This window comes from Equus asinus, chromosome 11 (genome assembly GCF_041296235.1).
Source record: "Equus asinus isolate D_3611 breed Donkey chromosome 11, EquAss-T2T_v2, whole genome shotgun sequence".
Taxonomy (NCBI): domain Eukaryota; kingdom Metazoa; phylum Chordata; class Mammalia; order Perissodactyla; family Equidae; genus Equus; species Equus asinus.
The window spans coordinates 59206631-59278719 of record NC_091800.1 but is presented as its reverse complement, the minus strand read 5'-3'; positions in this window follow the sequence as shown (position 1 = coordinate 59278719).

Here is a 72089-nt window from a genome sequence, read left to right as displayed (position 1 = left end):
GAAAATATTTTTCAGATGTAGTCATGTCATCAGACTAGAGTTATTAGTTCAATTTTTCAAGATATTACTCTATCATAAAAAGTACCTAAATTCATGTTCACATTACATTGTTGGCTCATAATTGAAATGAATGTCAATCATTCTCCATTGAGTTTCTGAATCAAACTCCTTCAAAAATCACTATCAATTTTTCATCTGTTATTCCTTCTCTCCAACATGTCCTCCACTATGTACTTAAGGAAATGAAATTTTTCTCTTCTATGCTCCTAAATAAATTTGAATACACCTGTTTTTAGACCACTTCACAATTTATCATGGTTTGTTAGCACACACACTTAGCTAAATTGTGATCATTTTGGGTCAATTCCATGTACCCAACTCCAGTTTATATTTTCTGAACAACTGAATGTATATTTAAGTACTGGCTTCAAGTATCTAATTATGTGGCCAAGTACAAATGCTTGGAGTAAAATATATTCAAATTTTGAGAAAAACATTTAAATTAAGGTATGAGAAACTTCAGTTATATGAAACAATATTAAGGTGTCATATAAAGAAATATTTTTTACTTATATTTTACAGGAACACTAAGACATAAATATTATTATGTCTTATATGGACATCCGTGTGTGATAATTTTAACAAAACTGGATAGCTATCTTATTTAATATGAATTTCATTAAGGAGCTGTGATTTTTTAAATTGTACTTATTCAAACTTAAACGTAACTTTAGTCATGAAAAAATTGGACTTTGAGGTACCCTATATTAAACTTTTGCCAAAAATTAATACTGCCACTTACAACAAGATAGTTCATTATTTACTGCTAAACATTGTATAAAATGTAGCCTATTATACAGAAGGTAATGTTTGCCTTTTTCGAAGTCAGTTTCAGCAGGACTTGTTTGCATGTACCTTTAATATATTAAGTTGATTTTTATTATTTAAACTAAGACCTCTAAATTTTATTCCATTTAAGCTGCTTTTGTTCATAAATTTTTATTACACATAATTACCTCTAGTTTAAGTTTCCTTGAGCTTAACATGCTTTTGAAAAATTTTGTAGTAGCAATGTATATTAAATTCAAATAATTTGTCAAATTTTTTAGAATGCTCGTTTTTTGATAAATTTATTGTGTAATAAGAATTTGTTTTATCTTTTAAAAATGAAACTAATGACTCTGGAATTACTATTTCCAAGACTATTCAAAATAAAATATATCATTTTTCATCCCAAATTGATCAAATTCTTCATCTTTTCCCAGGAAGGCATTCAAAAAAAAGTGTCAGAATCTCATGATTGATTACAAGTCTTAATTACAAGATCTGGGTTTTCACACTATTGGCTGGTGGCATGAACTGACTGACAGATGTGGTAATGCCATGTAAGTCTCCTTGTAGCAGCCATCCCAACAGAAATAATTGATTGCATAAGTAAAACACCTGCCCTGACTGTTCAGTGTTCACAACTTCCAGACTGTTCTCCCAAGACACTATAATGACTAGGAGCATAGAGAGATAGGATCTGTAGACAGTACTTTTGAAAAAGTTTCCAAATTTCAAAAGGTTGAGTTTTGTCTCGGTGGAAGTGTCTTCTCTGTTGATCAATACTTACTCAACAAGCAAAGAATTGTAGCCAAAAAGGAAGAAACCTGGCCAAATCAGCTACTTTTTCTTAAGATTCATAAAATGCAATCTTATCATTGGGTTTGGCAGAACATGTGTGTCTTACATGTTTGAATAGGTATAACATCACTGAAAGCAACTGCTTAAAAATAGCAATAAATACGGACTGCCTAATATTTCATACAATCCTCTATGCTTCATATACATTTTCCCCCTTGAGTTATAAAGTGGTAATTATAGCTGCTAATGTGACTGAATTCCCTGGGTGATACATTACCTACATGGAAGGCAAGTCATAATTATGAAAGACTGTTTTATCATCATAAAATAGGAGCATGAAATACTTAAACAACAAAAATGTTCTGTCTGTTTCCCTCTGTCTTCATCTCTTTCTGTCTCTTGTTCAGCAAGTCAGAGAATCTTAGTGTATGTTAGTAGTCATTTTCTCTAACCACTGACTCATGGCAATACTGATTGATTGAATTTTCACATAGAATTTTGATATTCAATACAGAATTTCCGTATTTAAATTGGAGACCTACGTATCCTTGTCAGAGTTGTAAAAAAAATAGATGATAAAGTATACAGTACAAAGCCTGTAAACACCCACAAGCATAACTGAGATTTTACTAAAACCTACTGTATCCACGTGAAATAAAGTTCAAAAATATAGATATGTAATCTTCTATTATCATGCTCTCTTAAAAGTTCCTAGGAGAATTCACTAGCACTATTGAAAAAGCCTACCATCCTCTATGGAATGCAACAGGTCATATTTATCATCATCAAGCGTGTCTTTTGAATTCACTACTAACGATACAGAGTTGGTATTTGAGGATAAATTCACTTATTAAGAATAGTTGGAAGGTTGCATTACCATGGGTACAGCTATGTTGGGTTATCCGTACTAAGTCCAGAGATTATCTGAGGAATATGTGCTGGTACCACAGGATATCACATCTCTTTTGATCCAAAATGTTGATTTTCATTTTTGTGGAAAAATCTTCAAAGACAATTGAAAATTTTCCCATCACGATCGACAAATTCTTTTTAAAGTCCCCTAGTAATGATAGTAGTTACAAATATTTACTTGGCATGTGTCACAGACTGATTAAAACTACTTATCCACATAAAGAATATCCTCTTGTGCAGTGAAGTGCTAAGTTAGGACATCAGATGATTACAAATAATTAATAATTGTCTTTGTCTATGTCTTAGGAATATGCTGTATTGGAGACCAAAATATCAACAAAGTCTAGTTGAGTCACTGCCTGATTACAACTGTGTGAAAGATCCTGAGCCAAAACCATCTAGGCAAGTTCTTCCCACATTCCTGACCCATAAACCATAATAGGAAATAAAATCATCTTGGTTGTTTTAAGCCACTAAGATTTGGAATGATTTTTTATGCAGCTGTAGAAAATTGGAATGAATTAGATCCAAACCCAGTGTGGTAAATGCTCACTTCCGCATTGTATGAATCACTCCATCCTCTGGTTGGTACTATGCTTTTTGAATAAAATATCTGTGGGAATCCAAAATTATTTGAGTTCTCTCTCTCTCCTTCTCTCTTTCTTTCCCTCTCAGCCCAGAATGGATAATTGAATGTAGGTTAAGACCTAGGGGCATATAATGTTTCTCCACTGTATCTCTTTTAGTCCTAAGTACAACCTGAGTTAGGTATTAGAGATTTGTCATATTAGTCATATGTATGCATTGGTAACTAAGGTTTGGAGATGTTGAGTCATTTAGAAAAGAAAAACACCACACCTCGTGCTGTGGAGAGGGAATCAAATTCATAGATCTCTGACTCAAAATATTATGCCAGTGTTCTTAATCAAGTTATTAGGATTTATCAAACATTAGTCATTCACATATCTTATTCATATATCTTTGCCATGTCCACATACTACCAGTGCTCCCATTAAATTAGTAATTTTCTTAATTGAATCACCTTAAAAAATTTAGTCTATTCTAGGGGCTGGAATGGTGGCGCAGAGGTTAAGAGCACACATTCAGCTTCTCAGTGGCCTGGAGTTTGCTGGTTCGGATCCCGGGTGCAGACATGGCACTGCTTGGCACGCCATGCTGTGGTAGGCGTCCCACATAGAAAGTAGAGGAAGATGGTCTCGGACGTTAGCTCAGGGCCAGGCTTCCTCAGCAAAATAGAGGAGGACTGGAAGTAGTTAGCTCAGGGCTAATCTTCCAAAAAAAAAAAATTTACTCAATTCTAAAGCACATCTATGATATTACAAATTTGGTATATTTGTAATAAACGTTATTGGAAAGTAATTACTAACTTACACTTAATGTGATTGTGTAACTAGTACCAGAATGGCACTCCTGCTATAAACAACTGTAAAATTTGAGAAATATATGAAGCAACTATTTTTATGCACTACATGGCAAACATTGCAAGAATGTAATCCTTGAAAAAGGGAAATAGGTGAGGGAGCCCCACGTCTTCCCTGGATCTGTCTGAGGGGAGCCTCCTTTCCATGGCACCAGGAGGTAGAGTTAAGGCAGAATATGCAGCTCTCAGTGGCCTGAGGAAGCAGGTCTCAAATCTCGTTGCTATTCCATAGCTGGTTATGTGAGCTAGGGTCCTGAAGAACAGAGGGCTGAGCAGAGCAGATGACTGACAGTTCTTGTGGAGGTTCCTGCAGTTCCTTAGGTAAAGGCTCAGCTGCTCATGTACAAGGCAGACTCCAAGCTCCAGCAGATTCTAATTGCCATTTGGCTGAGACCTGAAAGGAGATGGTTATTCAGGGCTAGGGAAGCAGGGTGTTGGAATTCCAGCCAAGCCAGAGAGACACACCTCACTGAGCTCTTTAGCCATCGTTTGAGAACCCAAATAAGCCAAAACAGGAGTCAGTAACGCAACACAGATTAAGAAACGTGCCCGAGAACCAAGGGCAAAAAACGAAATTTATCATTCCTTTAAAAGTCTTCGTATAAATAAATGAACCAAGTATGAAAACCCGAGAATATCTGCCAGTTATTTATTTGACTATTAGAACAAAATTCACGACCCTTTAAATGAAGACAACATAGTTCAGATTCCCTGCAACATATCGTCTCTCATGTCCACTATGTAACTAAAAATTGTCAGACATGAAATTTGTGAACTATTAAAAAAATTACAACACAATCAAAGATTACCCAAATTTTGGAATTTGCACGAAAGGACGAAACTAAAAATAAATTAGCAATCAGTAACATCAGTAAATCTAGAAAATCATCAAATATATATATACTAAAGAAGCAATAGATCATAGTGGAAATCACAAAAGAAATTGAAATATGTTTTGGGGTTTTTTTTGGTGAGGTATATTGGCCCTGAGCTAATGTCTGTTGCCAATCTTCCTTTTTTTGCTTGAGGAAGATTGTCCTTGGGCTAATATCTGTGCCAATCTTCCTCTATTTTGTATGTGGGATGCCACCACAGCATGGCTTGATGAGCAGTGTGTAGGTCCGTGCTCAAGACCTAAACATGCAAACCCCAGGCTGCCAAAACAGAGTGTGCAAATTTAACCACTACACCACCAGGCCAGCCCCTCAAATATGTTTTGATTATAATTATAACAAGAACGAAACACATCAAAATTCGAGAGTTGCAGCTAAATAGTTCTTAGATGAAATTATAGGGTGGTCAATGATAGTTAAAAATAGAGAAGAAGAGAAAGAAGTGAAAAATGGAGAGGGAGGAGGAAGAGGAGGGAGATGAAGAATGAGAAGGAGAGAGAGGAGGAGGAGAGAGTAAAAATTTATGACTTTATTTCACCTAAAGAAGCTAGAAAGAAGGGAGAAAATTGTACCCATAGCAGGCAGAATGAAAGAAATTATAAAAGAGCTGGAAAAAAACCCAGAAAACCTATATATAATAGGGAAAATTGACAAAGCATGAAACAGGTTTGTAAAGTTTGATAAGTTGTTAAATTTATTTTAAGATAATTAAGAAAAAATATAGAAAATATAATTTACCAATATCAGGAATGAAGGAGGAGACAATCCTTAAGATTTTATAGACACTGAAGATATAAGGTACTGTCATAAGCAACTTATGCCAATATATTAGATAAATTAAATGAAATACAAAGTTTTTTGAAAAAATAACCTAACTATACTAATACAAGAAGAAATTGAAAATAAAGTATGCATCATATATATTACATACATCAAATTTTAAATGACACAAAGCCAGATCCGCAAAGTACAACTTCAAGTCCATATGGTTTCACTGATGAATAATATGACAAATTTAAGAAAGCGATACCATAAACCTTATAATAAGATTATGTGACTGCTTTTTTTCCCTCTTAATGTGGTGAATTATATTGTTGTTGACGTTATTGTTTTTGTTTTAAACAACATTGCATTTCTAGGGTTAACCCCATTTGGTTATGAAGTATTATCCTTTCTTTATTAACTACTGGATCCAATTTTTTAATATTCTGTTCGAGATTTTTGAATATGTGTTTTTCAGGTATACTAGTCTGTCATTTCTTTCTTATAAATTCTTTATCATCTTAGTAGTAGAGTTGATGCTGGCCTGATATGAGTCTCCAAAGGCCAGTTATAAAGTACCTGCTTCCGTTATGAACGAGTAGCTTGGGTGATGGAGAGGTTCAATAGGTTGACGTAAAATATGTCTTAAATGAAGTACATAGTATTTGGATTCCTGGTTTTGCTAAAAACATGGTATCTCTTTTCAATACAATTTTAACGCAATATGTGCCTATATGTTTCTGAGTGTGTGTGTGTGTTTGTGTCTATGTGTTAAGTTTGCAAAAGAACACTGGTGTCATGATTGAATTGCAATGTGATAATATTGTGAAGTTTAACTGAACTGCACATTTGTGTGTTTGTCTAGTTCTCATCCTGGTTGTGTAAGTGACATTAGTGATAATTATAAAATATAGGCGGGAAATAGCTAGTTTTTCTAAACAAAGACAGACTGGAGTCTCAGATACATTTACATTTGCTTATTTGATATCCATATCAAGCTTATTTAAAGCAAAATTTTAAATTCAAATAACATTTGACATTGAAGAAATACAGAGAAAGTCATTCCTGTATACCATAGCTAGCAATGGCTATCATGTTTTCCATGCTGGGGGCATTTTATCAACTTAATTCTGAAAATGTCCACTATATAAAAGCATACAACTATTTACCAGATTTAATTGATGGAGACTATTTTCCAGTTCCCATTTTCATCCTCTTTGTGTGGTAGCAAATATTTTTCAAAATCTTCAAATGAGGTATTATATGAATGTAGCCTTTACAGTTTAAAATATACAATTACAATTCCATTCTTCACAGCTGATACTAGTCATTGCAGCAAAATCACCACAATCTGTAGCAATTGCTAAAATCAAAGGTAAGGATAGATATATATCATTTTGCATATTCCAAATACACATTTTATTATGTATAGACCCCAAATGAGCAGGTATTGATTGAAAATTTAATTTGCTGCATGAGTAAGAAGAATTTTAAATAAGCTTTTATGACTTTCTTATAGTTTATATTAAATTAACATAAAACCTCAGCAACTCTTGGTATGTGATGGAAACGAAGTGGCTGAAAGTTCTTTAGCTATCAGGACTTAATTTTATTCTAATAATTGATTAGCTGTTAGATTTTATTTTTGTGTGGAAGTCAGAGTTGTAGGGTGGCATATGAGTGAACAACATATAAATATAAATGCAGATACACTCATCTCCTATTTATCTATATGGATAGACATACAAATTATATATACACACATATATATATATGCACAGATATATATGTATACATATAATTATAGTGTGCATATATAATATAGAAATATATATCTTGGTATACATATATACAAATATATATATGCAGATAAATATATATAAACATATATATGTATGCTACTACATTTCCATCACATCCCAAGATTTGCTGTTTTATGCTTTACACTCACACACAGATTGGTAGATACAAAAATATAAATGTGTGGGTTTGCATGGGTTTATGTATACATATATATTTCCCAGCTCTATCCATTAACATATACGAGAAGCAGTGAAACTGCAGTAGCAATGATAACAGCAAACACCCATATCTTGGTTTGTAAATATTATTTTCCAATGAAAAGAACTAGAGCTCTTTGGATAGCTGGTTGATTCCATTCTGGGGGAAGCAAAGAAGGAGCAATTTGAACAACAAAATAAATAGGATAGCCTGAGGTTATAACCAAATGAAACAAATAAATATTCATCAATCTATGCTAATATAAATAACAGAATGAATAAGTAAATAAGGACAATAGACAACTCTTTCTTACAGACAACTTCCAATTACTAAATGTAGAATGAATGAGGGAAATAGAAAGCTAACATTTGAAATGTCACATCAGAAATAATTGCTTTTGGCAAGATCTACCTTCTACAAAATAACTGACTGATACTTTCCAAATATGGCAATGCAATGAAAAATAAACAAGCAAATAAAAGACTGAGGAATTGTCACACATTGGAGGAGACTAAGGAGACATCGCAACTCAATGGGTATCTGGGTGAAGTGTTTTTGGAACTCTAAGTATTTTTTCAATCTGCTTCTATATTAAATTGTCTCAAAATAAAAAGTGAAAAGAGTAGAATAAATATAAGAATTGCATGCAAATAGAATTTAAACAATTTAAATGTTTTATTGTTTAAACAAATATTTTAAAAGTCATATTTTGAGTAACAAGCGATAAAGATTATAATAGTTAATTTACTTATTTATTATTTATTTTTTTTGCAGAGGAAGATTTGCCCTGAGCTAATATCTATTGTTAATCTTCCCCTTTTTTTTGTATGTGAGCTGCTGCCACAGCATGGCCATAGCATAGCAACTACAGAGGTGTAGTTCCGCACCCAGGAACCAAATCCGGGCCACTGAAGCAGAACACACCAAACTTAACCACTAGGCCACCAGGGCTGGCCTGTTAATTTTTATTTTTGATAATTAAAACAACTATTTCTTAATATTGTATTAGGAAGAGAAGAATGACACACTATTCTTGAATCAGAAGAAATTGTTTACCTAAACCATGTCATACTATTTTTAAAGAAATAAATATCTTTAGTAGCTGTTTTCTTTGTATCCTTCTATAATATACTTTGCACACTTAATACAGAAAGGGGCATGTGGCCAAGAGAGGGTCAAAATACCACATCTTCCCAGCCAAAATGAGACCAAAAAGAATCTTTCACTGAAATCACTGGATGTGTTTCTTCCTGTTTTCCTTCAACCTTGTGGGCTCTAAGGACGTGAATCCAAATGACATTCCCGGCATGAGTGTGTGTATTGTCAGGCAAATAGAAGCAGAGTCTGCAGCCCAGGATGCAAATTAACACTACACACCAGCACTACCTCCACCCCTATTCTTTGTGGTTAGGAGAGTGAGGTGAAGGGAGTGTCTGGTATTGTAAGCCAAGAAATTCTTCCTTTTTCCTTCTTTCTGTTTAAGCTAGTTGCTCTGCTATTGAATTGGATTCCTGTCCTTTGCTACTTTGTCATAATATCATGCCCATATATTAGCTCAGTTTAGAATGCAAAAAGCTTGCTCATAACAGTCCTGATTTTTGCCTCCTTTCCCAGGATAATAGTATCCTTTTCACTCTCACAAGTATCCTAGTTGGATGGATAACTTAAACAATCATGGGATTTTCATAGATTATATAAAATATGAAATTATCTAGAATTTTAGAATCTTAAAATGGCAGGGGCATTTATAAAAGTTATCCCAGAACATATTCTGAAATTTGTGATTTTGGTGCAGTATCAAGCTTTGGACAGTGTTGGCATTCCAGATACTTAAAGTGGTTCCAAATCACTACACTATGTTAACTTTCCCAGATCATTTTGGATATGCCAAGCTGTTGTGCTCTGATTTAATTTCTCAATTTACAGGAGGAGGCCATATTTTCTGGCTATGAGATGGTTTCCAATAACCTATGACTAGCCAGATTTTCAGGCTGTGATGCCATTTCCAAATACCTTTGGGCATGCCAAAATTTTATACTTTGATTTAATTCCAAAATAGTTAAGAATAAACCAGATTGTTGGACTAGGTAGTCATTGTCAGAACAGTTCATCTCTTGGGAGAGAAAAATCTCGTATGAACACATTACTTTAAACTTTGTATCCTTGTATAATTTATACACTTGTCTTTTTTTCCCCAAGAAACTCTTCATTACATCTTTGGGTTTGTAATCATACTGACAACCTTTTTTAGCAATTCCAAAGCTAACAGTTTCAATGATATGAGGGGATATTTACCTATGTCAATTTTTAAGAAAAATTTAAATTCCAAAATTCCAAAATTAATCTGTCACTTTCCTACCTTCTACCAAATTGGCTCTACCTTGTGACTTTTTAAATAGCGATAGAATGTTATCAAATCTGCAGTTCAAAATATTGCCTACTACGCCTCCCTCAACTTGTTCCACAGCCAATAATTTGGGAAACTTCTTAGATTACGCTGTCACATTAAACATGGAATCAATCCTGGATTTATCTTCCCACTATGATCTTTATAGAAGAGGGTTTCATCAGTTCTATAGGCTTTCACAGTAGATTCTCAAAAGGCATATGAATATGGGTTGGTTATCTAGAAAATCTACAATTACAACCAGTATGACAGACAGCTTCTCCCTTCATATGGAATTTTTTGGGACCAAATTGCATCACTCATTGATAAAGGATAATGAGATGGTGATTAGTTAACAGTGAGGGCCTACTTCTTGCTTTACTTACAGTAGTATATTCCCGTGTATAAGTCAGAAATATAAGAGCTATCTGAAAACTGAAAACCTATTAAAAACTTTAAAAAATCCATTAAGATTATTGACACAAATATAAATTATATAGTTATTGTAACTGTTATCTCTTTTTTTTTTATCAAATAGACTTGAAATTTTAGAGACATTTTAGGTTCACAGGCAAATTGAGCAGAAGTTACAGAGGTTTCCTATATACTCCATGTGTAGCCTCCCCCATTGTCAACATTTCCCACCAGAGTGGTACATTTGATATAGTTGATAAACCTACATTGACACATTATTATCACTCAAAGTACATATTTTACATTAGGATTCATTCTTGGTGTTGTACATTGCATGGTTTTGGACAAATATATAATGACAGACATCCACCATTATGGTATCGTACAGAGCACTTTCACCGACCTAAAAATCCTCAGTGCTTAGCCTGTTCATCCCTCCCTCTCCTCTCACCTCTGGCAACCACTGATCTTTTTAGTCTACATAGTTGCTGTTTTTTTTTTAAGGTATACTTTTTGGTGAGGAAGATTGGCCCTGAGCTAACATCTGTTGCCAGTTTTCCTGTTTTGTTTTTTTCTCCCCAAAGCCCCAGCACATAGTTGTATACCCTAGTTGTAAGTCTTTCAGTTCTTCTATGAGGGATGCCACCACAGCATGACTTGATGAGCAGTGTGTACATCCATGCCCGGGATCTGAAATGGTGAACCCTGGGCTGCCAAAGCAGGGTGTGTGAGCCCAACCACTCAGCCATGGAGCCTGCCCCTAGTCTCCACAGTTTTGCCTCTTTCAAAATGTCACACAGTGGGACTCATATAGTATGCAGCCTTTTCAGATTGGCTTCTTCCACTTAGTAATATGCGTCTAAGTTTCCGCCATGTCTTTTCATGGCTTGATAGCTCATCTCCATATGATACAAAACTCCTTAATCATAACAATTAAGGGCAAACAAGAAAAAAATATCAATTGAAAAACACTCTGAAAAATGAAAAAACAAATATTTAGGGACCTGCCTGCTGGCGCATCAGTTAGGTTTGCACGTTCCGCTTTGGCGGCCTGGGGTTAGCCGGTTCAGATCCCGGGTATGAAACTACACACTGCTTGTCAAGCCATGCTGTGGCAGGCATCCCACATATAAAGTAGAGGAAGATGGGCACAGATGTTAGCTCAGGGCCAGTTTTCCTCAGCAAAAAGAGGAGGACTGGCGGCAGATGTTAGCTCAGGGCTAATCTTCCTGAAAAAAAGAGAAAGAAACATTTAGACTATCATAAAAAGTCACCGTTTGGTCTGTTTCTTTAAGAATAAATCCATTTTCATTAACGTACTTAGATTTTCTCTTTTAGTGTATCCATTCCTGTTTGACCACTCTTAATACTTCCTTCTGATGTCCTTTGATTTGTTTTGTGTACTATTTGTTACTTCTTCGGCAGAATTTTTAGTCCATTAATATTATTATATTTTTGAAATAGATGTTAAAGCATTTGTTACTACAAATTAGTTTTTCTTATCAATTTAGCCAAAATTTTTTAAGTGTGAAAATTATTTTTTATTGTTTTCTTTCTCTAAATAAGATATAATTGCAACTTGGAGTTCCAATTTAATGTAACAATTATAACAGAGATTATATTAAACTAATTATATTAGACTAATTATCTTAAAATTAAATTTCAATTGATTGGGCTTCTGTGTTGATTAATTATATTTTGTTTACATTGTTTGTCTTTTCTTTAAATACATCAAAATAAACAGATTGGTCAATATTTCTTAAACTGTTTCAACAAATCTCTGTTCATGTTGCTATATTTTTAATGAGCATTTAATTGTGAGACAGTAATCTAAGACCAGTCTGATTTTTGTACTGTTGTAGTAAACTTTCTTCTTTCCTTGTATGATATTTTTTTACTTTTAAAATTAAATATTTCACCAAAAATATTCCCTTTCTTTAATCTTTTGTTCTGACTCGAATCAGAGATACAGGATTTTGTTTGGCTTACACTTTTTCCTTCTAGTATATCCTGGTTATTACATTTATAATATATTTTTGGCTCCCCCATAAGAAAAAGTAGTTGTCCTTAAGCAAAGTTTGTTTTTTTGTCCTCTAATATCTTTAAATTATTTCTAACATCAATCCCTTTGCTCTTTTCTTGTACACCTTGGGGGAATTTCTTGACACTCCTCCACAAAATACTGTTTTGATCGTTTTTATTTTTTAGTGATTCTCTTTTTAATTTGATTATATTAAACTTCCACTAGTGAACTGCTAGCATCTTTGCCATCTTTCCTTGTCTTACTCACTTTACCTAAGCTTGCTTTAGACTACTCCCTTATCCACTGGATCTGCTATTTGATTACCTGATATTTGGTTTTTAAGTTTTTTTGTTTTTTTTTTCAATTGTAATAACTCCACAACAGATTCTAATTTAAAAATCCTTTTAGGTATTTGCTTCTACCTGTGATAATTGATATTTTCAATTAAAAGCCCCAATTTCACCACAAGGTTAATGTTTTTTCTCACATTGGAGAATGTTTTCAAAGTTTCTTTTTTTAAAAAAAAATTATTCTAGCCATTTAAAAAAAAGAAATCTATTTGGGCCTTGGTGGCCCTCACTATCCATAGATCCTTTATCAAACTTTAAAGGTGAATGGCTAGTAAGGATAAATGCATTACAGTTTTTATCATCCATCAATTAGAGAACAATTATGGACGAAGTATGTAATATTGAACATAAAATGACTGTTTAATATGTTTTCTTTATGGCGTTTTTAGGGTGCCTGGCTCTCTCAGGAAGAATTGTGCTCCTCAATTTCTTTTTCTTTTGGCTATAGCTCCTAAATGAACAAGGTACATCACTGTCTCTGTTTTTAATACCACTAAACTGTGGCAAGTAACTAGTATATAATTGGGAGGCCCCACGTAAGCCTCATCAGTGGATATTGACTCCATTACTTGTCCTTCCCAATAGTTTCGATTATTAGATTTTTTCACATTCAAAAGTGGTATCCTCTTAATCTTCAGTAAGACTTCTTTTTCATAGAAGAGAGAAGCTTAAGTCCGTCTTTTAAGCTTATCTTCAATCTAGTTTAATCCAGACTATATCTTTAAGATTTTCCTCGAAGCTTCTGGCCTCTGGATGATTCTCTTTAGTTTACAATTTTGTCATTTACCCTCCTTATATTATATCAGGTGTCTCAGTGTTGAAGATACCCAATGGTTTTTTAATTTCTTTATTTCCATGCATTTTGAGAGACTGTCCTCATTTCATTTTCAGAGAGTATACTCCCTTACTTCCTACTAAAAGTTAAAATCATTCCATCCCTTGCTTGTAGCCTAAAGGTGGACGTTTGACTTAAAGAGGAGTCAGATTATTTTTTCCTGAAATTTGAAAAATTAATTTTACATACTTCAAATAGCTTGTTGAGGGCAATAAATTTTTAAAGTGATAAAAACTTGGGGTTTGAGGGCTGTGTTTGAATAAATCAAGCTTGGCCTAGGAGCCCAGAGAATCAATGCACTTGGGTTACCATCGGGATAGAAGAAGGAAACTGACATCTAGAAAGGAACAGCAATGAGGGGCCTTGACTTTGAACTTTCTGTTTCCTGGCTGCCATCCTAGTGGGGTCTGAAATTTGTTCCTGTCATTGAGACCTAGGAGATATTCGTTATTTGTAGAACATGCAGATGCTCTAGATAAAATTAACTAATTCTTGTTAAAAACAAACTGGAACTGAAATAACAAGGTGAAGTAAATATATCATGGAGTATCTAATTTGCACTAGAAGTAGAATCAATAGAAAGAGAAAGAATGGGAAGATTTCAGAGTATGTTTTGGAAGAAAGCTCAGGGATTTCTGACTAATTAATTTTGGGGGTTGAGCACAGAAAAGGAATTAAGAAGAATTACTAGTTTTTAGCTTGAGAAACTGAGTGGCTGATGGTGCCATTTACTGAGATATATTAGGTAGGGAAAACCAGATTGTGGTGATGATTGAGAATTCTTTTTAAATGTGTTTAGTTTTACGTGCTTGTTAGATCTCCAATATCTCAGGCAGGCAAGCAAATGCAAGAGTCCAGAAAGGTTAATGCCAGAAATATTAATGTGGAAGAAATCAACATATGGACAGAATGTAGAGCTTTAGGAACAGAAGAGCTGTTTTAGAGAGAAAGCACACGTGGAACAGAGAAGCAGAAGCTCATAACTCAGCCATGCAGTAGGGCAAATATGAATACTGACATAGTGTGGTCACTTAGATAAGAGAAAAAGAATTTCGAAAAGTACATCGTCATAGTAGCCAAAATGCTAAGGCGTTTTAAGAAAGAAATCATGGTTACTTGTGACAAACACCTGATGATACAAGGCCTAAAAGATGAGGAGAGAGAAGTGATTTACTTGGCAACAGGAAGATTGTTACTGACCTCTACCTAAGTGGAATTAATAGGATTCCCTTCCAGATTTAGGTGAGTTATGAAGGAAAGTTTTGCTTTGAAGGAAATTAGACAAATGGCTAGGTAACTGGAATAAGATGAACCACTGAAGGCTTTTTAACTTTAGATGCTAGATCATGTTTGCATGCTGATGATAGTGACCAATAGAGAGGAAACTTCTATTTGATAATGCCAGAGATAATGGATAACTAGATAAGTAAAGTCCATGAGAATGAGAAGGATCTGATATTCAGAGCATAATTATTGGTGGTGGGAACACCAAATTCATTGTAATAGAGAAATGTAGAGAATACATGTGCAGACATACGTAGGTTGATAGACAACTGATTGAAGGTGAGTGACTAAATTATAAGTAGTTAAGAGAAAGCATCAGAAACTAATCTTTCTCAGTTCATATTCCACCTGTTTTACTAAAATCGCATTCAATCATTCAAGCATTTATTGAGCATCTATTATTTGGTGATTCTTGATCTAGCTGATGAGTAAACAGAGTTGAAGGGGACCGAGAAGCTTCAGCTTTCATGTATTTTATATTATATTATCATGCAGTGATGATTTATGACAAGAAATAGCACTGGACATGTTGTCATGGATGGAGTAGTCAGATAATCTCTTTAAGGAAGTCATATCTGAGCCAAGACTTGAACAAAGTAAGGGAGCCAACAGTAAGAATATGTGGAAGAGAAGCACTCTTGGCAGAGGAAACAATAAATAAAATGACCCTGATTTGACCAAACACCATGCTTGAGAAAGAGCAACCAAACGTTTAATAATAATAATAATAGATTGTTGTTATAAAATTGATGGCTGCTGTAAAGATTAAATTCCATAACATATGCAAAGCATTTAGCAAATATCTGAGATGTATAAACATTCAGCAAATAAGTATTACATTATTATTATATCAACTCAGATGTTGTACTATGACTAGAAAACTATAGCATATACAGTAGAATGTGGGTTTTCTTAAAATTGTGAATATTGAACCTTTACATTTGTTATAAGAATGCTGTTATTGTTCAAAATACTCTTAGAAATCTGCTTTTGGAATGTTACCCAAAGTCAGTTTATGAATTACAAATATGTATATGTTATACAAACTTTTTCTCTTTGTTCAAGATTGAACTCAGAAGTCAACTCCTGGAAAATATTCCATTTTAGAATTTACTACATTTCTATATTTATTTATTTTTTCATAAGCCCGTGAGGACTTCTGTGGAATTTATTCCTTCATAAACAGCTACTGAGCATCTAATATATGCTAGGCATTGTTTTAGGTGTAGGGACAGTAATGAATAAGACAGAGAAGGTCCCTGATCATATCAGGCTTTTATTCCAATTTGCAAGGTGATTAATAAATACCAAAGCTGCTAAAAAATTAACATCAGGTAGTGATATGTGCTACTACTACTAAGAGCAAACTCATATAATGTTTATACTGTACAAATGCTGTCCTATTGACAAAAATAAGAACTAAGTGAATTTTTGTGAAGGAATTAAAGCAGAACAATGTGATAAAGAATAACCGAGATGGACTTAAGATATGGGAACAGCATTGCGTAATCACACTTGAACTGCTGGCAAAAGATCACTTGTTGTCACACGGAAGAATTAAATAAAATTTTGAGAAGGAAGGAAGGAAAGGAGGAAGGGAAGGCAGAAGAAAGGAAGAGAAGGAAGAAGAGAGAGTGGGGAGGAAGGAAATAGATGATGAGCTATAGTGTTAAAGAAATTTACATATCCTGCATTGTAATTAAAGGGAGGTTTTTAGAGGAGGTCTAAAAACCTAAGAAACATTTTGATCATGTGTTGTCGGAGAAGAGTGGTTAGCTGATCCTTAAGGCAGAGTAGCCAGAGATTTATAAAATTCTTTTCCTTTTATTCCCAGGAAGTTGAGATATAATATTCATATTAAGGATAGGGAAGTCTTATTATTGTAGAATCACGTAAGTATGTTTGAAAGTCAATAATGCTTGTTTAAAATGTCTGTTAGATAATTATATGGGAATGACTGTGTTTGGCTATGAGTATCCAGTTCCGCTCTATTTGGAATATTATAGATTAAAGCTCTTGGGCCATAAGAATTCAGAAACATTTCAAGGAGAGTCTCAACTAATACTATGCTTTCAAAATTTCCCCCCATTTGTCTGTGGGTGATTTGATAGCTATTCTCAGGGAGGAATTCACAGGAGCTTAGCTTTTGGTTTATGAAATTGTTATAAAAGTTTTTTTCTCTGAGCCAAATTTGGACTCAGTGTTTGATTGAATTCAATTGCTTGAAGGTATAATATTTGCTGAAATAAAATCTCTAGATTGTGGTAGCTATACAACATGTGTCATCCTTTAAATTTCTCCGGGACTTCAAAAGTCCAATAACTCCTAGGGAATGGCTCATGTTAATCTACAACAAATCCCCCAACAGTTTCAGATTCTCCCAATTCAGTAGGACATTAAGCATTTTCAAGAGTCTCTTGTCATTGCTCCCTTTTCTACAAAGTATATTTCAAACTTTTATCATTCTCATCTAGCTCACTATCTCTCCATCTGATTCTCAGAAGACCCAATCTTCCATTTCATGAGGATAATAGAATTTATCAGGCAGGATCTATATGAACTTCCTGCCTCCTTCCACTGTCAATCACGACATGTAAAAATCATGCTGGACTTTTTCCCTCTCGAGGCTGTTTCTCCTTCTCTGTCATGGGTTAATACCTCTGTGCTGAGGGGGCTGAATATCTATTTTTCACCTGTATGAGTTATCTATTCCTGTGTAAGCAACTACCCCAAAATTCAAGATTGAAAAAAACAACCATTTGTTTCACTCATGATTTTGCAGGTCAGCAATTTGGGCTGGTCTCAGGTGGGCAGTTGTTCCTACCCAGGCCCCATCACTCATGTATCTGCTGTCAGCTAGAAGGTAATAGCTGGGGCTGGCTGGTTTATGATGTCGTGTCTGGGAAGGCTGGGATAGAGGAGGTCTCTCTTCTGTGTTACTCTCCAGCTGGCTTATCTGGGCTTGTTCACATGGCATCAGAGTTCCACAAGCAGCCAGATAGCAAGCTTAATGCACAAGCAATTTTCGAATTGGTTCTTGCCTCACATTTGCTGCTGTCATTTTGGCCAAAGCAAGTTTTAAACCCACCTATAATCAAAGGGTAAGAAAGATTCCATCTTTTAATAGGAGGAGTTACAAAGTCACATTTCATTTCAAGATTCTAGATATAGGGAAAGGAAAAATGTCTTAATAATTCATTACAATAGGTCACAACTTTTGGGGAGCAATTTAAAACATAGCCAGATAACCAGACAAACCCAGTACAGTAAAGATGGGCTTTGACTATAACTTTAATTTATTTAGTTTCAAAACATGGTATAGATTCTTTACCCTATACTGGACAATTATCATAAAATTTATCATTGGATTACAGTCATGCATCGCTTAATGACAAGGATATGTTCTGAGAAATAAATTGTTGGATGATTTTGTTGTTGTGTGGACATCATAGAGTGTACTTACACAAACCTAGATGCTATAGCTTACTACACACCTAGATTACATGGTACTAATCTTATGGGACCACCATTTTATAAGCAGTCCATCGGTGACAGAAGTGTAATTACTCAGTGCATGACTCTACTTATTTACTCCTTGGGAATTAAAAATTGTGTCTTACTCTCCCTGGCTCCTAGTGGAGTGTTGAGCACAATGCAGTTACTAAAGGTTTAATAGTTACTTTGAATATTTATTGTTAATTAAGTAGTAAATGCGATCTTGCTCATTTATAGTTTTATTTGTATTTAAACAGTATTTTCAGCTTGATCTTCCACCCTATTTACATATTTCTCTCTGTGCGATCCTTTATTATTTCTAAAATCAAGCCTCCTTCTCACAGGCCAAGAAATGTATTGGGAAGACTATGGGTTTAAGGGTACATAGACCTCAGTCCAAATTATGGACCATAAGCACTGGTTGTATGTGACCTTGGGAAATTATTTGCTTTGTTAAGGCTTATCTTTCACATGTGTTAAGTGGGATAATCATACTGATACTTCAAGATTGTTCTGAAGATTAGAGTATTTGGGGAATATTAATCTTAGGGATCTAGAGTGGTGATTCAGGAAGTTTGTGATAATGAACAATCTATATTGGGAAACCACAGTATAAACATCATTGATCTTGTTGGAATGTTAGTTACTTGAAGGTTCAGGTGTTAAATAATTTAAATGGTATTTTAAATTTTATATAAATATATGATTACACAATGTTGTAGAATTGTCATGGATTTAACCTATTAAATCTCTTGCTAAGGTTATGGTCATTTGAGACTAACTTCCTGAGCACATCTTGGGGTATTCTAGCTCTTCTTCTCAAAAGAATATTGTTCTAGAAAAAGTGAAAACCAGTGATATAAGTAAAGCACATAGAACTGTGTCTGGTATAAAATAAAATCTATACTAGGATGCTATGATTACTTTCTACAACTGAGACTGCTCAAAATAATGGGTCAGAGTTTCTACACAAAGATCTTTCAAAAAGTACAGTGCCAGAAAACTTTCACCCACCTCAAGCGTCCACTGCCTTAATTCTACAGACACTATATTTTCTAAATATGTATTCGAAAGTTTTATAAGAGGATGGGGAGTCTCGTTCCAGAAAGTTAAAACATTTAAACTTCTTTATTTTGGTTACTGCAAAACTAGATGTTGTTGTCTTGGAAGCAGTCACACTTGGGACAGTTAAAATTTTTCATGTTTCTAGTAGTGAGTCAGCATCACTAGGAGTTCCAGCTATTCTTCTCACATTTTTCCTGGGAGAAAGAAAATAAACCACATATATGGCTTTCCAAAGACCTTTCCATACTCCCTAGGAACCCTCTTGTGTCACAGAAGCTGACGATCTTTAAATTTCCCTACTGAGTCACACAGTTTGATGATTCTGAATGTCTAGTCCTGAAAGACATTGGGTTGATTGCTAAAAATGCAAATTTCAGTGCTTTCACCCCTCACTACTGAGACCAAATCTGTATGAAGTAGAATGTGGATTCATATGTTCAACATGTTTCTTAGAGACCCTTTTGGCCACTAAATTTGGATGTTCAGCTTTACATGGATGGACTATCTAATCTTCCACAGTATGTGGGTCACAGCCAGCCTAGAGCTGTTATAGTTAACAAACTGTGATACCAGTCAGGTTTCTTGCCCATAAAAAACTGCCCATTGATCATGACCCAACTTGCTCATGTCATCCCATTCTTGCCCATTCTATATCCATTCGTCCTACTTGATAAGTCCATGAAGACAACAGTAAGGTAGGAAGAACGTTTGGCAAAAGAGCAGGTACCATGTTACTAGTCAGTCCTAGTAGTCTAGTGGTTAAGATTCGGTGCTCTCACCACCAAATCTCGGGTTAGTTTCCTGGTCAGGGAACCACACTACCCAATCTGTTAGTTGTCATACTGTAGTGACTGAGTGTTGCTGTGATGCTGAAAGCTATGCCACCAGTATTTCAAATACCAGTAGGTTAACCCATGGTGGACAGATGTCAGCCAATCTTCTAGACTAGATAATGGTTCAAAAAGACCAGGCAGGCTTCCACTCTACCGTACACAGCGTCGCTAGGAGTTGGAATCGACTTGACAGCACTAACAACAAAATATGTGGTACTAATGTTCACAAAATTTCCTTGGTGAGCCATTTCAGGAGAGAGAGAGAGAAGGCAGGCATTGTAAAGGGTGATGCTACCTTGAATACCTCTCCATCTCTGTCACCCTTTCTGCCTGGTCTACTGAGGCCTGGACATTTCTGTCAGGAAAAACTGATGGTAGGGCATCACTGACAGCTCTGAATAATCATTAGTCAGTTGGTGTATGAAATATTGAATTTAGCATAGGAAATATGCTTTGGGGGTGTTAATAAATAATATGAGAGTGTGTGGGTTGCATTAAATTTGAAGTTATTAAAATCAATATTATTCCTCAATGGGAAAAAAAATCATTTAAATTTTGAGTTCTTACATATGCCATTGAGATGCAAGTCACATTTCTTTGAAACTGCATTGCAGAGGTGCTGAAAGACTTGATTCACCTGGAAGCCCTGTTCTTAAAATTTCAAATTTCAGCCTTACTTTGCCTAAGGACTGTGCTCTGGAGCAAGAATACAGAAGACTTCTGTTGAATCACACGACGTATTATGAGATCTTAGAAGCTGCACAGGGACATCCAAGACACTAGTTATGCTATTGTTTTGCATTTGTGGGAAGCCCTGAAAAAAACCACAGAGTGTAAATGAAAAGTGCTAAATCAATGTATAGCATACATTATAATGAGACATCAAAATTATCATGAGAGTTTCCTTTAAGAAATAGGATTAGCCATCAAACAGTTTGACTTTGCAATTGTATTCATAGAAATTGTGGTTACTCTTCTCCTTTTTAGGCTTTAATACAATGAAGAAGAATGAAGTTATTAAAGCCAGCTGCTAAGGCTACCAGAGAGACCCATTCTCAACCAGGTCCATGTGGTTTTAATGATGATAATTTATTTATTATTAGTACTCCCTAGGAAAATCAGTTTGTAAGAACCAAGATAGAAAAAAGTCCAATGCATTATCTTTACAGATAACTACTTTTACTTGCTATACTTGTCCCAAGGTTAATTCTTGTAAAATCTATTTTTAGTAGTCGTGTATAGTTCTATCCATTTACTTCCTTCATCTGCACCAACTTGTAAGAGCTTTGGCATGATATTATATGACTGAAAGGTAGCAATCAAGGCAAAGGTATCACTTTTTTATGTTCTTTCCTCTTCTGATTTTAAAAGTACGGAAAAAGACAGAAAAAAATTCCTTTTAAATTATTTTAAAGTATCATTTTTGCACATTCTATACCATAAAATTCTAACAAAAGAGTTACCTTTAAAATAATCTAGCACTATAGTAAATGTGTGGCTTTCCTAGTCAAATTTGCGTTTTCACAAAATAATATTGCTCTTTTCTTGTTATCAGACTTTGTGTTCTTTAGTATTTTTTTAGAGTTTGACTCTTTAAAAATCTAATAAATGCACCAGAACATTATTACATGTAGCAGCAAGCATCATTAACCAGCACTTTGTATTTTATTCAGCTCAAATAAGATATTTTAAGAGAAGAAATGATATTATATTTTAAATAAGTGGTGGGTATAAATGCATTAGTAAAAAGCTTCACTTAAAAACACTAGAATGTTGGATATTTATTCAAGGAAATATATATTTTCAGTAAAAACTGTACTTTTCAATGTAGTAAACCTTATTTTTGTGATTAAAAATGTATCACATTTTCTGGAAGCAGCAAAATAGATTTGGACATGTCTTCTTAGAGCTTCTGAGTTAAGTTTGTGGAGGCCAAGGAGGTTTCCGGTATCCCTTTATATGTGAGTATAGTGGTGTGCAGAATTCAAAGATGCTCCCCAAGATTCCCTGATATCCACGTACTGTGTGATCCCCTCCCCTTGAATGTAGATGGGATACTGGACTCTGATTGGATGGCTGCTTCCTTGATGAGATTAGGTTGTATGTTAGAAGTGAGGGGAGTCACAACAGTGATTGTAATGTATTATACAGGACTTCATCATAGCAAACTGGAAAAAAGGACTGCTGTTGGCTTTGAAGAAACAAACTGCCATGTTGTGGAAAGGGCCAAATCAATGGCAGAGAATGGCTAGTGGCCTCTGGGAGGTGAGAGCAGCTTCCAGTTGACACCCAGCAAGAAGGCAGGGATCCCACAACCACGAGGAACTGGGTTCTTCCAACAACAAGTAAACTGGGAAGAGGATTGAGCCTCAGATGAGATTGCAGCCCTGGGTCGTATCGACTGCAGCCTGATTAGACCCTGAGCTGAGGATCCACGTCACATGAACCCAGAAATGACCCATGGACGCCATGAGATAATCAATTCCTACTTTTTAACCTGCTCAATTTGTGATAATTTGTTGTACAACAATAGAAAGCAAAAACAAGCACATTCTTTTTCACACATCTTATGGAGTGTATACAATAACATAGATATCTTTTTTTTAACCAAAGAATTGTTGAGACTTGTACAGTATTTTCATTTGAATTCACTTTCACAACTGTTTATAAAACCACTCACTTATTCACTCTTTTGTTCAAAAATAATCATCGAGTATCTCTCTTGTATTCAAAATTTGGGATACCACTTTACAGATGATGTTTTGTATTACACATTCCCCTGAACTCAGAAAGCATGCACTGCAGCCAAGCAGACACTTGGGAAAGTAACCTGGGCTTAAAGACAAATTCCAACAAATTTTGCCATTAATACTGAGAAAAAAACCTTGAGTTTACTGATATTTACTAATATTGGCTAATACCGAATGGAACTATTTCCACCACATGAGCTGCCCTCCTTTGAAGTTGTTTTCTAGTTACGAGTTGTAGGTAACTTTGGTCAGTGCCTCTCCAGCTATAAGGTACACAAGAATCACTGGGGGATCTTGTTAAAACCTGGGTTCTGCTTCAGTAGGTGAGGTGTAGGCCCTGGGTTCTGTTTTCTAATGAGCTCCTACTGCTGCCGCTGGTCTGAAGATCACACTCCAAGAGGCAAGAGTATACATGACCCCTGCAGGTTTCTGCTAAGATCAAGGAAGGACCTCGCTATAGTTTACAGTAGGTACGCTCTGATGTAGCCTTAAATCAGTAGTCTCATCTTCACAAAAAGTCTGTAGAGAAATAAATATTTTTTTCTAGCGTACATGTATGTATAGCAACAGACAAATCTTCAAGTCTTTCATTTGCTTTATTGTTCTTCCTTAAAATTAGATTAAGTAGTTCTATACATTTTTTCTTTGAGATATTGAGCATTTATAAAGACCTATTATTCTGTTCTTGGGTAGGAAAACAAAATATTGCCAAGATGTTCGTGCATTTCCATTTTTTATATTTAATTCATCTTCAATCAAAATTAAAATGATATCATTTTTGAACTATAGATAATGTATTTTGAAAATATTCAGATGGAAATAACAGGCAAGGGAATACATTCAAAAATTAAGTATGACAGTCTATTTGGGCTGACTGCTAATGGAGAAGTTGAATCCGTTTTTCATTTCCTGTTTGTACCTTTGCTCTTAATAAAATAATACGATCAAGTTTAAAACTATTTTAGTAATATTTATAGTATGATAAGTAACATAAATTTTCTTTATTACTTGGTACCATTTATCACTAAATAACAGATTAAATAACTAAATGTAATAAAATAAAATCACACAAAAAAACTAAAAGAAATTCAAGAAAATATATTTGATTCTAGAATTAAAGAAAAGGATGTTTTAAAGATTTTATTTTTTTTCCTTTTTTCTCTCCAAAGCCCCCCAGTACATAGTTGTATATTCTTCGTTGTGGGTCCTTCTAGTTGTGGCATGTGGGATGTTGCCTCAGCGTGGCAGTGCCATGTCCGTGCCCAGGATTCAAACCAAGGAAACACTGGGCTGCCCGCAGTAGAGTGCGCGAACTTAACCACTCAGCCATGGGGCCAGCCCCAAGAAAAGGATGTTTTAAATATAAAAGAAACAAAAGAAATTGCAAATAATTTGGGGATTTTTTTGTATTTTTCATTACTAATGCATAGAAATACAACTGGTTTTTATTTATTGATCTTCTATCCTATGAACTCATACTCATTAGATTTGTTCTAGCAGATTTTTTTATGCATTACTTACAAGATCACATGATCAGCAAAACAAAAACAAAAACACAAAAAACACTTTTTAATTCTTTCTTTCCAGTCTGACTGACTTTTTTTCTTTTATTTCCCTGATAACACTGTCTAGAACTTCAAGTATGATGCTAAATAGAAGTTGTGAGAGCCAACATTCTTGCCTTCTTTCTAATCGTATAAGTAAAACATAGATCTTTCAACATTAACAATGCAAGTCTCTCTAAACTTTTATAAATCCCCATTTTTAGATTGAAGAGGTTACCTTTTATTCCTAGTTTGCTCAGTATTTTTATCATGAATGTATGCTGAGTTTTTAAAAAAGTTTTTATGCATCTATTGTGACGATCAGGTGTTTTTTGTCCGTTATTTTATTAATGTGGTGTATGAAGAAAAAAGGCACTAGATTAAAATTAGGATCTGGAAAGGAATGATTGCCACTAAAACCGATAACACGCGGGTAAATATAATTACATTTCCTTTTAGCCATGTGTTAAATTCTTTCATGGTCAACGAAATATTTAAAGCAATTACATACATATAAATATATATTTTGTGTTATGGTGTTAATAAAATATGTAGCTGACTGAGTATGATAACTAAAGGACAAAGGATAGAGCTGTACACATGACAATATATAATAAGCCTACTTACTTACGCAGGAGGTGTTATACTGTCACTTGGTGGTAGATTGTGATAGTTAATGGTGGACATTGTATTGCCTAGAACAGTCATGTAAAAAAGAAGGCACAATCCAAGAAAGCAAATAAAATGGAATTCTAAAATAAATATTTGATTCAAGCAAAATGAGTAAGGAGAGAAAGAATAAGGTAACACAGATTAGAAGGGACCAGTACACAATAAAGAGCAAGACTGTAGACTTGAACACTACCATATCAATAGCTCCCTTACATTAAAATAGACTGTACTAAATATTCCAATAAGAGACAGAAGATTTAAGCCTAAACTAAAAACTATGTATCATTTACAAGACACACTTTATATATAAAGTAATAAACAGATTGAAAGTAGATAAATGGAAAGAACTATACCAAGCAAACACTGTGCATAAAAAAAAGATAGGACAATCCTATCAGCCAATATAGATTCAAAGACAAGTAGCATTACCAGAGATAAAGAGGAATATTGTATAATAATAAAATAATCTATTCATTAAAAGGAGATAACTATCACAAATGGTGATGTGCCTAATAATAAAACTTCAAATACTTTAAGTAAAATTGACAGACCTAAATGGACACATAAAAAAAAACAAATGAACACTGTATCTATTAAATTATTTTAATTCTTATATCCTTATCCCTTTATCTGCTTAAAATTGAATTCATAAGTAAAAATATTCTCACAAAGAATGCTCCAGGTCATGATGGATGCACTGGTGAATTTAATGAAACATTTAAAGACTATCTAGAAGAGAGAATATTTACCAACTCATCTTTAGAGGCCAGCATTACCTTGATTCTGAAATCAGACAAAGTCAATACAAATATATTTCTATTTACTTATCTATTGATCAATCGGTATCTATCCTGTGAACACAGATGCAAACATGCATTACAAAATATTAGACAATCTAATCCAGCAATATACAAAAATGCTAGTATATCATAAAGAAGATTATTCTATGTGTACAAAGATGTTTTAATATTTGACTATCAACCAATTCAACTTACTAGATTTAAAGAATAAACATAAAAGTTACATGATTTTCTCAATAGATGCAGAAAAGGAATTGACTTCATTAAAATACCCCAATTGAACACAAATTAAGATAAAAAAATTAGTGGATATTTTAGCACCAAGTTAAGAATTTTTATTCAACAAAAATATTAAAAACAAACAAAAAAACCAAACATGGTCACCTTTGCAATTCCTAAAACAGATTAGGGATTACCACTTAGACTAGACAATGAATCTGAAGAATCAACAGGAAAGGAATAGAAAATCAAATGGAAAATGAACAGAGGCATGCATAAACAATTTCACTAAAGCAGAATGAAGAGATTCTCAAACTCACTGATAATCTTCAATTCACATTACAAGTAAAACATATCTATATATATAACATGGCAAAAAGAGAGAGAGTTTTGGGGCTGGCCCAGTGGCATAGTGGTTGGGTTCATGTGCTCTGCTTCAGCAGCCCAGGGTTGGCTGGTTTGGATCCTGGGTGCAGACCTACACACCACTCATCAAGCCATGCTGCAGTGACATCCCACACAAAAAATAGAGGAAGATTGACACAGCTGTTAGCTCAGGGTCAATTCTTCCTCACCAAGAAAAAAAAGAGAGAGAGTTTCTACTCGCAAGGATAGGTGAACAAAAGGTGATCTAAAAAGTCCCATGCACTGCTCATAGAAGTATAACCAGATGCAGCATTTACAGGAAACATTTTGGGAGTACTCAGTAAAATTCAGTGTCCATATGCCCCATGATCCCTGGCATTTGTGCAAACCTTATAGAAACTTCTCTGTATAATCACAAATGAAATGCAAGAAGATAGTTATCTGAGACACTTAATTTTTCAATAATGCATCTATATATTGACTGATTGGTATCATAGATTTGAACAAAACTAAGATGTCAACCAGGGAGGGAATCAATATGTAAAATGCAATAGATGCAAATTTTGGAATAATCATAACCTACTTAGAAGCAATGAAAAATAATTATGTATGGCAATATAGTTAGAACTTAAAAGTACTGTATTGATTTTAAAAAGTAACAAAGATACTACACAAGATTTGTAGCACGAATCAAATACACAAAACAACATCCCCTCAAATACAAGAGTATACGCACACTTAAGGATTTACATTAAACAAGTGAGTGTAGAGATTGCAGAGGGGAGAGGAGTAGGAATGGCGATCAGGTGAAAGGCAACAAAAACAAAACAAACACAACACAAAACCAGAAAGGAGCCTTGAGTGATCAGAATAACTCTGTTAGAAAGTAATGATTAACAGAACTATGCACCTGATTTTCCTGAAAACAAAATCTCTAAACCTACATTTCTAGGCACGTATAAACTGCAGGATATTGCAATAAACTAAAATCAAAGAATGAGTGAGAGTAACAACGTGGACCCCATCTGCATGGAATTCCCACTTCTCCATGAGGCTATCTTGACTACTTCATGTGACCTGTGACACATGACAGTCTGATGTAAATACTGAATTAAAGAGCCATTGACAAATTCTGTATGCAATACAAATACTTATCAAATATAAATGATGTCATATTACCTATAATAGAAGTATTTCATCTATAATAATAACTGTTGCTATTATAGACCAAAAAAAATAAGTAGATGTGTTTAATATTTTATCTCCAATCCCCCTGAAAGATTGTGTTGCATATTCCCTGGTGCACCAGCTCCTTTATGAATACGCTCAGTAATAGATGCCTATGACATGGTAGAATAAAAAAGTTTAATCCTATACAGATTAAAAAGTCTTTTACATTTTTACAGTGGTAATTGAGAGGAGGACTCAAACATTTTGCTTTTTCCTCACCCAGATCCAGATTGTGTAATGCTTACAGCAAGGAAGAAAGAAATTTAAAAACTACACAAATATTTGATTTTTTATTCTTTTACATTCATCATTTATTAGATTAAATATATGTATCTATGTATATGCATACAAATAGATAAAGTATTTTCAGTGAAAAGCAACATGAAAAAGAATATAAAAATTGAGAAGACGAGTGTATGTCTAATTTCTCCAAATTGCTAGCTTGTGACATTTTCCATATTGATGACTGCAGTTTTGTCATGAATAAAATTTGATCATGAATAATAATGATGATATCTCTCTCCCTCAGATAAAGAGTGGGGGAGAACAGATTACTATGGCCATTATTTGAGCATCTGGATTCAGATACGTCTGAGGCAAGGATGACTGCATGAACTTTTCAATTATATGAGTTAATAAAATTCTTTTTTCCCTTCAATCATTTTTCTTGGTTGTGGCATAAAACTGAGATTCCAGGGTAATACATAAAATCTTCCTTCATACCCAAAATTGTAAAGAACAAATAAAAATACTTTCAAAAAAATTGCTGATAGACGTAACTTAATTGAATTGCCTACATGATGATTTCCTAAAATTTAGAAAAATGCTTTACTCCTCCCCTCATTACTCCACTCACTTACAAGTATGAAAGAGAAAACAACACTCATCAAGAGAAAAACCTCTTTTAAAGCAGGAAAATGTCGATAATTTACAAAGGTAAATATTTTTGTCTTCTTTAATTCCAGCTATTTACAGAGAAATAATAAACCGCCACAAGAAAGCAGCAGGGGTTGTGTGGGCCTTTACTAGGTTGTAACTTACAAAGTTGACACACAATCAGATTCACTTTCTTAGGGTAATTATCAACTGAAAATACTGACTGTTATATCGCAAATAGGAAATTTCCTCTTTTTCTCTCTCTTTCTCTTTTTCCTTGTCTCTCTCTCTCCTTCTCTCTCTTTCTCTGTTATAGCTTTCAGATGAATTCCCTCAGATATTCTTTTTACAAAATTGAAGAGCATTTCAGGTAGTGACCTACATTTTTGACATTTTCAGATATTTAAAAATATCTGTCTAGACTAATTAAAATTTCATGTTCAAATACAGCCCAAACCTTCTTCCTGAAGCCCAGCTCAAACTGAATCATAGCCTGATAGCCTGAGCACCTATGAAGTAAAAGGGGATAATGTCTATTTTTTTTCTTAATTTCCACTCTTTTGCCATCTTGTCTTTTGGCTTCCCAGGATCACCGGGGTTGATGACGGTGAATAAGGCAGAATGAGAGAAAAAGGGGAAAAGGTCTTTTCACTTAATGTTCTTTGTAGTTATTCTCTGGCTGCAGAATGACCTTTGCCATTTCTAGCCTCCAAATGCCGGTTCTTTCACAGGTTGCATTTCTACTTTTACAGTGTACTCTCTGTCCCACTCAAGCATTCTTCATAGCGTCATTTCCTGTTGTGTGCTGTGCAATCTCAAGCTGAGTTCTTGTGACAACTGTTTAGCTCCATCCCCTGATGATACGCTACCAATCGTTTTCTGTTCCAGGTTTCTTGGAGCAGTTCTGTCAAGGCATTTCCATCCCAGATACCCTCCACAATGCCATAATATATATTCTCGCCCTGTATATGCAGTTTGAAAACTGCTTACTTCTCTCTACTAGCCACGTCATTGTCAGCTGTTCCAGCCAGCCTTTAACCTTTACTCTTCTTTAAGTGAAAAGTAGAGTCTCTTCTCTGTCCCACAGGCTGCAGAAGGACACGGAGTACCGAGCGGAGCATCTGAGCAGTGCATGTCAGTCTAAGTAACTAGGTTTATTATTTAAGTGGGGCAGCACATTCTTTCTTCCCACTTCCCACAGTTTTCTTACACTGAATGCTTAGTAAAGGGATTTAAGTTGGGGGCCAGGGTTAGGGGAAACAAAGAACAATGAAACACTCTGGCACCATCAACAGTTGGAAGACTTATTAACCTGGGGTGAAAGGGACCAAATGAGGGGTTAAGGCTGGAATCAGAAGAGGGCATGCGGTCTTGGGTGAAGAACACGAACACTCCCTCACAGCAGCTTCTCAGGGAGGGAACTGTGGGAGGAGATACACTGACCTCTCTCTGCTCCAGCCCCTGGATCTCCTTCCAGAGCATCCAATTTACTGAACCCAACAAAGAACAGGAGGACAAGAGAGCCCATTGACGTTGTCTTAAAAGCAGCTTCCTCAAGCTCAGAGCTGCATGGCAAGTGGTGGAGTATAAATCTGAAGAAGCAGATGGAGAATATCCAGCATGCATCTTCCTTCTTCCATGAAATCCAAAATTCAGGATCTATGTCAGAATAGTCTCAGTATCCACAAGCTTGGGGCATTGGATAATAGACTAGGTAGTCAATAAATATATAGTTAACCAATCTTTAGTGATTAGCTGGAAAGCATATTTTTTTCCCAAACATTTTATGGAATTTAGTGACATCAATGCATTTTCTCAAATATCCTAAGAATGTTCATAGCACCATAGGAAAAGATACTTTCAAAGGCCCCTCTGGCACAGCAGGAAAAACCTGCTTTTGAATATCCCTGTACTGTCTAACCCCATCCACCTGTTTCTCAATTAAATATCAGTTTTTCCTTCAAAATGAAGAATATAAAGTAGAGGGTTTTTCAGACCTATGGAAGAACAACAACTTTCTCAACTAATCACAGAAAATATACAGGGAAAGAATCAACAATGCAATGCCATCAAATTTCTACAAATAAAACATAATCAAACTAAAATTAAAGGTAAAACTAGAGACTGCATTAAAGTTTACAATGGATTCAAATCCAAATAATTATTTTAAATATATAAGAAAACCCCCTGGGACATGGTAGATGACTGATCACTTATTACTACTGGCAACCACTTCTTGACTGCTTTCTACGTGCCACACCATGTGTGAAGTGGTATATATATATATATAAATAACTTACTTTAGTCCTTAGAACCATGTTTTACATGACATACCATATTATGTCCATTTTAGCCTTGAGGAAACTGAAGCACTGGAGGTTAAGTAAATTGCCGAGATTCTCATATTTATTTAGAGTTGGGATTTAAAACCAGGTCTGGCTTGACAAATATAATTCACATTATATAAAACAAGATACTGACAGTTAACCAACAAGGCAAAACATGTTGATTCCCACTAATTGCACAGAAACTCTAGTTACATTACGATACAAAACTATTATATGTCTATTAAATTACCAGCACTTCCTTTTTTAAAGTAACCCCCATTGCTGGTTAGGTGGCAATGAAGAGGGCAGTCATACAGTCAGTGCTATAACACTTTGAGAAGATGAGTCAGCAGCATGCATGAGAAACTTTGGTCATAACCTTTGCTTCTGTGATCACTTCCCTGGTATATTTGGCAGAGAAAATAATAAAGGGGTAAGGGAGAAACTTGCACTGTCTGGCTAATTTTCTTGACCTCCTTTATTTGGCTCCATATACTGAGGTTTCTTAATGTGCTACAATATACTGAGTTGTTCTATAGTTTTAAGAGATTTATTTTAAATTTTACTTTTTTGATATTTAACTCTGTAAACTATATAGTATTCTCACTAGTTAAAATAGAAAAAAGAAATATCTCCTATCTTTGAGTCCTGGACTTTCAAAAACAATGCTATACCGCCAAGGGAGAGAACATGGAGGGTGCATCCTAACTGCTTAGCTGGAAGGGCCTGATGCATATCTGAAGATGATCAGCAATATGGGCTTTACCAGCTTCTATCTTTGTTGTGAAGGACATTCTTGAATCGCGTTTTTCTTGAATGTTTTATCTGAATTTGATAATCAGATTATGTCTAATCCATGTATCCAGCTTGAGTTTCTTTACAAAATATTTCTGAGAGAAATTAATTTTTTTCATATATGACTCTTGGCAGGCTTGACTATACATTACAGGGCACATTCATTCAGTCAACTTTTATCATGAGATTTCTATGGTTAGGAGATGGTGAAAAGAAGCAGCACACCATCTGCCTCCATAAAGCTTGCACTTTAACAGTAGAGACAGATATTAACCAAGTCACACAAATAAATGTGAAATATTAACTGTGATAACAGGCATAATAGTGGAGAGCAATGAGGTCATATAATAATAGGAATTAATTAACCTAATCAATGAGGTCAGTGAAGCATCCCATTTTACCGGTGACTTGGGTAAGAAAATTGTTCATTCTCTAAAACAAATTTAACTCTGCTCCAACCATATGGTCAGATTGGTGGGAATCTCAGGGCTGAGACCTCTGGCCTCTTGGATTCATCCTTCTTTTAATGGGAACTCCCTGTCCCCTCCTTTATGGGATTCTGTTGCTTCCTGGAGGTACTTACTGGGACACAGGCAGGGGTCTGCACTTCTGGTCAGATTCTGAATCCTATGTTCTTCTCTGTCTTGCATGAAATGTTCCTGTCTTGAGGGAAGTTGCTCCAAATTCTCATAATTCTTAGTCTTCAAGACTTAGAGCTTCTTCCTTACTGTGAAAAATGTATCGCTTTACTTTTCCTTCACATTCTTGAGTTTTATGCAACGAAAGCCACTTAACCATAGCCTAAGGACAAGGGATGCCCAATTTGCTGTGCATAAACCATAGTTTTCCTTTGGGATGGAAGGGGTGGATTGAGATACTAAAAGAAATTTCATTTCTAATTATTTTACCACTTTCCTTCTAATAATTTGAAGTAGTGAGAATAAAATATACATGGATATTTCAATGAATTATTTTGCCACAAATTCATTTGACATTATTCTAAAAATATATATCAGTGCCTACAACCTGTTAAAAAGTTAACTACAACAATGATCGAAGCAGAAAAATCTCTGTCCTGTTAGAGCTTACACTTCAGTGAGGAAGATAATTTTCCCCTTTTAAAAGTTGATCAAAAGCAGAAACAATCCCCCGCATTGTTTATCAGAAATAATAAGTAGCATAATGGCTAAATATTTTTCAAGGACATCTTTTAAAAGCCAATGGCTTACCTGCAACAGAATTAGAACTTGGCTTTTGTTTATAAAGTTATTTAAAATTATTTAACTTCTAGTTGATTTTCCCCTCTGTTAGTTTTCCTTTTGCTATTAAAACTGTTAACTGCTTGCCCCTTCTAATTAGTTGTGTCCAAATTGCTTTCTCTTTTAACTGTTTTGTCTTGTTTTTTAATTAGTTTCTTAGTTCTCAGCAGCTTTCAGGAGGATTTGTTTTAGTTACATTTATGCTTTTGGAGGGGCAGAGAAAGCTTGCCATACAAACACTTAAATTCAACGTTAAAAATCCAAATTATTTCTGATCTATTTTAAGCTTTGTTTTTCTTTCTACTTTATCTATCTTTGTTTTCATATTAAATTCTCTCTTCATTTTTTCTCCATTTTTGCTGTCTGTTATTGATGAATTCTATTATTGACCACTTTCCCAGAAAGATGCAAATTGAAGGAATTCCCCCCATTCATTGTCTACACCATCTTTGTCCATGTGTAAACAAAACAATCAATCTGTTGAAAAGTGTAGTCAAATAAGATGTTGAAAGTCAGTGTGGCAGTATAAATCCTATTTGGATGGGCATGGACTGACAAGCAATCAATTTGACTTTCTTGTGAAGTACATCTGCCGTTTGAACTGACTGAATATACTACAGAGCTGGAGCTAGTGAAAATGTATGATGTAGGAAGCTGCCTATAAGAACCTGGATGTATTCAGACAAATCAAGCCACAATATAGCTAAAGGTAAAGCTTATGGTGACTTAGTAAATATTATTCTGTGTTATGGTCAACCCTTTTTTTTTAAACACTTTATGAAGCCAACTTAAGGGATTTCTTCTTTTCTTTTTTTGCTGGGAAAGATTCACACTGAGCTAACGTCTGTTGCCAATCTTCCTCTCATCTTTTTTTCCTCCCCAAAGCCCCAGTATATAGTTGTATATTCTAGCTGGACGTCCTTCTAGTTCTTCCATGTGAGGCACCACCACAGCATGGGTACTGACAGACGAGTGGTGTGGTTCTGTGCCCAGGGAAGAAAACCCAGACCGCTGAAGTGGAGCATGCCAGAATTTAACCACTAGGCAATCAGGGCTGGCTCAAGATCAAGATTTTCCATCACGATAACACTTATATTACTGATTTATAATAGTGTATTTGCTTTTCTCTCTCTCCTGTTAGACAGGAACTCTATAAGGACAGAGATCATATTTGAATTCTGTTTCCTTTTTAATCCTAATATGTTGTATATTACCTAGTACCTTGTAGGCTTTCACTAAACTTTGATAAATCAGGGATAATAATAATGATGGCTGCATCCACACTGGATGTAAGCAAATAAAAGTACTATTTTAAAGAGAGTTGTAGGAAAATAATAATAAAGTGAACTTACAGTAATTATATCAAAGAGATAAATCAAAGTCTCTTCATAGAATATCATTTTCTTGGTTTCTGGGTTATACAAGTCTTACAGGGTAGTAACATTGACAGCCTCCTCTAAACGTCTACCAATGTGCTTAACCTGAGGATGTGCTTAACTTGTCACCGGTGACATTTCCATCTTAGAGAACAGAGTTAGGGAATGCTCCCCATAGGAATTTGCATTTCCCATGAAAATATCTGCATAGAAACCTCTCTCAAAGCAGAAGAAAATAGAGAGTAAAACAAATCATTTTGTTATGAAAATACAGCACTATTTTTTTTTTTACATTTGCTCTAATTTTAAAAATATGTAAATTAGCATATTTTGGACTGGGAAAGCAAAATACATCCTATAGAAGGACACAGAAGGACCCATAGGTATGAATTTTAGAAACAAGGATTCACAACTCTAGAGAGGCTGCCTTAGCGCAACTGAACACCTCAGATGCCAAGGCAAGGCTTTAGTTTGCTTTTACCTCTCCCTGGAGAGGTTTAAACTGCAGGAGAGGAGAAAGATATGTCCAAAACATTGTTTGAATAACAAAGTCAATATAGATAGAAAGCATTTCCTTTCTAATCCCAGCATGAAGAATTCACAATGGCTTTGTGCCTTGCTTTTGTTACGGAAACACCTATCCCAGTAACATCAATTTCAAGAACTCTAAATCAAAACACCCATCTTGTTCTGTTAAAGGAAGGAAAGATTCATAAAAAGTAATAGGAATCAAATGGCCTGTTTCTGTGAATCTGATCCTGCTCTAGGTGAGATAACTGGAAGAATGCTGACGTCTGTGATGTAAGTCCAGCAAACAAAGGTTCTCAGGAGCGTGATTTATGGTGGCTGAGACTGTTATGGTGCCTGTCCCCATTCAGTCACACAGTTGAGATTGGAAAGCCTTACATTTTCTTAAAGTTTTTGAAGAGAAAAAAAAAAGGTTTGAGAAAGCAAATATAAAGGTATCAACTGTTAGAGTGAGTTTCTTTAGTTGAGAGATGAATGGGGACTTCATAGAAAATATTCAGAATCTTCACATATGAGAGGAAATAAACACTCTCTTCCTTCTGGCTCAGCCACCTCCTACCTATGTTCTTTGGGCAGCCAGGCTGCCTGCAGGAAGAAATCCTTTTGTTTATCTTCTTCCATGTAGTAAGGGATATTTGCCTCAGTAAGCCAAGGCTTGCATTGGTTCAGTTATGCCTGTGGTGGAGATGAAAAGTGGGGAAGAAGGGAAGGTCCGAGGTAAGCTTGTATAATTCTTAGTTTGCTACTAGGAAGCTTATTGTTGCCACATTCTCAAGCCATAGCCTACTGGTAAGTGTTTATCAGAAATTCAGTTGACATTTTGGATCTCTATCTGCTTGTTTTTTGTGTGTCTTCCTCTCACGTTTAAGGACACATGAGGAAGGCTATTCACAGGATTCCTAAAGTCCTAATATAAGGACAAGAAAAATGTGAAGCTTAATGTGCCATTTTAACTTGTAATCATTCTCAGAGTTCTTGACACAATGCAAAATAATCATATAACTATGCTAACACTTACACCTGTGTTACCAATACCAAGACAAACATGGACATCAGAAATACAAATTTGAGGGTTTCAGACAAAAAGATAAAATGTAATCCTTAATAATGACTTGAGAAGAACATCAAAGCATGACCATTCTAAAGACAATAAAGTAACCATTTTTCTCAGCCATATATCTATTTATGAAGTAATATTAAATATATTTTATGTTATGACTTTTACCATCATCAAGATAGTTATAACAACCATCAATTACCAGTGACCACAATTCTACTTTAAAATATTAGTTGAAATGACAATGTGGGAGTAAATTTAGACACACTGGTTATTGATAAAATACTGAAGTATATGTCACTATATTTATTATGGTTTATAACGTATAAACACAGACTAGTTTGTTGACAAAAATAAATTAATAAAGTGCTTTCCGAACAATGTATCATGCCTTGCATTTCCTTTGACATTCAATGTAACATTGTAAGGGAACTTATTTTAAAACAACTTTGCCTCTTTATATAGCAAAAGAACTTTTAAAAGTCTAAATTATAGGGGGCCCACCTGGTGGCATAGAGATTAAGTTCTTGTACTCTGCTTCGGAGGCCTGAAGTTCACTGGTTTGGATCCCAGGTATGGACCTATGCACTGCTTACCAAACAATGCTACGGCAGGAGTCCCACATATAAAATAGAGGAAGATGGGCATGGATGATAGCTCAGGGCCAATCTTCCTAAAAAAAAAAAAAGCTTACATTATATCTATTATGAAAATAACAGTATATATTAATGGCAAACAATTAATAGAAAAATAAGATAAGAATACACAGTATATATGATGATATTCAATATTGTCTTATATTTGGTATAAAGTTGATAGTTTTGGTGTATCAAAAAATTGTTAATTTATATCAATCTTATATCTCACTTTTTACAATTTAAATCTTTCCTGCATTCCAATTTTTTCCAATAGAAATGGGAAAATAAAATTTTTCCTAATTAATGGACTATTCTTTAAAAAATTGAAGTTATCTAAACATGCTATGAAAGTATATTTGGTATTTTCCCTTTGACCCTCCTTCCTCAGCATATTGACGAAGACATCATAGGAACCATAGTTTCCTGTGTTGCTTTTTGCGCATTGCCCTTGGGCCAAGAGATGGTATTTCCAATCTCCTCATTCTAAGTCTTCTCCTCACATTTAGAGGACATGTCTATTGAATGTAAACATGTTCAAGATGAAATTAGTGTCAACATTAGTCTATATTATGAAGTCCAGATTAATTTGCTTACATATTTATACAGAAATATCATGAGAACTCTTCAGTACGCAACCAACAAAAAGGGTAACTATAATATCAATGATCCTACAGTACTAACATGGCTATCAAAAAACCTGTATTTCAATGAGAGTCCTCATCTTTATTTTGTCATCTATAGAATGAGAGGTTATAGATCTCTCTCTGTCTCTCTCTCTCTTTGTTTCTCTATCTCTCGCTCAGTCTCTCCTCTCTCTCTGCAGCCAGCCTTTCTAGAGAACATCTTTCTCTTGTTAACAGTTCTACGTGCCCAAAGCAGGTTCTGTAAACTCATTCCAGACTCCTTTGCTGCTGGGAAATAGGCATGTACTACAGGCTCTCTCAATATACACGTGCATAAAAGGCTTCAGTGTGAAAAGAAAAATATGAGGAAGATCCTAATCCAATCTGGAAACTCACTTTATAGCAAAATAAAGTGGCACAATCAATTCATGTTTACGTATTCACTAGTCTTATCATATTTCCCAAACCCCAAATTTTGGTACCTTCTAGGAGACAACCTGAAGGGCTCGGAATAAATGATCTGCATCGATACAAAATCTATGGTATTTTTTCAAGAATCAAAATATATGGATTTGGAAAACAAGGGGTGGAAATATAAATTGTACCTCTTCCTAATACAACTCTTGACTCATTCATAGAATATTTGTTCTTCATTTTGGCAAGATAGGCTCAACTCTTTATGGGCTTTTTTTTTTTTAAAGATTTTATTTTTCCTTTTTCTCCTCATAGCCCCCCGGTACATAGTTGTGTATTTTAAGCTCTGGGTCCTTCTAGTTGTGGCATGTGGGATGCCACCTCAGCATGGCTTGACGAGCAGTGCCGTGTCCACACCCAGGATTAGAACTGGTGAAACCCTGGGCCACCAGAAGTGGAACACGTGAACTTAACCACTCGGCCACGGGGCCGGCCCCTCTTTATGGGCTTTTAAATTCAAAGAACAAATGATTACACCAAGGTTCATTTGACTAAATCATGAATCTGCAGCTTAGCTAATTCAGTAATTCAGTTTACTCGTATCATTGGATAAATAAAAAGAATTATGGATAGATTGATTGATGGATAGATAGATAAATGACCACGATAACCACTTGGAAGTAGGGCTAGTCAGTGCTCATGTCCCTAAAGAATGAATGACCAGATCATACTACCAGTTATAGAACACATACCAAAACATACAGTTTGAAAGAAAAATAAATGAGGCAAAGAAGATGTCATGGAGAAAGAATACTTGTAACAAGTGGCTGAAACAAGAACTAGATACCTACTCACATTATTTTTTTCCTTCTTTGTTAAATTTTTATTTTAAGGTATGCTTTTCTAGTGAGAAAGATTGGCCCTGAGCTAATATCTCTGGCCAATCTTCCCTTTTTTTTTTTCCCTCAAAACCCCAGTATACAGTTGTATATCCTAGTTGTAAGCCCTTCTAGTTCTTCTATGTGGGGTGCTACCAGAGCATGGCTTGATGAACAGTGTGTAGGTCCGTGCCCAGGGTCTGAACAGGTGAGCCACAGGCAGCCTAAGTGGAATTAACCACTATGCTACCAGGCCAGCCTCTCTTTGTTAAATATTTTAACTCACCTATTGAAGAGTTTTCCCATCTCCCTGCTTTATTACATAGGTCTGCTGGTGATTCGTAATTTAACAATTTAATCGACATATTAGAGACTGAATAAGAGGTATGTAGAACAGGACAAGAGGTATGTGGAGATTTTGACTTGACTCTGGACAGAGTAGCTACCCAGTCTTTGAATTGTTATCCTTTGAAGATGGAATAAGCATGAATTTTTTGAACAGAAGACAGATGCATTACTTCTCAGAAACATGTTGTTGTTCCTTGAAGTTTAAATAGGATTATAGTTATGCATTCAAGAATTAGATTTTGAACACCTATGTACCTGATCACATATAATTTGTTATCTCTTGAACTATGCTTATAGCTATTCCTGATATGAATGTGGCTCATTATATCTTTCTCTTAAAATTTTCTTTATTCAAGTTTTATAAAATAATTTTTATTACTTTATAGCAGAAAATAAGTGGTCATTCTTCTTTTCAATTACTTTTCTGAGGTCATAATGGTTTATAACATTGTGTAATTTCAGGTGTACATTATTGTTTATCAGTTTCTGTATAGACTACATCGTATTCACAACCAATAGTCTAATTTTCAACCATCACCATATTTATGTGCCCCTTTAACCCTTTTACTCACCCCCAATACTTCCCTTCTGGTATCCACTAATCTGTTCTCTTTATTGAGTTGTTTGTTTATCTTCCACATTTGAGTGAAATCATGTAGCATTTGTCTTTCTCTTTTGGGCTTATTTCACTTGATATCATACCCTCACAGTCCATCCACATTGTTGCAAATGGGACAATTTTGTCCTCTTTTATGGCTGAGTAGTATTCCATTGTATATATAACACATCTCCTTTATCCATTCATCAGTTGATTGGCACTTGGGTTGCTTCCAGGTCTTGGTTATTGTAAATAATGCTTCAGTGAATAGAGGGGTGCATAAATCTCTTTGAATTGTTGATTTCAAGTTCTTTGGGAAAAAAAGTTTGGTAGTGGGGTAGCTGGATCATACTGTATTTCTGTTTTTAGCTTTTTGAGAAATCTCCATACTGTCTTCCACAGTGACTGCACCAGTTTACATTCCCACCAACAGTGTCTTAGGGTCCCCTTTTCTCCACATCCTCTCCAACATTCTCATATGTGTTGGGTGATATCTCATTGTAGTTTTGATTTACATTTCCCTAATAATCAGTGATGTTGAACATCTTTTCATGTGGCTGTTGGCAATCTGTATATCTTCTTTAGAAAAATATTTGTTCATATCCTCTGCCCATTTTTTGATCGAGTTGTTTGCTTTTCTGTTGTTGAGTTGTATGAGTTCTTTATATTTTTTGGAAATTAAACCCTTGTTGGACACATGATTTGCAAATATTTTCTCGTAGTTTGTGGGTTGTCTTTTTGTTTTGTTCATGGTTTCCTTTGCCTTGCAGGAGCTTTTTAGTCTGATGTAGTCCCATTTGTGTATTTTTTATTTTGTTTCCCATGCCCGAGTAAACACGGTATTTGAAAAGATGCTGCTAAGATTGATGTCAAAGAGTGTACTGCCTATATTTTCTTCCAGGAGTTTTATGGTTTCGGGTATTATATTCAAGTCTTTAATCTAGTTTGAGTTAATTTTTGTGTATAGTATAAGATAATGGTGCACTTTCATTCTTTTGCATGTGACTGTCCAATTTTCCCAACACCATTTATTGAAGAGACTTTCCTTTCTCCATTGTGTGTTCTTGGCTCCTTTGTCAAAGATTAGCTCTCCAGAAGTGTGTGGTTTTATTTTTGAGCTCTCAATTCTGTTCCCTTGATCTGTGTGTCTGTCGTTGTGCCAGTACCCTGCTGCTTTACTATAGCTTTGTAGTATATTTTGAAGTCATGGATTGTGATGCCTCCAGCATTGTTCTTTCTTCTCAAGATTGCTCTGGCTATTCAAGGTCTTTCATTGTTCTGTGTAGATTTCAGGATTCTTTGTTCTGTTTCCATGAAGAATGTCTTGGGATTCTGATTGCAATAGCATTGAATTTGTAGATTGCTTTCAGTAGTATGGACATTTTAGCCATGTCTATTCTTCCAATCCGTGAGCATGGAATATCTTTCCATTTCTTTATGTCTTCTTTGATTTCTTTCAATAGTGTCTTATAGTTTTCAGTGTATAGTTCTTTCATCTCCTTGGTTAAATTTATTCCTAGATATTTTATTCTTTTTGTTGCGATTGTAAATAGGATTGTTTTCTTGATTTCTCTTTCTGCTAGTTCGTTATTAATGTATATAAATGCAACTGATTTTTGTAAGTTGATTTTGTACCCTGAAACTTTGCTGTAGTTGTTGGTTATTTAAAATAGTTTTCTAGTGGATTCTTTAGAGTTTTCTATATATACATAAAATTGTGTCATCTGCAGACAGTAAGAGTTTCACTTCTTCATTTCCAATTTTGATTCCTTTTATTTCTTCTTCTTGCCTAATTGCTCTGGTCAAAACCTCCAGTACTTTGTTGAATAGGAGTGGCAAGAGTGGGCACCCTTGTCTTGTGCCTGGTCTTGGAAGGATGGCTTTCAGTTTTTCACCATTAAGTATGATGTTTGCTGTGGGGTTGTCATATATGGCCTTTATTATGTTGAGGTATTTTCCTTCTAAGTCCATTTTATTGAGAGTTTTTATCATAAATGCATGCTGTATATTGTCAAATGCTTTTTCTGCATCTATTGAGATGATCGTGTGATTTTTATTCCTTATTTTGTTAATGTGATATATCACATTGATGGATTTGTGGATGTTGAACCATCCCTGCATCCTTGGTATAAATCCCACTTGATCATGGTGTATGATCCTTTTAATGTATTGCCATATTATGCTTGCCAATATTTTGTTGAAGATTTTTGCACCTATGTTCATCAGTGATATTGGCCTGTAATTTTCCTTCTTTGTATTGTCCTCGTCTGGTTTTGTTATCATGATAATGTTGGCCTCATAGAATGAGTTAAGAAGCGTTGCATCTTCTTCAATGTTTTGGAACAGTTTGAGAGGATAGGTATTAAATTTTCTTTGAATGTTTGGTAGAATTCTCCAGAGAAGCCATTTGCTCCTGGACTTTAGCTTTTTGGGAGGTTTCTGATTGCTATTTTAATTTCTTTACTTATGATTGGTCTATTCAGATTTTCTATTTCTTCTTGATTCAGTTTGGGGAGGTTGTGTAAGTCTAAGAATTTATCCATTTCTTCTCAGTTATCTAATTTGTTGGCATACATTTTTTAATAGAATTTTCTTATAATCCTTTGTATTTCTGTGGTATCCATTTTAGTTTCTCCTCTTTCACTTATAATTTTATTTATTGGAGCCTTCTCTCTTTTTTGCCCTTAGTGAGTCTGGCTAAAGGTTTGTCTGTTTTGTTTACCTTCTCGAAGAAGCTCTTAATTTCATTTATCTTTTTTACTGTTTTTTTAGTCTCTATTTCATTTATTTCTTCTCTAGTTTTTGTTATTTCCCCCTACTGACTTTAGGTTTTGTTATTTTTTTTTTCTAGTTCTGTAAGGTGCAGTTTAAGATTACTTATTTGAAATTTTTCTTGTTTCTTGAGCTGGGCCTGTATTGCTATGAATTTCCCTCTTAGAACCACTTTTGCTGCATCCCATATGAGTTGGTGTGTTGTATTTTCATTTGTCTCCAAGTATTCTTTTATTTATCCTTTGATTTCTTTGTTGATCCAATGGTTGTTCAGTAGCATGTTGTTTAGTCTCCACATATTTGTGACTTCCTCAGCTTTGGAAAATAAGTGGCCATTCTTTTAAATATCCCCTTGTGTAAATATCATCTACTTTTCACTCCACATTATATTTTTAATAAGTATTGTTTTATGATAGTTTAGCTATATTTTGTTCAGTATCATTTTTGAAAAACTTTCTTAGTAGAAAAAAATGGAAAACACCAAGATATCTAAATTGGATAGGTTTAGTATTTGGAAAATCTACTAGATATTCTGATAAGGTTAAAGGAAAAGAAAAGAAAATTTAAAAGGCTTAGAAAGAATTTAGATCCTCAGACTAAAGATTTTATTCATAAAATCAGAAGCAAAATTATGCTATATTTACCATATAAAGTTTAAATATATAATTTTAAAATATTTTACCAGGTTTCTATATAAAAATAAATTCTAAGTAAGCATATTTACTCCTCATATCATCATAAAGGGATTCAGTATCCTTAGTATATCTACGTAAAACATTGAGCATACATACAAGCAATACAAATTTATTCAGCATATTTCATATTTATATCATATTGTCATATTTGAATGGGTCAATTCACACAGTATCTTGAGATTATTGGGACAGGAGCTCAAGAATAGTGTCCTTCTGGATGTAAATATGTTTCTTATATCAAGTATTCATACATTAGGGCTTTTTCTTATTGCTGAATTCAATGCAAATTATTAAAATAGCTTGTATTTTAGATAAGTTCAGATATATATGGAATATGACTTTAAGAAAATGTCTATATACATCAAAGCTTTTAAAACCTGTTAAATAAATGCTCTCTCTTTTGATTAAATAAAATACATTTTAAATATTTATTTTATCTATTCTTGTTTGAAATCCTTTTAACCCATGAATGCTCATTTATATTTGAAGTTCACCACCAAGAATTTTGCCAGAAAAAAAGACATGAGTATAAAAGGAGACAGCATAATGTCACCAGCATTTTCAACAATCGCAGAATCACAGTTTTTAATAAAAATGAACTGGAAATTCTTTCATTTTTATCCAAAAATCAGCCATGTTAAGTATAGGGATGCTAATATTTCACTATTCTTTATTCAGTTAACTAGCATTTAGATTTAGAGAACTCTAGAAATCTATTGTCTTTTATTGAAAGTTCAGTGGTTATGTCACAGATATGGAACAGATCATCCTTGTTTGTGCCTGTGTTCATGGTGCTGATTCAGGAACTTAACTAAGAATTCAGTGCCAGCTTTTTTACCAGTCAGCTTGCTAAGCTGCATATGTCTGAATTGTACTGCTTGGATACTTCTGAATGTTCATGCTGTAAACCCTTAAGGCGGGGATTATTTCCATGGGGAACTGCATAATACAGGATGCTTTACTAGCACAAAGCAAATAAACCACAATGCACTTTGCCTATTCGTCTTTTTGCACATTTTTTTTTCCCTTCAGCTTCTCTTAAAGAAAAGCTATTTAAAAGCCCATTTCACTGTCTGATGTAAATTCTGGTCAGACATGGGACATTGTTATAAGTTGAGCATAAATTAACCTTCATTTTTAGGCCACCCCTGAGGATATTACTGTGTCCAAAAAACTATATAGAAAAACAAAACACAGCTGAGTCATTATTGGCTAATTAAATACTTTCTTATTCTTATCACACTATGTGTGAGTCCAGAGTTCCTTGGAGATAACCAATTATGACACATTTTCAAGTCTAGAAAATATGACAAAATGACATTACATGCAAATCTGAGGGAAATACTATTCAGTTTTAATGCAATACGTGCTATGTCAATGCTATTATGTTTTAGCATAGCTTTGCAATGAGTTCATTACAAAAGCAAGTGAAAGTATGTATTTATTAACCTCTTCTTGAGGATGACTTTTAACGATACTCTTATTATAGAACCCATTGTTATCTTTTTTAGTGAACTGAACTCTAGGGTATAGATGGAGAGAGATAGGAGAATCTTATTATTTACAAGAGAGAAAGAAACCTAAAAGCTTAGTCACCATTGTGTTGGTTGTTTCATTTCACTTGTGTGCTTCTATGGCCCTTTCCCTCCTTTAAGCTGACACAATATTACCAATGAGGTGCACTGCTAACACCACCGCAGGCAGAGGTCTGCTTTTTCCTCTGAGCTCTTTGTGAAGTTACGATTTAACCATCATTCTTTTAATAGTTAGTATCTGCTAATGTCTTTCACTGCCCATGTTCTAGATGGTTAGGTGAATCAGAGGGTAAAGTGATACGAGAATATCTCACATACTCTATAAATCTTCAGATTTTCAGTTCTCAATTGGTATTTTCAAGTTTCAGAGATTCTAAAAAAACAATAAATTAAAAGATGATTAAATACTAAGTATTAGCAACTTGATGAAATCTATTCTTTAATATCATTACATAATGGTTTTTACGAAAAAAAAAAATTCTTCTATTCAAATGCATTGTCTCAGGGCTTGAGAAAAGCAAACCTAAGAAGTGTCTTCACAAATTGACAATATGTATGGCCCATAATTCATCTCCTTTAACAATGTTGGTCTATTGACTAGTATAGCACTAGTTGTTATTGGATAACTAAGCAGCTGGCACAGCTTCCCCCAGAATCTAGCCACCATCCCCTGTGAAACCATCTCCTGTGCCAACATTAGCTGACCATGTTTTGCAAACTTACTTAGGAAAATGAATGTATGGTGTGAATGTAAGTTCCTTACTTCCTCCACACTTAAGAAAGAAATCCCAATCTATCCAGATATCTCTTTTCTATCCTTGAAAGAATACCATTGTCTCAATTTATGTTTTTATGTTCTTTTAAAATAATAAACATAAGAAATAAAATATATTCTTTATATGCCTTACACAGTGCTAGTGGTATTTAAAGGATAATAAAATGCTTAAAAATTAAATGTAAAATTTAGTTTCAGAAACAAGAGAGAGAAATGATATTAACTTATTCTAATCTTTCCAGAAAATCTCAAAATTTCATTTTTATTTGAGCTACATAAAATGCAGAGTTGTTACATTAATGTGGACTGGTATTTTATTCACTGTAGCCCAATAGTTTCTCAGTATCTTTTGCCATGCACACAAAATTCTTCAAATCCACATCTGGTCCTTTCTCCCCTTCTGCCTGAGCAGGACTGGGAACGATCCTCCCAGCCTGCTGCTCCCACCCAATGTTCATCCCAGCACCCCTGTCATTTCAGAACCAGACAGGGACGGTGCCAGCTGAGTCTCAACTACTGAATTTAACCAGCTGATAGGATAAAAGTGAGAAAGATAAACAACAACAAAATATCAGATTGAGCCGAAACATGCATAACAGATACCATTAAAATATTTGAAACTAGGAAAATTTTTGCATTGTCTTTTTTTATTTCAGTGTTTAGCACCTTTGACATTATCTAGGTATCAGGTTACCTCATGGTAAAAAATACAAGACACCTATTATTTTGTGGATCTTCCAACTTACTATGCCCTTTATTCTTATAAAATGACATTTTCCTTTTCTTGAGAAATATATTAACACATATACACACTGTCATCAGAAAACTAACCCTGTGATCGAAGACTTACAGCATTCATAAAATTGAGCTATGAACAAGCTTATAAAACAAATTAACTATATGCTCAAAGTAAAATAATGATAATGAAGAAAAAACTTAAAGGATATACGTTATAAAATGATCACGTTTTTATAAAGTCAAACACACATTCTAAAAACTCCATAAAATTTATGAATGGAAGAGATGAGTAATTGCCCCAACTCCAGCAAGTTTCAAATTGACTTAATGATTAGGATACAAAATAAGGAACAAGAGATGTGGAATTCAAAAGGTATCTCATTTAGATCCGAAGCCCAAGGCCAAACATTTTAGAAGTTAGAGAAAATTGGAGTAGTACGAGCAGTACAATCATTGGTCCAGACACAGTTCCCACTACGAGTCAGATTCAAACGAAATTTTATTTTGCCTTTGGGCAGTTTCACTTAATTTGCCTAAAATTTTTGAGTTTTTAAAAATGTGTCAGAGGCTGTTGTGTTTATACAATGTCTATACCTTTCCTCCTCCTGGATTTAAGGAAACACAGTTATGTTTGGTACAACATTTTCAGTAAAGGTGGACTCCTTCCTTAAATTCAGGATGAGCCATTTCTAAATTAAGTAAGGAGTGTTTACTTCATTCTCCTTTGCTATTGATTGCTTTAAGGGATGGACACATAGCCCAATTCTAGTCTTGAGCATTAAGAAGACTTTATTTGAAGAACATTGCACCCAAAAGATATAGGTTAAAAATCCTACTCTTCCTTCCCACCTTGAATTTAGTGGTAGGGTGATTCTTGACACTGTGACCTCTTTTAGCCATGAGCCAAAAGGCCAATAGGCAAGAATAAAGGGAAGAAAGAAAGAAATAATATAGATCTTCGATGTTTTCTTTGAGTGACTGCATCTCCCCTGGAATTGCCTATCTCAGAACTTACTAAGTGAATTGATCACGTAACTTCAATAATTAAGCCATTTTAAGTCAAGTGATTTTGTTATCTGTAACCATCCTAACCAACACAAACATGTTTAAACTTTCCTCAAAAGCAGAAAGAATAAATAGGGATTGATTATTAGGGTTGTAATGAGTAACAAACAAAATTTAGCTCTAATATATCATAAAGATAAGATATGTATATAATGTAGCACACAGGAGGGAAAAAACTGAGTTCAGAATAGTTTTATTTATGCAGATAACAAGAAATGATAAAAAAGTTTTAAAAGAAGAGTAGGAAGATCAAGGAGTTATAACTAACATACACGTTATTATACATTTTAGTGTTGTACAGAAATTTTATTCAACAGATTTAAATTTAGATTTTATTCAATTAATTTCTTTTTCCTTTTTTTTTTGATTTTTATTTGTTTTTCCTTTTTCTCCCCAAAGCCCCCGGTACATAGTTGTATATTCTTCATTGTGGGTCCTTCTAGTTGTGGCATGTGGGACGCCGCCTCAGCGCGGTTTGATGAGTAGTGCCATGTCTGCGCCCAGGATTCGAACCAACGAAACAACTGGGCTGCCTGCAGCGGAGCGTGTGAACTTAACCACTCAGCCATGGGTCCAGCCCCTCTTTTTCCTTTTTTGATTCCTCTCCTCTCAATAATTATTTTTCCAAATTATAAACAGGATTCTAATTTAAAAATTTAAAAATATCTATAATTTCAACTTTATAACACTATTTTGACTATGTATCTTCAAAAATACAAATGTAAGACAGTAACTATCTGATTCAAGAATGAATCAAATGCTTTTATTTTTGAAATTGACATATAACTGATTATAATATTGCATTAGTTCCAGGTGTACAACATGATAATTTGATATTCATATAAACTGTGGAAAGATCACTATAATATGTTTAGTTAACATTCATCACCACACATAGTTACAAATATTTTTACTTGTGATAAGAACCTTTAAGATCTACTATCTTAGCAACTTTTAATACAATACAGCATTATTAACTGTAGTCACCATGCTGTATGTTTTATCCCTAGGACTTAGTTATTTTATAACTAGAAGTTTGTACCTTTTGATCCCCTTCACCCATTTCACCCACCCATTACATTTGGCAACCACCAACATGTTCTATGTTTCAATGAGTTCTTTTTTTCATAGATTCCAGACATACGTGATATCATACAGTATTTATCTGACTTATTTCACTTAGCATAATGCCCTCAAGATCCACCAATATTGCAAATGGCAGAATTTCCTTCTTTTTTATAGCTGAATAATACTCAATTGTGTGTATGTATACAATATAAATATATATATAAACATTTTTCTTATTCATTCATCTATTGATGGATGTAGATTGTTTCTATGTCTTGGTTATCATAAACAAAGCTGCAAAGAACATGGAGGTGCAAATATCTTTTCAATGTCTATAACTTTTTGTTTTCATTTCCATTGGCTAAATACCCAGAAGTGGAATGCTTGATCATGTGGTAGTTCTATTTTCAATTTCCTGAGGAGCCTCCATACTGTTTTCCATAGCAGCGGCACGAATTTACATTCCCACCAACAGTGCACAAGTGTTCCCTTTTCTCCACATTCTCACCAACATTTGTAATTTCTTGTCTTTCTGATAACATTTTAATAGGTGTTAGGTAATATCTCATTGTGGATTTAATTTGCATTTCCCTCATGATTAGTGAGGTTGAATACCTTTTCATGTGCCTTTTGGCCATCTATATGTCTTTTTTAGAAAAATATCTATTCAAATCCTCGGCCTTTTTAATTGGATTGTTTGTTTTCAGCTATTGAGTTGTATTACTTAATTATGTCTTTTGGATATTAACCCCTTATCAGATAAATGATGTGCAAATATTTTCTCCCATTTTGTAGGTTGCCTTTTCATTTTGTTGGTGGTTTCCTTTGCTGTGCAGAAGCATTTTAATTTGTATTTTTGCTTTTCTTGCCTTTGCTTTTGGCGTCAAATCGAAAATATTCTTGCCAAGACCAATGTCAAGGACTTTACTGCCTATGTTTCCTTCTAGAAGTTTTATGGTTTCACATATTACATTCAGGTCTTTAATCCATTTAGAGTTAATATTTTTGTATTGCATAAGATAGTCGTCCAGTTTCAGTCTTTAGCATGTGGCTGTCCAGTTTTCCCAACATCATTTATTAAAAAGACTACCCTTTCTTCATTGTACATTCTTAGCTCCTTTTTTTTTGGTAAATTAATTAACCATATATGTGTGTGTTTATTTCTGGAGTCTCTTTTCTGTTCTGTTGGCCTATGTATCTCTTTCATGACAATACTGTTCTGTTTTGTTTACTATAGCTTTGTAATATAGTTTGGAATCAGAAAGTGTGATGCTTCCAGTTTTGTTCTTCTTTCACAAGATTGTTTTGGCTATTTGGGGTCTTTTGTGGCTCCATACACACTTTGGGATTGTTAGTTTTATTTCTATGAAAAATGCCATTGGACATTTGATAGGGATTGCGTTGAATCTCTAGATGGTTTTGGGTAGTATGGATGTTTTAACAATATTAATTCTTCCAATTCATGAACATGGCATGTCTTTTCACCTATTTGTGTCTTCTTCAATTTCTTTTGTCAATGTCTTATAGTTTTCAGTGTACAGGTTTTTCACCTTTTTGGTTAAATTTATTGCTAGGTATTTTATTGATGATACTGTAAATAAGATACTTTTCTTAATATCGCTCTCTGATAGTTTGTTATTAGTGTATAGAAACACAACAGATTTTTGTATATTTATTTTGTATCCTGCAACTTTACTGAATTCATTTATTACTTCTAACAGATTTTTGGTGAAGTCTTTAGGGCTTTCTGTATATATTACATCATCTGCAAAAGACAGTTTTACTTCTTTCTAATTTGAATGTCTATTTCTTTTTGTTGCTTAATTGCTCTGGCTAGAACTTTTAATACTTTGTTGGATAAAAGTGGTAAGAGTGGGCATCCTTGTCTTGTGCCTGATCTTTAAGGGAAAGCTTTCAGCTTTTCACCATTGAGTATGATGTTAGCTGTGGGTTTGTCATATATGGCCTTCATTATGTTGAGGTATATTACCTTTTTGTCCACTTTGTTGAGAGTTTTTAACATAAATCTATGTTGAATTTTGTCAAAAGATTTTTCTGTGTCTACTGAGACAATCATATGATTTCTATCCTTTATTTTGTTAATGGGATGTATCATTGTCTGATTGGCAGATGTTGAACCATCTTTGCATGCCTGGAATAAATCCAACTTGATCATGGTGTTTGATTCTTTTAATGTATTGTTGAATTCAGTTTGCTAATATTTTGTTGGGAACCTTTGCATCTGTGTTCATCAGGGATATTAGCCTGTGATTTTTTTTCTTGTGGTATCTTTGTCTGGTTTTGGTATCAAGGTAATGCTGGCCTCATAAAATGAGTTTGGAGGTACTCTCTCCTCTTCTATTTATTGAAAGAGTTTGTGAAGGACTGGTATTAATTTTTCTTTAAATGTTTGTTAAATTAATCAGTGAAGCCATCCTTTCCTGGGCTTTTGTTTGTTGGGAGGTTAATGATTACTGATTCAAACTCCTCAGTAGTAATCAATCTGTTCAGGTTGTTTATTTCTTCATGATTCAGTCTTGGAAGGTTGTATGCTTCTAGGAATTTACCCATTTCTTCTAGGTTGTCCAATTTGTTGGTGTATAAGTTCAGAGTAGTCTCATGATCTTTCACATTTCTGTGTTATAAGTTTAATGTCTCCTCTTTCATTTCTGATTTTATTTATTTGAATCTTCTCTCTTTTTTTCTTGTTGAGCCTAGCTAGTTTGTCAATTTTGTTTACCTTTTAAAAAAAAAGCACTTAATTTCATTGATCTTTTCTATTGACTTTTTAGACTCTATTTCATTTATTTCCTTTCCTGATCTTTGTTATTTCCTTTCTTCTACTAACTTTGGGCTTAGTTTGTTCTTTTTCTTCTAATTGCTTGAGGTGTAAAGTTATGTTATTTGAGATCATTCTTGTTTCTTGATATAGGCATTTATCCTATGAACTCACTCTTAGAACTGCTTTTGCTGCATCTCACAAGTTTTGATATGTTGTATTCCCATTTTCGTTTTTCTCAAGATATTTTTGATGTCTTCTTTGACCAAATGGTTGTTCACACATTATCTTTTTAACTAGTCAGTATGTAACTACTTCCCCATCTTGTCATTGTAATTAGCTTTTTTCATTTAATGGTGACATCTTCACATAGCAACTAAAGGAATCATTTTTAAATGTAAATTGGACCATATTCCTTCTTGGGCACAAAATTTTCCATTAACTTCCTATCCAATACCAATTTAAAAGATATGGCCACTCTACCAGCTCTGTGAATTACTTTCTACTCCTTCCTCCCTCTCATTACTCTAGCCACCATCTTTCCCTCTATCACAAACAGAATGCCTCAGCCTCTGAGGCATTTTCAGACATTCTCCTCTCTGTCAGTATTGCTAGTCCATCATACACTTGAATTTCTGCTTTATTCCCTTTAGGTTTCTATGAAAATGTCACTAGGGGCCTAACAAAGATGCATAAAACAACATATATACATGCACACATAAGCATACTCATAAACCAAACCCACACATGCACTGAGCACAAACAAATCACACAGCACATGTACAAACATATTCACATACTCTGAACACACACCAGTCATACAACATACAAACAAACACACACAAACCCCACACACCCAATATTACCCCCTAGCTCTCTTACTGTTATTTATTTCTCTCTATCTAAATCTTTTCACCATCCAATAGTATGCATATGTGTGTATGTGTGCTTATATGTTTGTACATCTTGTCAAGACGGTGGTGTAGGCAGACTCTGAACTCACCTCCTCACACGAAACAATCAGGTCACAATTATTTTTGGAAAAATTACCATGGAAAGAAAACTGAAAACCTGATTAAAAGAACCCACACAACAAGGGACAGTCCTGACTGAGGCCAAAATTCCTTCTGGAGAGAAAAACAGCCAACTTCATGAGCTGAAGAGATTCACAGCCAGCCAGGCAGGAGCCATCAGAAGGTATGCAGCCCTCCCTGGAGGAGCTAGGACCTAAGCAAGCACCTGTTACTGTTATAAGCATCCTTCAGACTCAGCACACCTGAGACGAGGGTCCTACTATCTGGCTTCACTAGCTATTAACTGTACCAGAGAATACCTCCAGAAAAGATATCAGATGAAAGCTGAAAAAACCTGGCTTTTAAAGTCCCTGGGGAAAAATTCACCTGTCTCAGAGAGCAACATAAAATCACCAGAAAGAAGGCTGTACAGTCCTTTGGTGAAGAAAGACTCACCTGATAGGCTCTGGGTGCATCTCGGTGAGAGGTGGGACCTTTCCAGAGACTGAGACTTTGGTGGCAACCATTGTAGTGACCTAGTACAGGTGTGCTAACACATATGCTGGCAGACGCCATTGAAGCTCTTCCCCTTGCCTGTTAGCCCAGGGTCTGCGACACTCACTAGAGCACATATTTAATCCAGTTCAGCCAGGGCAAGCAGCCTGCCCTAGGGACTGGCCCCACCCAACAGCTAGCCTTCAGGCTACTTGTTGGCCTGCATAGACTGGATGTCTGGGTCCTCTACAGACAGGCAAGTATGTCCGCCTCTGTGGGGCAGGGCCTGTGTGAGGACCAGGTGAACTGTTGGGGGGCATTTGTGGAGAGGTGGGGGCCTCTGCATTGGGGTGACTGGATATGCTCCAGGGGGTCAGGAAGTGTGCACAGGCCAGGATTGTATTGACGGTGTGTGTGGACCCGTGGGAGGTGGGGCTTATCAGTGGCAGAAGACCTGTGCTTCACAAACAGCCACAAAGAGTATCAGCTCCACCCACCAAGGCCTGAAACAATTGGGTGCTCCCATGCCTATGGCCAGCCTCACTCTGCTGCAATCCTAAGACAGCTGACAACAGCCTTACAGGCCTGAGGCCTATAGCAACTATAAGCCCCTGAGCCTAGCAACCAGCTACCCTGGGTACCTATCCAATTAACAGGAAAACTGCAACACGAATGTGCTATTAGACCTTGTAGCCAACAGTGCTGGGGCTCCTCAAACCCAATTTACAAACAGTCAGCCAAGGAGGGAAAGACTAGATTCCCTGGGTACCTACAATAAGAGGAACACTGCCAGAGCAGAAAGACACAAGTAGCCCAGAAAGGAGTCACTCCTGGATCATTTGGACTAGTGACAAGAGGCAAGTACACTGCTGGGCCTCAAAAGACATCTCTTATATACAGCCACTTCTCCAAGATCAGGAGACATAGCTGAGTCACCTAATACATAGATATAAGCACAGAGAAAGAGGTATAATGAGGAGGCAAAGGAATACATTCTAAGCAAGGGAACAGGACTAAACCCCATAAAAAGCATTAAATGAAACAGAAATAAGCAATCTACCTGACAAAGAGTTCAAACGAAAACTCACAAGGATGCTCAATGATATTGGGAGAAGACTGGATGAAGACAGTGAGAATGTCAACAAAAACTTGGAAAATATAAAAAAAAAACAATCAGAAATGAAAATTACAATACTGGAAATGAAAAATTCACTAGAGGGACTCAATAACAGAGCAGATGAAACAGAAGAACAGTTCATCAAGCTGGATGAAAGACTAGAGGAAATCACTCAATCTGAAGAGATAAAAGAAAAAAGAATTAAAAAGAATGAGAACAGTCTCAGGGAACTCTGGGACAATATCAAGCACACTAACATTTGTATTATAGATGTCCCAGAAAGAGAGGAGAGAGACAAAGGGGCAGAGAATCTATTTGAAGAAATAATAGCTGAAAACTTTCCTAATCTAAGGAAGGAAACAGACATCCAAGTTCAGGAAGCATAGACAGCACCAAACAAGATAAGCCCAAAGAGGCCCACACCAAGACACATTAGAATGAAAATGTCCAAAATTAAAGATAAAGAGAGAATCCTAAAAGCAGCAAGAGAAAGACAACAAGTGACATACAAAGGAAAGCCCATAAGGCTATTGGTGGACTTCTCAGCCAAAACTCTACAGGTAGAAGAGTGTGGCATGACATATTTAAAGTGCTGAAGGGAAAAAAGTTTCAGCCAAGAATACTCTATCCATCAAGGTTATCATTCAGAATGGACAGAAAGATAAAGAGCTTCCCAGACAAGCAAAAGTTAAAGGAGTTTATCACCAAGAAACCAGTTCTACAAGAAATACTGAAGGGATATATTTAAGTGAGAAAAAGAAGACCACAAATAGGGTAAGAAAATTATCACACAATAAAAACACAAGCAATAAAGTTACTGTTAAAACAAAAATATAGTCAAGGTAGCAGATCAACAACCTATGAAGATAATATGAAGGTTAAAAGATAAAAGTACTACAATTAGCTATTTCAATGATAAGAGGGTAATGGATAGACACACTAAAAACAAGAGATTACATATGATTTCAAAAACATAAAATGTGGGGGGAGAGGAGTAAAAGAGTACAGCTTTTAGAAGAGGTCCAGCTAAAGAGACTATCAACTAAATATACATTGCTATATACATAGAATATTATGTAGGAACCTCATAGTAATCAAAAACTGGAAACCTATAATAAGTAAACAAATAATTGAGAGGAAAGAATTTAAACATGTTGCTAAAGAAAGCCATCAAACCACAAGGGAAGAGAGTGAGAGAAGAAGAAAGGAACAGAGAAGAACAGCTAAAATACCCAGAAAAAAGGTAAGAAAATGGCAATAAATACATATTTATCAACAGCTACTTTAATTGTCAATGGACTAAATCCTCCAATCAAAAGGCATAGGGTGGCCAATTGGATAAGAAAACAAAACCTATATAATGCTGCATACAAGAGACACACCTCAGACCTAGAGACACTCAAACTGAAAGTGAAAGGATGGAAAAAGATACTCCATGCAAATGGCAAAGAAAAGAAAGCAGGGGTAGCAATACTTAGACAAAATAGAGTTTAAAACAAAAACTGTAATAAGAGACAAATAAGGGGACTACATAATAATAAAATGAATAATTCAACAAGAAGATAACATTTGTAAATATCTATGCACCCAACATAGGAGCACCTAAATATATAAAGCAATTATTAACAGACATAAAAGGAAAAATAGGAACACAATAATAGTAGGGGATTTTAACACTCCACTTACACCAATGGATAGATCATCCAAACAGAAGATCAAAAAGGAAACACTAGCCTTAAAGGACACATTAGATCACATGAACTTAGTAGACATATATAGAACATTCCATTGAAAAACCACAAAATATACATTCTTTTTAAATGCATATGGAACATTCTCCAAGATTGACCACTTATTAGGCTACAAAATAAGTCTCAATAAATTTAAGAAGATTGAAATGATACCATGCATCTTTTCTGACCACAAAGGTATGAAACTAGAAATCATCTACAGGAAGAAAATCAGAAAAGCCACAAAAATGTGGAGATTAAACAAAACGCTACCGAACAATGATTGAGTCAATGAGGAAATCAAAAGAGGAATAAAAAAATACCCGGAGACAAATGAAAATGAAAATATGACATGCTAAAATCTCTGTGATACAGCAAAAGCAGTTCTAAGAGGGAAGTTTATAGCAATTCAGGCCTATCTCAACAAACAAGAAAATCCCACATAAACAGTATAATCCAAATAAACAGAAAATCCAAATAAAAGGAACTGGAAAAAGAAGAACAACCAAAGCCCCCAATCAGCAGAAAGAAGGAAATAATAAAAATGAGAGCAGAAATAAATGCAATAGAGAGTAAAAACACAACAGAAAAAATTCATGAAACCAAGAGCTGGTTCTTTGAAAAGATAAGCAAAATTGACAAAACTTTAGCTAGGCTTACCAGGAAAAAAAGAGAGAAGGCTCAAATAAATAAAATCAAAAACAAAAGAGGAGAAATTACAACAGACATCTCAGAAATACAAAAGATTATGAGAATACTATGAAAAACTATACACCAACAAATTGGATAATCTAGAAGAAATCGATAAATTCTTAGAATCACACAACTTTTCAAAACTGGACCAAGAAGTAGAGAATTTGAAGAGAGAAATCGGCAGTAAGGAGATTGAAACAGCAATCACAAATAAAAGTCCAGGATGACATGGCTTCCCTGGTGAATTCTACCAAACATTCAAAGAAGACTTAATACCTATCCTTCTCAAACTCTCCCAAAAAATTGAAGAGGAGAGGAAGCTTCCTAACTCATTCTATGAAGTCAGCATTATCCTGATACCAAAACCAGACCAGCACAACACAAAAAAAGAAAATTACAGGCCAATATCACTAATGAACATTGATGCACAAAACCTCAACAAAATACTAGCAAATTGAATACACCAATACATTAAAAAGGTCATACATCCTTATCAAGTGGATTTTATTCCAGGGATGCAGGAATGCTGCAACATCCACAAATCAATCGACATGATACACCAGAATAGCAAAATGAAGCATAAAAATTGCCTGATCATCTCAATAAATGCAGAAGAAGCACTTGAAAAGATAAAGCATCCATGTATGATAAAAACTCTAAATAAAATGGGTATAGAAGGAAAATACCTCAACATAATAAAGGCCATGTATGACAAATCCACAGCTAATATCATTCTCAATGGAGAAAAACTGAAAGCTATCCCTTGAACAACAGGGACCAGACAAGGATTCCCACTGTCACCACTCTTATTTAACATAGTATTGGAAGTCCTAGCCAGAGCAATCAGGCAAGAAAAAGGAATAAAAGGGATCCAAATTGGAAAAGAAGAAGTGAAACTGTCACTCTTTGCAGACGACATGATTTTACATGTAGAAAACCCTAAGAAATCCACTAAAAAACTTTTAGAAATAATAAATGAATACAGTCAACTCACAGGATACAAAATCAACAGACAAAAATCAGTAGCATTTCTATATACTAACCACAAAGTAGCAGAAGGTGAAATTAAGAATACAATCCCATTTACAATTGCAACAAAAAGAATAAAATACCTAGGAATAACCTTAACTAAAGAGGCAAAAGATCTGTACTCTAAAACCTATAAAACATTGTTGAAAGAAATTGAAGAAGACAGAAAGAAATGGAAAGATATTCCATGCTCTTGGATTGGAAGAATTAACATAGTTAAAATGTCCAGACTTCCTAAAGCAATCTACAGATTCAATGCAATCCCTATCAAGGTTCCAACAACATTTTTCACAGAGAGAAAACAGAGTCCTAAAATTTATATGGAACAACAAAAGACCATGAATAGCCAAAGGACTCCTGAGAAAAAAAGAATAAAGCTGGAGGTTTCAAACTCCCTGATTTCACAATATACTACAAAGCCATAGTAACCAAAACAGTATGGTACTAGCACAAAAACAGACACACAGACCAATGGAACAGAATCAAAAGCCAAGGAATAAACCCACACTTTTATGGACAGCTAATTTTCGACAAGGGAGCCAAGAGCATACAAAGAAGAAGGAGAGTCTCTTCAATAAATGGTGCTGGGAAAACTGGACAGCCACATGTGAAAGAATGAAAGTAGACCATTCCCTTATACCATGCAGAAAAATCAACTCAAAATGGATTAAAGACTTGAATGTAAGACCCAAAACCGTGAAACTTCTAGAAGAAAACATAGGCAGTACACTCTTTAACGTCGTTCTTAGAAGCATATTTTCAAGTCCCATGTCTGACCAGGCAAGGGAAATAAAAGAAAAAATAAACAAATGGTACTACATCAAACTAAAAAGCTTTTGCACAGCAAAGGAAACCATCAACTAAATGAAAAGACAACCTAGCAATTGGGAGAAGATGCTCGCAAAACACATATCAGATGAGGGGTTAATATCCAAACTACACAAAGAACTCACACTTCTCAACAACAAAAAAACCAACAGCCCAATTAAAAACTGGACAAAAGATCTGAACAGAGATTTGTCCAAAGAAAATATACAGATGGCCAACAGGCTCATGAAAAGATGTTCAACATCATTAGCTATCAGGGAAACGCAAATCAAAAGCACAATGAGGTATCACCTCACTCCGGTCAGAATAGCTATAATTAACAAGACAGGAAATAAGTGTTGGAAAGATGTAGAGAGAAGGAAGCACTTGTTCACTGCTTGTGGGAGTGCAAACTGGTGCAGCCACTATGGAAAGCAGTACGGAGTATCCTCAGAAAATTAAGACTAGATATACCATGTGATCCAGCTGTTCCACAGCTGGGTATTTATCCAAAGAAATTGAAAATGCAAAGGCATAAAGATACACTCACCCCTATGTTCATTGCAGCATTATTCACAATAGCCAAGACTTGGAAGCAACCTAGGTGCCCATCAAGGGACAAAATGAATAAAGAAGATGTGGTATGTATACACAACGGAATACTACTCAGCCATAAGAAATGAAATCTGGCCATTTGTGACAACATGGATGGACCTTGAGGGTATTATGCTAAGTGAAATAAATCAGAGGGAGAAAGTCAAATACCATGTGATCCTACTTATAAGTAGAAGATAAAAACAACGACAAACAAACACATAGCAATAGAAATTGGTTTGGTGGTTACCAGAGGGGAAGGAGAGGAGGGAGGAGAGTGAAAGGGGTGATTAGGCTCACATGTATAGTGATGGATTATAATTAGTCTTTGGGTGGTGAACATGATGTAATCTACACAGAATTCAAAATCTATTATGATGTACACCTGAAAGTTACATAATGTTATAATCCAATGTTACTGCAATAAAAAATTTTTTAAAAAAAAAGTAAATGGAAAGATTAGCAGATCCCAGTTTATGAAGGAACTTGACTTTCACTCTGAGTTTTGACTTACTACGGAATTTAGAGATAGTCAAATGCTTTAATTTCCTTTTAGAAGAAAGAACTATTTCTGCTAGTGTTCTTTTCAAAATTTCCAATACGTTTATACAGTCAAGTCTAGAAATTACTACCCTAAACTGGAGGACAGAAGAGCTGGATTACAATTGAGATAGAGAGCGATTTTAGACATCAGGGGAGACCAACCCTGGATCCACTAACAACAACAAAAAAACACACACACAGAGGGAAATGTAAGAGAAGATATGAAGAACTTGCAGAGACAGCTTTGCCTGACAGTCTATGAATACAAACATTGAGTAGGAAAAAGTGAGGTAAAGCAGCATTGTACCCAGATGCTACGCTTGGGATTTGGGCTCATGAAGTGAGGCTGAGCAGGAAGTTTACAAAAATCAGCACAGCTTAAAATTGGATTATTTTCTTATACTGCTGAAAAACTCAGTGGATATATTAATAATACATCCAAACTTCTAATTTGTGTGCACACACACGTATATACACATATATATCTCCATAAAGTGAATTTTATATTAATATCCTGGCGCAAGATTTTGAGTTATATGCTACTGTCTTGATGTTAGAATTTAAAATGGACTAAGTTGGGCGCATATCATTGTAATGGGTGTTATTTAATTAAAAATGATTTTCCATGCAAAAATGGCTAGTTCATTTCATGAGTCAATCACAGGTAAAAACTATTTTGCTTTGGTATCCAGCAGAATCACTATATACATGCTTTACTTTTCAGCAAACAGAAAATTAAAGAGCTATGTAATCAAGGTTCATGATTTAATAAAATTAATAATATTCCCACTTAATCAAGGGCAATGAGTGAAACTAGAATTTTTCTTTACTGAAAATGTGTACCAGCACAAAGTACAATGACTTCTGGAATGGTCCGCTGCCACCGTCTTGATTAACACTTGGGTGTCAGCAGTTTTACCCATCGGCGCTTTTGTAACATCATGTAAAATGTCGAAACAGTAAAAAAGAAAAATAATGTCTTAGTATGATTTTGATATTAGTTTTGATCTCACATAGCTCATAAAAAGTTCTCAGAGACAACCAGGATACTGTAGAATTTATCTTGAGAATCACTGCCTTAGGCAAATGATTATCTATTAAAGGCAATTCCTGGGGGTCAAAATTCATTTTTATTCGTTTTCACAGTTCCCTTTGTTTTTTGGCTGAAAAGAAACATCAAATTCTTGTGGGTCTGATAGTCAAAAATTTTAGCTAAGTTCCCTAAATAAGCATTTTATTTCTTCTTTTAAACCCAGGAAATTTCCCTGACAGCTGTTTTGAAGTCTTATATATCTTGAGGGACAATGGCATGTCTTCCCCAAAGTTGCCATCTTGAGAAAACTTGTTCAGATAACAAGGTGAAGTCAAGGATGTCTTCTTTTTCTTCCATGTTGATTGTATTTTTTCTCTACTAGAAAATCAGTTCAGAGTTACTAAATGGTGGTGGTATATTTGACAGATGTAGAGTGATTTTAATGAGACTAAAATATGCATATTTCCTGGCATGAAAAGCAAAATGCAAAGTTAGATTTCAAGAACCATTCCAGGCAGAGATATTAATGTGATCTGTGACATAGGGACAAAATTATAAAGCATTTTAAGCCATATATTACTAGTGTAAACTGTGGTTGGCTGGAGAGGGTTAAGCTCAGACTATTGGAAAAACAGAGAGCAAGAGCCCTCAAATGACGTTCATTTGGATAGTATAGTACTTGATACTTGTGGGTTTTTTTTTTCCAGAAGTTAGATGTTTTCTTTTTTACTTCTTTAGAAAAGTTAACAGACTAGGAAAAATAATGAGGTAGAGCTGCATATTCTCTTTATTTCTCCATTTACATAATGGAACTTTTAAACTCTTTTTAGATAATTTTCCTTCCCCAGGATTGCTGATGTTGCTTGTCAGGAAGGGGCTAGGGTGGTGGGTGTGGTGTGTGTGTACAGTTTTCATTTATTTAGTGACTTTTCCAAATTTTTTTTTTTTTTTTGGTGAGCAAGATTATCCCTGACCTAACATCTGTTGCCAATCTTCCTCTATTTTGTATGTGGGATGCTGCCATGGCATGGCTTGATGAGCGGTGTGGAGGTCTACTCTAAAATCTTCCATGAGGTCACTCCTACCATGCAAAGATACATTTTAATGACATGTTTAACCTCTTTTATTGGTACAATTTGATTTTCCATATTGATTTTCTCTATAGGTAATTCAAAACATATTTAGTTTTTGTTTACAGTATTTAATTCTATTATTTTACTAATTATATATTTAAATTTTTCACAGCTGTAAAAAATTATTTCCATTGTTATTCTTCTTCATTTTCTTATCATATTCTCTTTTAAATTTTACATGTTTTTTACAGCTTTAATAAGATATAACTGACATTTAACATTATGTAATATTAAGGTGTACAATGTGATAATTTGATATACAATATATTGCAAAATGATTATCAAAATAGAGTTAGTTAACAACTCCACCATCTCACATAATTATGAGTTTTTGTGTGTGGTGAAACATTTAAATATACTGTCTTTGTATCTTTCAAGTATATAACTTTCAAGCATTGTTAACCACAGTCCTCATGCTGTATGTTAGATACCCAGAACTTACTCAACTTATAACTGTAAGTTTGTACCCTTGACCAACATCTTCCCATTTCCCAAACTCCCCAACATCCGGAAATCACCATTGTACTCTCTGTTTCTATGAATTCAGCTTTCTTAGACACAACATATAAGTGATATCATACAGTATTGGTCTTTCTCTGTCTGAATTATTTCACTTAGCATAATTCTCTCAAGATCCGTCCATGTTGTAACAAAGGGCAAGATTTCCTTCTTTCTCCTGACTGAATAATATCCCCTTGTTAAATATCTCACCTCTTCTTTATCCAGTCATCCGTGAAAGAACATTTAGGTTGTATCCATAGCTTGGCTAGTATAAATAATGATGTAATGAATATGAGCGCAGCTATCTCTTCAAGAACCGGATGTCATTCCCTTTGGATACGTAATCAGAATTAGGATTGATTTCATTGAATTGCCTTTCCGTGTTTTCTTGTAGCTCAATGAGTTTCCTTAAAACAGCTATTTTGAGTTCTTTATTGCGCAAAACTCCATGTCTTTGAGGTTGGTTACTGGAAGATTGTTGTGCTCTTTTCCTGGTGTCACGTTTCCTTGATTTTTCACGTTCCTTGAAGATTTGGGTTGCTATATTTGCATTTGAAGAAACAGTCACCTCCTCCGGTCTCAACCGTCTGACTTGAGGAGAGAAATACCTTCCGCTGGTCTGCTAGGGATTCTGAGGCTTTCTCAGACCTTCTAGGGATAGGCCTGCTCCACACTTCTTGCTGTCTCTTGTGGCAGAATTCTTCAGCTTATATGCCTTCTCACAATCCTACAATTAACCAGGGTGGGAGCTGACGGCCTCTTTTTGCTTTCCAAAGAGCAGTGCTCAATGCTCAAGTTTGTGGTTTCTTTCTGGTCCGCAGATTCAGGCTGGCTTTCTGCACGTGCTCACCAGCCACCTGTCAAATCTTGCTCTTGCACCATTGCAAGTGCACACAGGGAGCTGGCCATAGGGTGTGTGAGTGTGTGAGTGTGTGGTTGAGGCACCCAGAGTGCTAGGGATTCATGGGGCAGTTGGGGGTATTCACATGTGATGTGTCCCAGTGGCTCATGTGAAGTCCTCCCGATGGAGTCCCTGATGCTGTTAACAGGATCCGCATCCCCTGGACACCTTCCGTTCCAAGCCCTGGGGGCTGTCCTCCCACCTCTCACCAGCCCCAGTCATGTGCTCGTGCTCAGTGCTGTGGATGGGGCAAGAGAGAAATGAGTCTTTTTGGCAGTGTCTCATCCAGCTAGAGAAGCTGGGCACTCCCTCACATGCTCTCACTTTCCCCCACAGGAGAAAAAGGGCTCTCTAGGCGCTGAGTTTTGTCACCTTGGGGGTTGGGTGACACAGGTAAAGTCAAACTGTTCTTCTTACCCTCTCAAATAAGTCCAATCTCAGACTTTTTGCTCCAACAATGTGCTGGAACTTGTCCACCAGACTACTGAACTTCCAGAAAGGCTCTCTCATCCATGGGTGATTGTATAAATCAGTGTTTTCCAGGGGCTCGAGGCTGCAGCCAAAGAGGGTCTAGAGCTGGTTCATGGGCTACCTCAGTGTCCACAGCCAGGATGGAGGTCTGTAAACCCATTATCCCATACATGGGTAGGCAAAACCCCTCCCGGGTCCCTTGGCACATGGTGCTAAATCCCACAGCTCCCACAAAGGTACTTTTGTCTGTGGATGGATGCTAAACCGTTGTCCTTGAGGGAGAAATATGAGCAAGAGACATCTTCTTCAGCCATTTTCTGAGGTCACTTCCTAATCATATTTTTCCATGGAATTTTTTCATCCAGTTTTATTATTAATAATGAAAAAAACTAAGCAATATTGCATATTTTAATTATCTGATAATTTAAAATAAAATAGCCTATCTCTCCATTTATAATGATTACAATCTTTGACTGTATTATCAATCGTCTTTGTCCTTGAGGAATTTCCAATCTTGTGGCAAGAACAAATGGATTGGTAATTTAATGGAATATTTAAATTTTTAAAATTTTGGTAATAATTATCATTTTGTACCTGTAGGAAATGAATTAAATTCATAGAAAATGAATTATACAAAATTACTTCATTTATATAGATTTTTCCCAAAAATACATAATTAAGAAAATTAAATTTTACCCCTTGTAACTGTCTTTAAGAAAAAGTTATAATCTAGTGAAACGTGGAATCACATAAAATGATAAATTATCACTTTTGTCTCAAAAGCTGGAGTTAGGTGATAAATGACCACATAACAAAGTTGAACAGTTAAGTGCACAATAAAAAGAAATTGCAAAAATCAAAGATGTTATACACTGCAGTCATCAGCTATAGACTTCTTTCTTAAAGCATTTTAAAGTTAGTAGCACATTCATTTCAAATTGCATCACATTTGACCTTGCTTTTGAAGTTGACAGCATTAGCACTTGAATTTCCAGTAGAAAAAAATTTGAAAGAATAAAAATGCTTGCACTATGGGAGTTTTTAGCTCTCCAGAAATACACTCCTGTAATTTTAAAAGCAAATGCGTTAATACTTTTCTCCATTCTATTAGTTTTATTTTCTAAACAGTTTATTTCTTATTTGAGTCAACAAAATGTAAACTTCGATGTCATTTTATAAACATAAATAATTATTAATTTTGCAATAATTTATGGGTAATAAGCTGTCTAAAACAGACCTGTGTAAGACAACCTGGTAGAGATCTTTAGGTTTTAGCTTTAGTTTTTTGCACACAGTTTAGTCAACACAGGTAAACTAAGATTTATTTCAAATTAGATAGTAAAATGACTAAGAAAACAGTACAATTTCCCTTAACTTCACCACAAATACCAAGAGAAATATAAACATCAATACTCTTAGCCAAATAATACACATGCTATGTTTTTCCCCATTACACTGTCAAAGTAGCCTGGCCTATCCAAATATAGAGATGTGGAGGATACTAACGTATAGTAGGCACTTCTAAGAGTTTCTACTTCTCATCAATTGGAGAATTAGAGTTAACGTAAACTTCATGTCCAGTGTGTTAATGAAATAAACTTGTCACGTGATCATACTCTATTTGTGAAGGATTCCATACCACAACTCTACAAAACCATTTGAGTAAATCAAAAGAATTTTTTTCTTGGTTTAGAAAAGAAAAGAATAGCTATTGTCCTTAGCCTAGAGAATTAGGCTATAGCTCCTGTCAGTATTAGAGGGAAAACTGCTATGATTAATTAATGAATATGAATAAATTTGAGAAAAATATCCTGGTGTTGCCTGCAGTATAATTTTTCAACTTCATGTCTTCATAGCCCTAGACATAATTTCAAAATTGTATTTGTGATGAAAGATAAATATTGATAAAATGAGATACAATACTTATGTGCAGCACTGTATTCTCTAAAGAAATGAAGAAAGAAAAATCATTTGGAATAAATCCAAGATTAAAACAATGAATTATTTTTAAAGGTAATCACATTTGTATATTGAAAATTGTTACTAAGTTAGCAAATTAAAATTATACTCTAGTGTTACTCACCAATAAGTATTCATTAGTGTTGTACTACATGCTAACATTGTGAGAGTTTCTGTGAAGCAGAAGAGAAACATAATTCCTAGTCAGCAATCAAAAAAGGCTTACAATGCAGACCTAACAAATAGACACGAATGAACAGTCTTAGAGAAAATAAATATAACATGTGTTGATATCATAAAGTTTGACTTTGGTAAATACACACAACTGAAAATATATATTTGTATTTTTCCATAAATGATTTTAACTTATAAAAGGAGAGGTAAAATTGAAATTACTAGGATTTCCAATTCTGGTTAAAATGTAGATGTTACAAGGCACTGTTGCTTCAACCCTAGTAATAACAAAAGCTTGATTAGCTACAAAATCATGTTTTTTAATCCCACAAAAAGATAAGAATGCAAAGAAACATAAAAGTACCAAATTTCAGCAAGACCCAAGCCCGTCAAAGAAGACTCATCTCTGGTAGAGTGGAAATAAAAAGACAGAACCATCATTGATGGCCATAAAGAGAAACCAGACGAAAGTTTAGTGAATCCTTAATGGCAGCATAAGACACGTAGGCCTTCACAAGTGCATGGGTTTGTCCACAGAAGGCTCTGAGCAGAGAAGAAGAGTTGAGAAAGAGCTCTCTGAAGCATTAAGAGCCTTCCTTTAACCCAGGCTGTTAATAGTGTAAGATTGTTGAGAGCTGGGACATCCCACATATTCTCTGAGTCCACTGCAGCAGCCCCCTGAAGGTGGGGGGTTGGGAAGGGTAGACAACGGGGAAGAGAGAGCTCACAGAGTGCATACAACGAGGAGCTGGACTTGAAAGCAAAGAAAACTTCCTGGTGCTAGAAAAACATGGCAGACAGACTGTAAAGCAGAAAGGACCCTCAAAGGTCTCAGAAGGCTAGGAAAACAGCTATAAAACTTAAAGAATTCTATGGATTTCTCTGCAGGGGAAGTCTTGATCCCACGGTCAAAAAATATTTGAAGCCAATGGTAAGCTGAAAATAACTAAAGATGCAACCAATCCTATATCCAATTTTATTAAATATTATATTGACAATTTATGACACAATTTGCTTGACAGAAGAAAGAGTGTGCCCTTTGCTGGGGTAAATATTATTTGCTTGAACCTCTATGATACTCTTAAATAAAATATCGACTATATAGTAAAAAAAAATGTAAGACACACACGAAAACAGGTAATTCTAAACCATGTACAAAAGAGGAAATAGTCAATAGAAGAAACCCAAAGATGAATTAGCTGCTGGAATTTTCAGACAAGGAAGTAAATAAAACTATTATAAATATGTTTTAAAATGAAATGGAAGAAGTGGATAACCCATGAGAAAATGATGAATTTCAGCAGAAAGATGAGTACGTAGAAAAGGCAAATGCTAGAAAAGACAGTATCATAAAAGAAGTATTCTTGCAGTGAGCTTAAGAACAGACTAGATTCACCAGGGTAAATAATCAGTAATCTTGAAAGCATGTTGATAGAGTTTATCCAAACAAAGAGACAAAAATGATGGTGGAGAGAGGAAGGAATAGACATTCTTATATCTTTCACTGTTCAGCTAAAAAAAACAAATAACTAAAAAAAATTAAAAGATTTTTGTTTTTCAGTGGTTCTCCTAGAAAGAGACATATCAAAAAGTTTATTTTTACATATCTACATTTAAAAACTGAGAAGATCAGAGAGCATATTTTTCTTAAATGCAAAAAGCCATTAGTGATATATACTTAGCTCATACTCTTCCAGTGAAGAATTCTGTTTACCTTTTCATCATGGAAGTCTCACCAATGTTCATTTCCTTTATGTCCTTATTAACAAACACGAAATAATGTAGCTAATAACTGCTAATTAATTACTTAGTTCAGAAAAAATATGTTCCTATTATTTTGAGGAAATAAATCATATATCCCAATATGACACATTCCATTTGTCTTATTAAGAATAATTTTAAAGATAATGTACTATTTCATCCTTATACTTTTAACAGTGGTTTATTTGCTTAGATATATGAAGTATGTCATCACTTCCTATTTTACATTTAAAGCAAATTATAATAACGATTGGTAGTAAAGATGTAATGAAGTAATAGTAGACAATATATGTTATCCAAGAAACATCTAACAATATCTATTTATTTCCTTTCAACTGTACCACGTTTCAAAATCAGAAAAAAAGTAATGAAATGTATTTTTCTTCTGCCAAGTTTCTGTGAGTAGGACAAAGGGTTTTCCATGATTTATCTAAAATTACCTGTGAAGGTGACATATTAGTGAAAGATTATTCAGACAAATTTCTCCCATACTTATGTTACCGCTGACAATGCTTAAAATTACACGTAGAATTCAAGGCCATCTATATATTCAAATCATTAGGAAAGGTCAGTTTTATAGGAAAAGTCTAATATTTAAAGACATTTCAAACACTATCATTATAAACAGAATCCTTACACAGTTCCTTAAAAACTGAGTAATTAAATTATAAATATGATGATAGAAAAATATGAAAGTTATTCTCGAACTACCCTATGCCCAGTGGAACTCCTTTTCGTTACTCTTGTAAGGAATTAGTCAAGTATGAAAGTATATGTTTCCCTATGATTAATCATTTGATGGCCAGAAATTCTCTTTCACAAAATGAACATCCTGTTTGGGGGATAAAAGTAGCAGAATCTAAAGAAAATCATGTCAAGATTTTTCCAGACTATCACATCGATAATATAGATATATATTTATGGTTTGTTCATTTTTGTCAAACATCATGTAATAGCTTTTACATCTTTCTTTTTATCTCTTTTCTCCTTTTTCATGTTACTTTTCTGTATTTATATTTTCCTTGATTTTGCCTGAGTATTTTGTAAATGCCTTATGGTATACAAAATTTAAGGTGTTGTTAAATGTGTAAAAATAACCTCATAATAATGGCTACCATTAATTTAGTACCTACTATACGCCAGACATTATTCGTCTATTTCAGATAAATTAAATATTTCAATCCAATAAATGTGTTCCAGATTAATAGTAATAGCCCCATTTTATTGGTAAGAAACAGAAAAAATGGAGTTTAAAGAATTTAAGCCTCTTGTTCATGGTTATCGACCTACTGAGTGGCAGAATCAGAATTTGAATCTCACCGTATGTGATTCTAAGTCTTTTGGGGAAAAAAACCCTGCTTTAAATTTGAGTTAACATAGGAGGAGGATTCTGGGAAGATGGCAGAGTAGGAAGCATCAGGAATCTGTCTCATTGAGGTAATAATTGCACTGGAAGAATCGATCTGATGTAACTATTTTGGGACTCTGGAGTCTATGGAAGTCTTGCAAGCTTTAAAGGAAGGCGTGGAGGGTCAATTGTGGTTAATTTCCGTCAATTTTAGCTCTGCTCTGCAACAGCTACGCACCTCCCACCTCCCAGTCCTGTGGCAGGTCGTTGTGCAGCACATGTTACTTCAACAAAAAGGACCTTGTCCTCCAAATATTGGGGATCTGTGCTCTGATCACTGTTTACTGCTTCTGACTTCAGAAGTCCACACAAAGAGGTGGGTAGCCGTTGTTGCTGTAACTTCCCCTCATTGTTGCAAGCCTTGCCCCTCCAGCTGAAGTGATTTCAAAGCAATTGAAAGGCCAGCGTACTTTTATACCCACCCTTCCTTTTTGTCTTTTTCCCTTTTCAGGAGCCAGACTTTAAAGATTAGGGCATTCAAAAGCAACTGCATATAAGAGTGAAATTAAGAAGTCATCACAGACTCCCCTGGAAAGATACAAGCCTTGAAAATATCAACTAAATTAATAAACCTTAGTCAAATTGCTCAAGGCTGAAAGAGAGGAAACACAAATTACCAACATCATGATGTACACAAATTAAATCACTACATATTTGACAGATATTAAAACAGTAATAAGGGGATGTTATGGATAATTGTATATTGTCATGGACAATTGTATAAGTAAATTTGATAATTGAGAGGAAATGGATAAATTTTTTGAAAGACTTAAACTATAAAAGTTTATTCAAGAAGAAATAGATAAGATAAATAGCCTTATAGCTATTAAAGAAATTAAATTTATAGTTTAAAACTTTCAAGAAGAAGACTCCAGGCTCACATGGCTTCACTAATAAATGCCACTAAATGTTAAGAAGAATTAACTCACCATATACAAAAGTTAAGTCAAAATAGATCCTATACCAAATGAAAAACCTGAAACTTTAAAATGCCTAGATAAAAACAAGTGGAATTGTGAACTTAAGTTAGACAAAGATTTCTTAGACATAGCCTAAAAACCAATCACTAAAACACATACAAATGGGGCCAGCCCAGGGATATAGCAGTTAATCTCCCGCACTCTGCTTTGGCGGCCCAGGATAAATAAAAATATTTATCAAAGCAAGTACTTTTACTCAAATGTTTTATGTATAACAGTCAAAAATGGGATACACCACAAATACGTGTCAACTTAGAACAGATGAACTTGTATATTACAATGGAACACTTACAATGGAACACTATTCAGCAAAAAGAGGAATGAACAAATGATACAACGTAAGTGAACCTCCACATAGTTTTGCTGAGTGACAGGAGCCAGCACTCCTGTCCCCAAATCATACATACTGTATCATTCTATTTATAGAATGTTATAGAAAATAAAAGCTAATCTACAGTAACAGAGAGCAGATCAGTAGTTGAGTGGGGTTGCAAGGGAGCCAAGAGAGGTGGGAGGATGTGAATGCAAAAGGAGGAAAGGCAACTTTTGAGAGGATGGGTCCTTATGTTGATTGTGGTGATGTTTCCACGGATGAATGCATATGCCAGATCCTGGCAAACTGTACCCTTTAAACATGTGCAGCTTATTGTACATCTACTTCACCTAAATAAAACTTAAGATTTTCAAAGAAGTTATATGCATATGAATGGAAGTGACATAACTGACGTATACTCCTCCATCAAAGTACCCACCCCACTCTCAATTAAAGAGTTCCATGCTCTTCTATAAAGATCTGTTTCCTGTGAAAAAGCAATGTTGTATGAAAAAGAAGAGATCTGCTCTTGGAATAAGAAAATATAAATTCTAGTCCTAATCTGACAACATTTAGTGAGTGACCCTGAATCATTAACCTTTATGGTTTTCAGATTCCCTTTTCAAAATTGGAGAATAGGGGCTGGCCCAGTGGCACAGCAGTTAAGTTCACAGGTTCCACTTTGGCGGCCAGGGGTTCGCCAGTTCAGATCCTGGGTGTAGACATACACACCCCTTGGCAAGCCATGCTGTGACAGGCTTCCCACATATAAAGTAGAGGAAGATGGGGCATGGATGTTGGCTCAGGGCTGATGTTCCTCAGCAAAACGAGGAGGATTGGTGGCAGATATTAGCTCAGGGTTAATCTTCCTCAAAAAAAAATTGGAGAATAGAGCTTTATAATATTTTTATAAAATTTAACACTGTAGTTATAAACAGGTCTGCTATGTTCTGGTGTGGATTTTAGCATCTACTACTATAGTATAAGAATTTTCATTTTCGGGGGCCAGCCTGGTGGTGCAGCGGTTAAGTTCGCATGTTGGGCTTCTCTGTGGCCCTGGGTTTGCCGGTTCAGATCCCTGGTACGGACCTGGCACCGCTTGGCACACGATACTGTGGTAGGTGTCCCACATGTAAAGTAGAGGAAGATAGGCATGGATGTTAGCTCAGGGCCAGGCTTCCTCAGCAAAAAAAAAAAAAGGAGGACTGGCAGTAGTTAGCTCAGGGCTAATCTTCCTCAAAAAAGAAAAAGAATTTTCATTTTCAGTGTCTCTACATTCAATCCAGATCACTTTTAAATGATAATTAATTTTTGAAAACACATTCTATACTAGCTAGGAAACGCAAATATATAAGTTTATGTATCATATTATGTGCTCAGTCCTGAGTGTATATATTACATATAATATCAATTAATACATTGAATATTACACGCCATTTTCTTTAAATGCAACTAATGATACCATACACAAATGATTTTTAGTTATCATTAAAATGCTTAAAAATAGCAACCAGTTATTTATTTTTCAGTTTTCCTTGTGTTTTTTCCATAGCTACATCCTTGGCAGCTGTGACATCCTTGGCAGCTGTGCGTAGAGTATTAGCCAGGTACTTACATTCTTAGTATAAAACAAAACCAGGTTGTTTCTTCAATTACTCCACATCTTTACAAGAGAAAAAAAGAGACAAACTGAAGCATGTGACTAGCATTGAAGACTTTTCTCACAGAAAAACTGAGAGTACCTAAAAGATAATTTTCTTAGAACATATATTTTTTTTAAATTTCAGATTGATTGGTGCTGTGTTATGAAAAGGAATTTTGTCACTTTAGTTTTATTAGGATGTGGCCAAGTTTTTTGTTTGTTTATCTTGCTATTCATAGTGTATCATATCCAAATGAGATGACAGTGGCATCAATTTTGGACGATTCTCAGACAGAGATAATCCATACTAGTGTAACACAAACCCTCTTGATGGTCATTTAGAAGGAAAAAGAAAAAAAAATCTTTGTCATAGGTGATATTTAAAGGTTATAGTATTTAAAATTATATCTCATTAAGGTATATTTTCAACTCTATTTTGTAATGTGTCTCATAGAGACTTGAAAGATTGTAGGAAAGTTCTATTTTGAAAATGAAATGTTATACTCAAATGTAGAATGAACTTAATTTACATCAAGAAACATGTTTCTTATATTATTAAATTTACTTAGCTATTTGATCCTGTTTGTTAAACTTATTACCTTACTTTGACATTTTCCCCTAACTAATAAAGTAGATGCATACTGTAGAAATAGAACATATATATATATAGGATACGCTTATTTTTTGAAAAACAAAATATAGCTAAATCAAGTGAGAAATCTTTTTAAAAAATCCTATTTTTATTCC